The sequence below is a fragment of the Chelon labrosus genome, assembly GCF_963514085.1.
Source record: "Chelon labrosus genome assembly, chromosome: 24".
Lineage (NCBI taxonomy): Eukaryota > Metazoa > Chordata > Actinopteri > Mugiliformes > Mugilidae > Chelon > Chelon labrosus.
This window is the reverse complement of record NC_140357.1, coordinates 8,747,266-8,815,061: the sequence shown is the minus strand read 5'-3', so window position 1 is coordinate 8,815,061 and position 67,796 is coordinate 8,747,266. Positions and strand designations below refer to the sequence as shown.

Sequence of the window (67,796 nt, the reverse complement as noted above, 5' to 3'; positions counted from 1 at the left end):
AGGCTCGCAGTGGTGAGAGTTGGTCTCATGGGAGATTGGGAAGTGGAGCCACAGCTACCTATAGCGGGAAAGATATACCACCTCACCCCCGCCGAGAACTTCGTGCAGGAAATGAACTCATAAATCAAGCAGTAAATTGAGTGTAGGGCCGTGTTTACTCATCTCAAGAGGTCCGCTCCTCTTCCTCCAACACAGCCCTGCTCCTTTTTTTACTGCATGACTAATGCAACGTCGCAACTCCTCTGCAGCCGCGCGCTTGTCTCTCACTCTGGTAAACTCTTATCACAAAAAGTGTGGATTTTATTTTCAAGTAAACATCGCAGCTTTGCCCTGGAGGCTACTGTGGATGTAACGTGTGGAAAAACTTTAGTCCAGAAGGAAGGGTGGCATCAGCGCCTCGTCCTACAGCTGAACTTCACTGCCTCATTGCAATGCCACTGGTGAGAGCTGCCTGTCTTTACAGCTTGCGTGTAGAGTCTCCCTTGCTAGCCTCAGGCTATCCTGACAGTCACAGGCCCTGTCCGGAGGAATTAAAATCTCTATTTATCAGGGCTCGACTGAGGTTGTCTGGGGACTGGCCGGGGAAATGGCACATTCTCTTCCAGCGTTGGGACTCTGATGGAGAGTTCAACACATGGCTGGGATAAGCCCAAGCAGGATGTTTCTTGACGGCAATTTAAAAACTGTAGTCCCTTTGTTAAGCGCTGTGAGAAGGCCAGCATTGCCCTGACTCTGAATCCCTCTTTAATCGTACGCTTAAAAGAAACATCCAAAGTATCCCTGGGTACGAGCAGTGTGTGTGTGTGTGTGAGCACGTGGATTCACCCCGCTGAGCTCCTCTCCCTATTAAAAGCGGGGAACTGTGTCGCCTCCTGCAGCCGCTCTCCATCACAGCAGCAGCGGGCAGCGTTTCCTCTGACAAAGGAGCGAAGGCCGGAGGAAGGGGTCGCCATCACTCCTCCACAATGAAGCACCCACAGCAGCCGCATGGAGCCGAGCTCAGATCAGATCTCTGCTGACCTCTGTTGGTGGCTGGGTGGAAATAAACTGAATCGTTTTCTCCCATCTTTTTCATCAATATTTTATTCATCCACGTGGAATTTGACTTTTGAAATGCCTTATTCTAATAATCTTCTGTATTCCGTTTGGTCACAGCTTTTATCTGCAACCATGAATCTACCAGCAGGTGATGTTTACAACCTCAGCAGACAGGAACTAGAAATACAGTGACATTATAAAGTAAAATAAGGGTTGCATATGAAGAAAATCACAATTTATGGTGAAATCAGAAAGGCTAGTGCACAAAAAGCATCTTCCACATTATTTAATCATTACGACAGACATACAAATTAAGAGATTTTGATGGGGGAATACAATATAGACTTAAGTTTTAAGAATAATGCTGCAATTGCATGTCAAACTAAAATAACAGCGTTATAGAGTTCATGGATTCATTCAGCCACAAGGTGGAGCCCTTTCACAAGCTCCATGCATCTACTTTTTAGTGGTGGCAAAGTTTTAAAAAAAATCTTCTCTTGCATCCCTGCAGCCATGTTTTTTTTATATATACTTTGCCATGTCTCTCTTTTTTTTTTCTCGTTTTAATCCCGTTTTCTTACACGTAAATGCACTCCCTTTGCAACACCTCCAAACACCCCTCACCCCTGTTTTCAGACTCCCCCGTTTTAAAACTTTGTCTCCCTTCCCCCCTTCTTTCTTCCCTGCGAGCTGCGTCAAGCTTAACAGGCTATAAACCGGAAATGATTTAGCTGTACCTCCAAAGTATAGGTTTGGACACATCTTCACATGTGTTTTTCTGAACAATAGGTACGCTTCAGCTCATTTTAGTAGTCTCAAATAAATAAACGTGAACGTAAATAGTCATGTTATAAGAATTAAAAGTGTAACTATATTAGATTCATATACGTTAGCTGTATTTTATTTTGAAATAAACCGGAAATCGGGTTACCTTAATGGCGGTGCTTTTTTTTCGTTTTTCTTTTTTAAAGCGAGCAGGGATTTAGGAATGTGGAGACCAGCAGCTACGTCACCCGCAAATCGCCTGGGGGTGTCGTCGATAAAAAAACTTTTTTAAAAGCTACGAATTAACATCACACCAACTGCCGTAAGTTTTTAAAAACTTAATAGCCTAATATAAAGCTGAATTGGTAATATAAAAAGCCTCTGGAGATGTATTATGTTGTTATAAAGTTTTTTGCTTTTTCTTTCTCACCCCCCCAATAAGGTTGACTTAAAAAAATGTCCGTTAGCCAGAGCAGGCACGCGGAGGTTTGAACGTTAAGCTAGCTTGTTGGTTGTGTATATAGCGAAATGTTAGAGTTGGTTGTCAAGAAAGGCGGTTTTTTAAGCTGTACTTCAGGCAAGTTCAAGCATGTTTGCCATTGTTTATGTTGAGGTTCAAACATGGGGGATGAAGAGAAGAGAGGGGAGGAAGAAAAAAAAAATAAAAAGCCTGCCCCAACATGAAGGGATTGTTTCTGAAACGTGATTCCGACAGATTAGCGGTATTTGCTGTTAGCTAGGAAACCGTTTTTTCTCTTAAGTGTTGATTTTAATCCACAATAAGACGTGGAATACATGCTAGGGTAGAACTAGTCCCTCCTTGCTCTCCGCGGGGACACATTTGCTGATTTGCCTGCCGTGTTTTGCTAACATTTCTCTCTCCCCCCCCCCTCCCCTTCAGGGAGACGCTCGTCTCCGTCTCCATGGTAACGCGGCGGACGCCCAGCCCCGGCGTTGTCGCTTCGAGCTAGGCAGCTCGAAAGGGTGGGGGGCGGAACGGAACCGGAGAGGGACGACGGCTCCTCGGTCTGTTTCTCTCTCCCGAGTGAAGGCAGGGATCGGCGGAGGATGGTAAGGAGCTCTCGGCTGCACCCAGGACACCGTCATAGGTAGATGGAGGCTGAATCCGCAGTGGAGGAATCTGTGCTTGCTGCTGTTTTTCCTCGACAAAGCAGCTGTCTTTTCTGATGCTCATGTTTAAGATGTGTTTTAAAAGCCGGGTTTAAAACCACCTTGTTGTTCTTGTAGCCGTTTCAGGACGGCGTCTACTACCCCTACACCAGTGACACCCAGGGGACCCACTCGTCAGCAGGGATCCCCTCCCTCCTGAATTCGCCTCTCAGCCAGCAATCTGCAAACGGCATGACTCCGTCCAGCGGGGCCTCGACTTTTCTCCCCTTCAAGTTCCGCCCGCGCAGGGAGAGCGTGGACTGGCGGCGGATCAACGCGGTGGACGTCGAGCTGGTGGTGAGCCAGCTGGACGTGGACGCCCTGCAGGAGCACATCAGCACGGTGACGTTCTGCAGCCTGGACGGGGAGCGGTGCCAGCGGTGCCAGAGCCCCGTGGACCCGGCCCTGGTGAAGCTCCTGAGGCTGGCGCAGCTCACGGTGGAGTGGCTCCTCCACTGCCAGGAGTTCCTCACCTACAACCTGCGCGCGGCGGAGGAGAGGCTGGCGGCCGCCGGCAGGGACCGCGAGCAGCTGCTGGCCGAGCAGAAGAAGCTGGAGGAGAAGGCGAAGGCGCTGGCCGCCGAGCTCAAGCAGCGGAAGAAGGTTATTCGCACCCAGCAGTCCCTGCTCACGCCACGAATAATCAGCAGCCAGAAGGTACTGCTGACAAGCTAAACGCTCACTCTCTAGGGGGTAACCATTTCACATATGGACGCCGAGCAGACAGCCAGCTCCATCACCCCCACCCCCTTCTCACCTCCTCTGAGCCTCGCTCCGTCATTGTTCCTATTCACAGCTCCGGCTTTGTGCATTTCACATCAGGGTTTGGAGGGAAAGAGGTTTGATCAGAATGTTTTTGTGAAAGCAGATAAAACCTAGCGTGGCTGAGTTGTTGTTTGTTTTTAAAAGAAAAGGATTTAAAGCTGCTCAGCAGATGGTGACATTTTGTGCCAGTTAGTTTTTAAATCCACTTACTACAAAGAGACATAACTGGCACTGGCTGTCTCCCTCCTCTCTCACCTTCACGTGTACATTTTGTCCTCGTTGAAGACATTTTGTCCCCCGTTACAATCTGCGTATTCATGTGTCGACTCTGTCCACCTGTGAACACCACCTCCGCCGGCTACATTTACTATAAAGCTATTTATAGCACAAATCCAAAATCTCCCTCTTCAAGTGTGCGTCTGCTGCCGCTGACCTGGCCAGGCGGTTGCCAAGGCAACGGGTGTAGTGTGTCATGGCAGCGTGCGGTTGCTAGGTGTTGCGCGAGGAGCTCGGCTAACAGAGCCGGCTCAATAATTGATAGAGAGGGCATGTGTGTGTGTGTTTTTGCGTCCTTGGAGGACCTTTTGGCACTTGCGCCGTCCACACGTCCCTCAAAACAAAACACGCGGGCTTAATTTAATTTCCAATTTCCGCGGTTAATCTAAAAGCAGTAATGTAGTTTCGCTCCTCACCGCTGTAGCACCACCACCACCACCATATGGCGCAATGAGATATCAATAGCAGAAGGTTTTAATGTTGAATGAAGTCACGGGGACAATGTGTGGCGGCGTTAAATGTAGCGTGTGATGTGTGTGTGTGTGTCCCGGTGTCTATTGTAGCTGTTAAGTGTTAGTGAGCTGGAGTGTGGCGGCGCCTGCCTCAGGGAGCAAATCAGCATCACTCACGCTATCTGTCTGTTTGGAAACACGGGTCTCGGTGGATTGTTCCTTGTTTTCATGCGTTGAACAGGAAAAAAAACATCAAGAAAGTGATTATTTTGTTAATAATCGACTAATCTTTCGGTTAACGTCCTTCTAAATAATAAGCAAACCTCTATCATTAACCATTTATTCAAATATATTGACTGATGAATAGCGTGTTGAGTCTGAGGGCTCAAAATATTCCTGCTTAAGAATGGCTTAGTTTTCTGTTTCTGTTATTTTGCACATGTATTGTGAATTTGTTGAGTGTTTCTTGATTTTTATCACCAAATTTCTCACCACCTCTCACTTTTTTCCCTGTTCTTTTAGTGTCTACATTGTGAGAAATCCTTCCTCAATTCCTCCTTTCTTCAAAATCACATGCAGCGCCGGCACCCTGACGAGTATGAGAGCCGTAAGTCAATCAAATATTAAGTTAGGATAGAAGATCCAATTAATCCAATTCACTGTATAACACATTAACTCTCTCTTTGTATTGTCTTTTTCTTCCAGAGCTGCGGTCAGACAGTGAAAAGAAATCTCAAATTGATAGCCTCAAACAGGAGATCAGCGGTCTGAAGGAGCAGATTGCTCAGCAGCAACAGACCTTGCAAGTCAAAGTAGCTCAGGTCGGGTGAAAACGTGTTACATCGAAGGCACGGATCGGGACTGAACCCATAACCATCAGAGTTGGCCATCATTCCTCTAGTGAAGCTAATTTTTTTGTGCTTGTTATTCCAGGAAAAAGAGCAGCAGTCCACGCAAAGAGACCTGTTGAGAGAACTGGATCGATTTAAGGCTGAGGAGATGGCTCGCATGGACAGGAAGATTGAAGACAGCAGGGACGGCATGCGCAGGGAGATGGAATTTCTTTACAACCGAAATATCCAAGCTCTTAATGTAAGAAAATTGTATTTTTATTATCTCTTCTTAACCGTGTTTATTGTGTTACGTTTACTTGATATGTTTGTGAACTTTCTCGCAGGAAGTAAATCAGAATCAGACGGCCAAGTCCGAAAAATCCGTCAGCCCAGCGCACTCGCAGGCAGAGAGAGATCTGGACATCTACAAGGAGATTCAGGCGCAAGCCATCCAAAAGCTGGAGCACCAAATGAAGAAACAGGTCTGCATAAAGGGGAGATGTTGTTGTATATACCCTGAAGTGATTTTTAATGCAACCTAACACGCTGAAAACATTCTCTTTTAGGATAGGAAGTGGGAAAGCCGACTGCAGGAAATACAGGCTCAGCATGAATCTGAAAAGAATCAGGTAAACTATTCTATCATTTATTAATCTGCTTTTGTTGGAATGGAAAATGCATCTCCCTCCTATTACCTTCCAGTTGCTGAACGAGCTGAGCAGTATGCAGCTGTCCGTGTCGGAGCACCAGGAGCGCAGCCAGAGGCTGCAGCAGGAGATGGGCAGGAGGCTGCAGGAGAAGGAGCAAACCATCAAGGCTCAGAGAGAGCAGGTTAACACTCACTCCCTCGCTGGAATCACTGCGCTGTTGCGATTATGTTGGTAGAGGAAGTAAGGCGGTTGTTCAGGATATCCTGTATTTGCTACATGGGGTCATATTAACACGTGAGGATACTGTACATTTGGCAGGAGCCATAGTGCACAGGAAGCTACTAATGCTTTTCCTGGAGCCGCTCCACATTCTTAGATAGGGAGCTGGAACGGGATTTTGGTTGCACATCACACTGAATGAAGCCGCTTTTAAGTTTCTAAAAGATTTTTTTGAGCACGATCATGTGATATAATAAGTTGTATTTTATCCTTTCACAGATAAGGACTATTTCCTCACATCCACCCACCAAAGTAGTGGAAGTACCAGGTACACACCTCTTTTCTAATGGCTACTTTAGAGTGTGAATGGTTGTCTGTCTCTCTGTGTTAGCCCTGCGATAGACTGGCGACCTGTCCAGGGTGTACCCCGCCTCTCGCCCGATGACAGCTGGGATAAAATGTGTATTCATGCTGTGACTAGGCTGAAGCATCTTCAAGGATTTATAATCCTAATGAACACATCTCCTTCTTTGTTTTTCAGTCATCGTCAGTGCACCAGCGCCGGAGCCCAAACAGAAAAGACTTGTGCTCGGTGAGTTTGCGGAAACCCGAGAGAATTATGATATCAAAGCCTTGTCACCCCCAGACAAGACCGAGCATGTGCTTCTGTGCATGAAGGATTTACTTCCTGTTAATGTCTGACAGCACCCTCTCTCACTAAATCAGTACTCTCGCTACATTTATTTGTTCACGACTTCTTTTAACGCTTCTTTTATTTGACTTACAATCACCTCATGTGCGGTCCAATTAGAGGAGCCAGTCTCTGCTCTAAAGCTGGATCCTATACAGGAGCTGTCAGAAGAGGAGAAAGGTAAAAGGGGCGCTAAAGCCAACAGAGCCGGTCGACTGCATGCTGTTGCATGGATGCATCGTTGTGTTCTGAGCAGCCTTTTGCTTCGGTGTGTCAGAACTGAGATCATCTTATTACGTACAGGCCTAAAAGGCATTAAGATGACCTTAGTGTGAGCCAGCTGATAGATTTTATAACGCCACGTCAGGCCTGCTTATCATCATGTCCGTCCATCATCTTGTCGCGATGTTTGTGGCAAGCAAATTCGTAGCCATTCTCCTCTTCTGCCTGCCCTGCTGCAGTCACATCCACCCTCTGACTGAATCTGTGGCTTGTCTTCTACTGTGAAATTTGAAATGCATGCTCATCTTTTTCTCTTTTTTTTTTTTTTTTACCTGCGTGTGCATAAAAAGATTGACCGAGTGTGATTTTATTTCACAGACTCCCACAGCAGCGTGTCTGAGAGGAGGCCGGTGGAGAAGAAGCCTGAGCCTGCGCCTGAAAGGAAACAGAGGGTGACGGCCAGCGCTTTGAGACGCAACCCCAACATCAAGAAAGATATGCGACCAGAGCTCGAACAAGCCGTTATCAAGAAGCTGGAGAACCTGGGGGTCAAACCTGTACGTTACACGCAAAGAATATACTAGCGCATATGTTCATACTCTTTGCCTGCAAACTCTGACTTAAGTCCCTTCTGACTCTTCTCAGGATCAGAGTGGTCTGAAGAACAAAGAGCTCACTTCTGTCCTAGCCAAGGTGACTTCAAAGCGGGAGAGCATTGCAAAGGCGTTGCCGGACTTCTGGCGCCAGCGGGACGAGATAGCCAGCGTTGTGGAGCAGAAGCTGGGTGGTGAGAGGAGAGGCAGCGATCCTGCTCCGGAGTCGCAGGCCAAATCCAGACACCCAGTTCAAGGTGCTTTCCAGGACTGAGTCACCAAAAAGCCTCTTAGCACATGAGATCATCTTTTAAACTCCCACTCTGAGAGGCCGAGATAGTTGCATTAAAGAATCTGCGAGTTTATTGTGAGACAATTTCACAATTAAGACTTTTTGTTGCATGTTCATAGAGGTTTAATTTGCAGTAATTGGCTTCGACTACATGTGCATCTAACTCTACCGGTGTAATCTGCCAAAGCTTGTTTGCTGCCACGTAAGCCGGCGTAAACCCTGACACACTTCCTGATCTGCTAATTGTGTTTATACTGTCTACTTTGTCTACGTGTAGTGCTGCAGATCCGGCCTCGATCCAGCAGCCTGCCCTCCAGAGGGAGCCAGGGGACGTCTGCAAATGCAGTCAAACAGCCGAAGACCCCTCAGCCGGCACCGAGGACCAAACCCGCCGCCCAGCCCAAGACGTCCACGCCCAACGCCAAGTCTGCTTCGAGGATCGTCACAGCCAAGTATGGGAAAACGTCTTTTTTCATCCTTTCAATAAAATTAAAACGGTGCGCTTGGTCTGTCCTCACCACCGTGCTTGTGTGGTTCTTCAGGACGCCTCCCTTCAGCTCAGACGAGGAATCTGAAGAAGAGGACACGGACACGGAGGAGGAACCGCCCCAAAAACACCAGAGGGGCAAATTACCCCAGTCCAGACTAAACCAGGCGCCTCCGGTCCAGATCAGAGCAAGCAAAAGCAGCCCAGGCCTGGTCAGGCAGGCTGTAGTCAGGCAGTCTTCATCCTCCAATCTGCTGCGGTCCCGGGCATCGGTGACCAAGACGGCAGTCACAAAGATAGAAAGCGACGAAGAAGAAGAGGAGGATGAATGGTCAGAACTGAGCGAGCTGCAGGAGATCGACCCCAAACAGCTCCAGAGCTTCAAAGACCAGAACGGCAACGTGGATAAGAGAAACTATGGTAAAGGTTAGTCGCCCGTTTACAGAACTGCTAAATTAGTTTCTAATTATTCATTTGATAATAGTGAAAAGCTGTAATGTCTGTTTTTATTTTTTATAAGAAAATAGAGAAGTGGTGCGTGTTAAAAAACCTTAACGACCATAAAATGTTTAATTTATAATCAGTTATCATGACCCTGAAGACTGACTCATTTAAAAACCATCATGGGTAAGAATGTAAACAGAATGAGTCATGGAACTAAACTAGGGGCTTTGCACTTCCTGCATATTCTTGCCAGAGTTTAGTTATTCGTTTAATTGTATTTGTTTTCTTGCAGAGAACAAAATCACTGACCTGGCCAGAAAAATGGAGAAGCAGTTTGCAGAGAGAGCGGTAAAGAAACCAGCAGGGGGCGTGAGCGTCTTACCTCAGAGGAAGGACGAGGTTCAGGAACTGTCTGTAAGTTTCTGGTTTGTGACTGATGCTATACTCTACAAACGAATAATCAGCTTCTAGATCGAAATAAAGACAGATAAGTAACATTTCTCTGTGTCGCAACAGTACACAGATCTAGAGGAGAGCAGTGAGTGGGTGGTCTCCTCCTTAGAGGACAGACAGGAAGTGTCTAAACCGGCATCTCTCCACGGCTCTGGTCAACTGAGGAAGAGCCTGGACTCACCCAGCACCAGCGTCTGGGGAACCTCCACAGGAAGGGGTCCCAAATCAGGTCAGTGACGACACGTTGACATTTTGCCGTATTTAGACCTCTGTCGAGATGGATCGTAACCACGGTCGTCTTGTTTCCCGGCAGGTCTGACTGAAGCTGGAACAGGAAGCACCCTGAAGAGCAGCCTGTGCTCCCTCAGCGACATCAGCGACTCCGAAGACATTAGCAATAAGCATAGCAAACACTACAGCTGATCAGGTGACGCAGCACAGACACAAAGACCTCAGTCGACTCTGACAGCTTCAGTCAAAGCCAAATATTTTGTACTTATACTTAATATCTGAAACTTATAATAATAGAGCAGAAAGCAATACTTTATATACATATATATAAAAGGGAATTTGTGCGTTTATGACTTGTAGATAGAAAAAAGACCGTCTCGTGCCCTGTGCCAATTCTTTGCTTGCCTTAGACACTTTCAGTATTCCATCTTTTTTTACTAGGCTGTGTTTTGTATCCTCAGTGACACACAGTGTAACTCCAGGCTGTTTTCGGTACTGTAGTTTGTGTAACATTTTGTACATCAAATTTTTATAATGCCTTCATGTGACGAATGGAGCAGTTAGACGTGACTCTGTATAGAAAATATTTATACAATAAATGCAATAAAAGACTTCTTTGGGGAACAAATGACTAATTTATTACAGTTTTCAAGGTACAACTCCCTGCACGCTGTTAATATTTACATTTTTTAACATGATCAACTCAACTAATAGTATGCAAACCAGACAAATATGACCGTTTCATACAGGGGACAACAGAAAAAATAAAAACAAACGTGTTAATGTAGACGCATCATATGTCCAACACAAATTTGAGAATAATTTAAAAAGGAACTGTTCAAACTTGCAGTAAAATGTCTCTTTACAGTGGAAATAACTGAGCATGCATTAGACACAAACATTACATTAGTATAAACTGTAGGATTAGAGGCTTTGGAGGAAAAGAAATTTCAAAATAAAAGTTTTAAAAAGGGGTTAAATCAATGTTTTGTCATCTTTTCAATCACAGTGGTTCCTGTGGGTGGTCCGTGCTCAATAATTTAATTTATTAAGAGTAATTAAAGAAAATATAACTCTTTATCTAACATTTACAGCTGCTGTAGTCTCTTGTTAGCCCTGCCACCTACAGCTATCTCAATATCAGTGCTCCATTCATGTTTTTATTGGCTGTAACAACTGCAACGACTTCCTCTTCTGCAGAACACGATCAGCTGCCGACTGAGTCTACAACCTGCAACCTGTTTTATTATTTGAGTTTGAGCACCACCTTGTGGCACCTCAGAGCAGTTACAGCGCCAGGAATGTGCCTTTAATATAATATATATTGTAATGAAGACGGTATGGCTGAGAAAGGGAAGGGAATATTTAGGGATGAATGTGATTTTTGGGTTGAATAGCTTGTATTCCTTCTATAATTACGCAACTTTTGCTTCACGTATGTTGTGTATTTGTGTTATTTCGGTAAATTTCTGTATCAATTTAGAAAAGAAATAGGTTGGCGATCTCTAATCGAAGCGATTGCTCGATTACATATGAATACAGAAACCAGAAAGAACACCACCCTGACGAATCAATTTGGAAACAAATATTTATCACATGTTATCAATAGGTTCACTTGTGTAGAAAAACTTTAGGCATGCTTCAAAAATGCTTCAAAAAATGATGCATGCAGACAGAAAGGAATCAAAAGACGTCTGACGCTTCCTAATAACAGACAAAAATGGCAATAAATACAAAAAAAAAAACACATCAAAGCTCAAAAGATCATAAAATATGATTATAGAATTTGTGTTTCCAGACATTTAACCTCATTTAACGATCAGTTAGGCATTTTAAGTTGTGCTCATATTTGTTTTTCTTGCTGTGATTCTGCCTTCAAATGGAACTTATTGTTAAAACGTGAGTGGTTATGTACACAAAACGCTCAGGTTGCCTGGAAGTCATGAGAACAACGATGGCTGTGCAGCTTTTAAAAGCCTGCTGGCTCATGAGAGTGGTGTCAATCTTCTCATCCCGTTCTCATCAAGAAAGTGAATTAGGCTATTATTCCCCCAGAGCGTTTAACTATGCCTAGTTCCCCCTCTGGCTCAGACGAAGCTGTCCCGGCTGAAGGTTCTTCCGGTCTTCGTGGTGGCGGCTCTGGTCGCTCTGCTCTTCCTGCCTTTGTAAAACAGCGGCGGGCCCAGAGCGACTCTGGAGGAGTTGGCTGGCATCATGTAGGTCCGCCTGGTACGGGCCGTGGCGTAAGAAGCTGGCCTCCTTAGCCTTTCTGTAGAGCTTATACAGTTGAAAGAGGGAAGTTATTTTACTACTTAAGCAGTTAGAGGTTTGAAATACAGAAACATTAAATATTATATATTTACCTTGATGGCAGGCCTTCTTTTCCAGAGAAACCGTGCCTCCAGAGAGGAGAAGAACGGTGCCTCCAAAGCCAACGAAAACTCCCGCTCCAATTTCAGATCTGACCAGCAAACATGAAGGTACATCAGTCTGTCTTCTTTAAATGTCACATTGTTTTAGATCATGCTGCTTTAAAGGTACTCACTTCTGTTCCCTGAAACTTGGCGCATTTTAGTGCATTTCATCTCTGAGTGTGAGGACGCCTTGAAGAAGCCAGTGATGACGGCCAAGGCTCTGCAGATGTGCAGGACAACAGAGACATGGTAAACAGTAAATACAATTCTCCACCTAAATCTGTTTGGTTTAGCACAAATATTGTAGTACTGTTGGTATTTAGAAGCAAGTTGAATGTCCTACTAGGAAGGCCGAGCATGGAGGGGTAGTCCTTGCAGTCGGACATGCCTTTTTTTTTAGTTACTTTGAAAATTTGGTTACTTTTTTTAGTTACTTTCCGATTTTAGTTACTTTTTGATTTTAGTTACTTTTTTAGTTACTTTGAAAATTTAGTTACTTTTTTAGTTAGTTACTTTCCTATTTTAGTTTCCTTTTTAGTTACTTTGAAAATTTAGTTACTTTTTTAGTTACAGTTACTTTTTTAGTTACTTTTCGATTTTAGTTACTTTTTTAGTTACTTTCCTATTTTAGTTACTTTTTAGTTACTTTGAAAATTTAGTTACTTTTTTAGTTACAGTTACTTTTTTAGTTACTTTTTAGTTACTTTGAAAATTTAGTTACTTTTTTAGTTACTTTTTGATTTTAGTTACTTTTTTAGTTAGTTACTTTTTTAGTTAATTTGAAAATAGTTTTATTTTAGTTACTTTTTAGTGAAAAATTAACAAAAATTTCAATGTAACTAAAAAGTAAAATTACGGAGTAACTAAAAAAGTAACTAAAATGAGAAAGTAACTAAAAAGTATCTAAAATGAAGGAGTAACTAAAAAAAAGTAACTAAAATTTCAAAGTAACTGAAAAAGTAACTGCAACAACCTTTAACAATCCTATTTTAGGGACATTTTTTTGTATCTTTTTTCGGTGTTCACTTTCCCTACCACCTTAATATGAATTTAACGCCGACCTCTTGCCGATCAAAATGCCTCCAAAAGCCAAACCACCTATACTGCCATGGTGTAACTTAGAGGCGCAGTCATGTGTTTCATCTTCCCTAACTGCTTTACTTACCTCTTCTATTCCATCCAGCCTCTCTGACTTTACAAGTAATTAAGTGGTTCACTCCACACTTTGGTATCAGTTTAGGAGGCACTTTAAATTTAAGTCAGCATCTACTTTAGCTCCCTTGCTGAAAAATAATTAATTTCGACCTGCATTGACAGATTCAACCTTTTTTGCATGGCACAATAAAGGCCTGAAATGTTTTAAAGACCTTTATAAGGATGGTATCTTTTGTAGCTTTACAGATTTGTCAGGAGAATTTCATCTTTCACCCTCTCATCTTTTTCGACATTTTCAAAGTAGACACTGAGCTAAAGCTTTGTTTCCAGTTTTTCCTTCCTCACCACAGAGTCTACAGTGGGAGGAGCTTCTAAACCACGACCCACTTCAGAAGTCACTCATTTCTAAAGTTCACAATGAAATTCTGTCTTTTGATTGCTCACCAGTTACTAAAGTCAAGGCCGCATGGGAACAAGAACTAACAATGACAAAAGTAACTAGAAAAGTAACTAAAATCTCAAAGTAACTAGATTACGTTCCACTTTGAGATTTTACTTTTTTAGTTACTCCTTACTTTGTTACTTTTTTAGTTACCTTGAGATTTTAGTTACTTTTTCAGTTACTTGTGACAAATGGAGCCGTTAGATGTGACTTTGTATAGAAAGTATTTATACAAGCAATAAAAGACTTCTTTGGGGAAACTTAACCAACAAATGACTAATTTATTACAGTTTTTCAAGCTACAACTCTCTGCACGCTGTTAATATTTACATTTTTTACATGATCAACTCAACTAATAGTATGCAAACCGGACAAATATGATTGTTTCATACAGGGGACAACACAAATTTGAGAATAACTTAAAAAAGGAACTGTTCAAACTTGCAGTAAAGTGTCAATTTACAGTGGAAATAACAACATGCATTAGACACAAACATTACATTAGTATAAACTGTAGGATTAGAGGCTTTGGTTTTAAAAAGGGGTTAAAAATGTTTTGTCATTGTCGTCTTATCAATCACAGTGGTTCCTTTATATAGTAAGAGTGATTACAGAAAATATAACTCTTTATCTAACATTTACAGCTGCTATACCTCATGTTAGCCCTGCCACCCACAGCTATCTCAATATCAGTGCTTCATTCATGTTTAAACAGTTTTTTATTGGCTGTAACAACTGCAACGACCTTCTCTTCTGATAGTTTTGTCCTCCTTGAATATCACTGACTTTGGATATAGTGCACAGAGGCGGCAGGATGAGTCTACAACCTCAGCTTTTGTTTTATTTTTTGAGTTTGAGCACCACCACCTTGTGGCACCTCAGAGCAGTTACAGCGCCGGGAATGTGCCTTAAATACAATATATATTGTAATGAAGACGGTGCGGATGTGAAAGGGCAGGGAATATTTAGGGATGAATGCGATTTTTGGGTTGAATAGTTTGTATTCCTTCTAAAAATAAAAAGGTTGGTGATCTCTAATTGAAGCGATTGCTCGATTACATATGAATACAGAAACCAGAAATAACACCACCCTGACGAATCGATTTGTAAACAAATATTTATCACGTTATCAATAGGTTCACTTGTGTAGAAAAACTTTAAGCATGCTTCAAAAATGCAGAAAGGAATCAAAAGACGTCTGACGCTTCCTAATAACAGACAAAAATGGCAATAAATACAAAAAAAAAACACATCAAACCTCAAAAGATCACAAAATATGATTATAGAATTTGTGTTTCCGGACATTTAACCTCATTTAACGATCAGTTAGGCATTTTAAGGTGTGCTCATATTTGTTTTTCTTGCTGTAATTCTGCCTTCAAATGGAACTTATTGTTAAAACGTAAGTAGTTATGTACACAAAACGCTCAGGTTGCCTGGAAGTCATGAGAACAACGATGGCTGCGCAACTTTTAAAAGCCAGTCGAGGCTAATAGTTTTATAAGCTGACAACCAGGTAACTCAATAGAACAACTCGTGACCTCTAAAATTTCCAATTAGGACGTTGTGAATACCACAAGAGGGCGCTGGACCCCATTTGAAGGCGGCATAAATTAGGTGAAAAGATAGAAGTCACTCTCTGTCCAGTCAAGATTGAGCTAGAATCAAGATGATTAGCATAACAAAGGCTAAACACCTAGCCTTATGCTAAGCTAAGCTAAACTAATCCCACTGCTGGCTCATGAGAGTGGTGTCAATCTTCTCATCCCGTTCTCATCAAGAAAGTGAATTCGGATATTATTCCCCCAGAGCGTTTAACTATGCCTAGTTCCCCCTCTGGCTCAGACGAAGCTGTCCCGACTGAAGGTTCTTCCGGTCTTCGTGGTGGCTCTGGTCGCTCTGCTCTTCCTGCCTTCGTAAAACAGCGGCGGGCCCAGAGCGACTCTGGAGGAGTTGGCCGGCATCATGTAGGTCCGCCTGGTACGGGCCGTGGCGTAAGAAGCTGGCCTCCTTGGCCTTTCCGAAGAGCTTATACAGTTGAAAGAGGGAAGTTATTTTACTACTTAAGCAGTTAGAGGTTTGAAATACAGAAACATTAAATATTATATATTTACCTTGATGGCAGGCCTTCTTTTCCAGAGAAGTAACCCATCACCGCGCCTCCAGAGAGGAGAAGAACAGTGCCTCCAAAGCCAACGAAAACTCCCGCTCCAATTTCAAATCTGACCAGCGAACATGAAGGTACATCAGTCTGTCTTCTTTAAATGTCACATTGTTTTAGGTCATGCTGCTTTAAAGGTACTCACTTCTGTTCCCTGAAACTTGGATCCAGGTATTCTCTTACGACTTTGTTGGTCCACCACGTGTAGGTGATCAAACCGCAGCACCCTGCCAGAAAATATCACACACTGTAAACATCCCCCCTTTTTTTATATACATAATTTAGGTTTAATGTAATGAAGTATTTAAATGTTTTTACCTGAAACCAGGTAGGTTATGGCGCCAGCGAAGGTCACCCTCGCGTTGGCGAGCTCCGACCCGCCTATTTTAGTGCATTTCATCCCTATGAGTGTGAGGACGCCTCCGAAGAAGCCAGTGATGACGGCACAGACGGCCAAGGCTCTGCAGACGTGCAGGTACGCTGCAAGACAACAGAGGCAAGGGTAAACAGTAAATACAATTCTCCACCTAAATGTGTTTAGTTTAGCACAAATATTGTAGAAATGTTGGTATTTAGAAGCAAGTTGAATGTCCTACTAGGAAGGCCGAGCATGGAGGGGTAGTCCTTGCAGTCGGACACGCCGGTGGTGTCCGAGATGCAGTCCTTCCACAGGTTGGAGTAGTAGTTGGAGGTGGTCAGCACGATGCTGCCCACCTCGGAGAAGGTCCAGTACTCCGTGGGAAGAGTGGAACACACCAGGATCCAGCCGCACAGGCAGGTCACGAAGCAGCCGATCTCCATGTACATCACCACCGTCCTGTACTTCATGGTGAGTTCTGGTCCTCGAGGAAACAACGGAGCTGAGAAACTGGCAACCTCTCGCTGTGAGAAACTGGTCTGAGCTCTGGATGTTTGGCTTGTGTTTCGTCTTATCTTTTAGATAGTTTTGTCCAGTAAGCATCCTTGGTGTTCCCAGAAGGCGCACTTTGCTGAATCATGCTACCACTCTCGTTAACCCTTCCGCTTCCACGTTGTTCCCACATTCTCTAATATGCCAAACATGAAAATATAATAATTACGTAAATCGTTATTTACTGATTTTTACTGATTTATCCCTTATGGAAAAGTAAGCCACATACAGGATGTCATTTGCCTCAAACTAAAACTATCTGGGGGACCCCAAAGATGACATTCATTCATCTTCTGTAACCGCTTGTCCTGTTAAGGGTCGTGGGGTCTGCTGGAGCCTATCCCAGCTGTCACTGGGCGAGAGGCGGGGTACACCCTGGACAGTGGGCTAACACAGAGAGACAGACAACCATTCACACTCACACCTACAGCCAATTTACAATCAGCAATTAACCTATCAAGCATTTCTTTGGACGGTGGGAGGAAGCCAGAGTCCTAAAGACAACATTTACGTCATTTTATTTTTGACAATGGTTTAACTCAGTGACTTGTCTGAGTTTAAAGATTTCAGAAAGATTCCAGGGGCCAGCACCTCCTTGCAAAACGCTGAGATGGAAAAGTAATGACAGAAGGTGGAAACCATTCATTTTCAACAATTTATTTTTCATGAATGTGTTGCTGATTTGGTTATACTGACACTAGGTTAGTTCTTATAAACATATGTTCCAGACAGTTTTAGTTTTGAGCCTCATTTTTTACAAATTAATACATAAAAAAACAAAATTAAACGCATGCTTTGGGATTTTTTTTTTAACTTCCTCAGGTTTTACGTAAGCAGACGCTGTTTATTTAATGCATGTTACACAATGACAACAGAAGCCATCTTGTACGAAGAAGAAGAAACCCTTGACCTCTTTGACGACCTGTAAGTGTGTTTACTTCCCCGCATCGCCTCTCTGATTTCATCTCTCTCTCTGGCGGAGGGAACCGTGAAATGTCTGCTGGAGGGAGAACATCCAGTCAGAGACTTTTATCTCAGACCTTTTCAGAATTAAAATAGGAAGCAAACGAACCTGGTGGGAGGGTTACGTCTCCATGCTGTGGCACAGTGAACTGTACAGCCAAGTAAAATGAGTAAACACCCCACTAGGCCGAGGTACAGGGGGGGTCCAATCTCATAGCTGAGGAGATAAAAAAAAAAAAAAAGGGTCTTTCATGTATTCTCATGTACTTGGGCTATTTAAAGACAACACATTACCTCAGCTTTGATGGATCTGCTTTGCTGTGTAAAAAAACTGCAACCACTCTATTTATATATAAACAGTAACCAGCCACGTCTGACGCGCCTGCATGAGGGAAAGTTGGTGACACAAGGAGGAGGGCGGGAGAGAAAACCAGTTAGTAGAGAGTTGCTGCTCCTTCTTACATAACAGCTGTTCGTACATGTAAACAAACTGCAAACTCACAGCCGACCAGGTGGAAAGCACACGCCGCTATCAACGTCCTGTCTTTGCTCGCGCGGTCTCCCCCGACGCGCGTGCACTCCATCCCGAAAAATGTGAGGACGGCGCCGAGGAGGCCGAGGCAGAGGCCGGCGAGCAGCAGGCCCCTGACTGCCTGGATGTACTCTGGAAAAATCGAGTCATGGCGTATAAAAAATAAATAGTCACGACCACGGGGGAGGTCGGTTGATTCTCATTATCAGACCCACCTTTGACCGTCCACAGCACCCCGAAGTCCACGCAGTTCACCAGAGCGGTGGAGTCCTCGTAGCAGTCCCTCCACAGGTTAGACCAGTACCAGGCTGCCTCCACCACAGAGGAACCCCCTTGACCCCCCAGTTGGGCCACCCTCCAGTAAGGAAACACACATGAAACGTGATAATCCATGAAGAGACGGAAGCAGCTACTAAATTTCCCTTCTACATCTTACATGTCTTCATATTTTAACCCTCTGAAGCCTGACATTTAAAATAATACTCAGGTAATTCTATTATTTTGAAACTGAACTGTATATACAAACTGGAAAGGAAATTGATCACCATGTCCACATAGGATTATAGTTTTGTATCGTATTTAATGCATTTTATTTTATTTCCCAAAGCATTACCTTCAGTACCTTTTTATAATTGTAGGAAAAACAGTTTTAGTTCTTGCTCAGGCAAAACAACAATTGTTCCTTTAAGAAGAAGTCCTTCACTATTTGAGTTTAATTTTCTTGCTCCTGCTTTAAACTACTTGCTTTTCATTGTGTGAAATTTCCCTGTATTTCCTTCTCCAGATCCACCAGATTGACGCCTCTGTTCAGACTCATATTTGCCTACCTCCAGTGGTCCATGGCAAGGGTGCAGCCCACCAAGCCCCAGCCCAGCAAGGAGAGCAGCAGGCCCAAAATCTGAGCCGGTCTCTTCCACATCCCTTCTTTGTTCCGGGTAGGAGATGCTTTAACTGTAAAGATCTGCTAACTAAACTTAATACTGAGCTTCCTTGGACATTGTAGTGCCTTAACCTGCTGCTGCTGCTGCTGCTGCTGTGTGAGTGAAGCTGAATAACAGCAAAGACTCTGTTTACTGTCAACCAGACCTTTTATTTGTTGTCTGAAAGGTTACAGGCACACAGTTCTAGTAGGTTTAGAGATTTGTGAAAGATTTTATACATACAAAAGTGGGTTTTTATTCATTCAAAACATACAACTGATACAAGTCCTTCACTTATTGTTCAAATAAAAGAGTTTTTGATGAACGGTGTTGTCTCGCTCCTCGAACTGCCCGACAGTGAGGATCCCGTCCGGCTGCTGCTTCTGCTGCTGCTTCTGCTGCTGCGGCCGCCGCCGCTCCTCGCCTCCGATAAAGCTGACAGGCTGGACCTCGACGAGAGGCCGGACACCGACCCGGATCCCGACTGGGACCCGGCGGACCTCGCAGACGGGCTGGTGCGGCCCGTCTTCGCCGACCGGCCCGATTTGGACGTGCGTCCGGACTTGGAGGAGATGTCAGACACGTCGGTGCGCGAGGACCGGGAGGACCGGGAGGACTGGGAGGACCGGGAGGACAGCTCGGACACCGACGAGAGTTTGGTCTTGGAGGTGATCTTTGACACTGTGGACAGAGCTGTGGTGGACTTGTTTTGCTCAGGGTCTGGAGGTGCTTGGATGATTATCCTAAAAAGAAACAGAGAGAAACAGATGACAAACCTGCAGAATTTTAAATATCAGAAGTCATGAGTCACCCCCTTCTACACTCTCATAGTTTAACATCAGGCTGCAATCAGTCCACCATTTTGGTTCAGACTGAAATTTAATATCCAGCTTGAAATCTGGGCCAGACATCCATAAACCCCCTGATTGTGCTTTATAAAACGCTGGTGGGGTGAAGTGTAAAGATGAAAACTTGTGTTTAAAGAAAAAAAAACACACAGCTGCTCAGCATCAGCATGGCTGTGTGTACTCGTAGCACCTTCTCGTGCCAAACTGATCCATGTTTTTATTTATTTCTTCCCTTAAAGCTCATAAAACACCAGACTTCTCTTTGTTTACACCAGTAGCTGGAGGGTTATGCTGCACACTGAGGAGTAAGTGCTCCCACAGTCAACATCCGCACACTCCCACCTCTCACCAAAGTTTCGTGGATAACAAGCCTCTCCGCTCGAGCTCAAGTGCAGCACTTGTGGCATTTATTGAGGAAGTGGGCCGCAGAGCTATTTATCTTCTTCCGCTGACATGTGACATCAACGAGAACAACAACATGTGCCGGCACTCACGTGTCCTCTCCTCCGCAGAGCGGCTTGCACACCGACCACACGTAGAACAAACCGCCGGTCGCGTGAAAGGCCGAGCCCACCCAGCCCAGGAACAGGGGGGTGCCGAGGTCATACCTGTCGGTGTCGAACCAGAGACACTGTGAGATTTTAGTTCTTTTAAAAGCAGTTATTTTTTAAACAAGCTGAGAACGTACTTGAGTCCATCAAATTCAGGGTTGAAATATTCCACCGAGACATACTGAGCATAGACGGCGTACCCACTTGTGGACAGAAAACCTGAAGAAAGAAGAAGTTAACTTTACATGCTGATAACATAGTAAGTATTTAGTACTATTTTCTCAGCTATACAAGTTCAAAGAAGCCAGAAAATAGTATAATTTAAAACCTAAACCAGAACGGTCGTTTACCATTGATCTATCTCATAAATCAGTGTATTTTAACTTCAAAGGCTAAACAGACCAAATGGAGCATATCACATTGAAGCTGAGACATTTAATTGGATGATCTATCTATAAAAAAGCCACAAAAGTTATTAAAACTAGATATTTACCACTGATGATGTGGCACCATCCCCCTGCGTAGATCTTCTTGTACTTTGACCGGTCTTTTCCCCCAATGAAGGTGCACTCCATGCCCATCAGACTGAGTACGAACCCCAGCATGCCCAGGGAAAGACCTCCCATCAACAGGCCTCGCACAATCTGAATGCTGCCTGCGATCACACAGAAGGACGGAAAGACTTTTAAGACAGGGGCCGATTGGATCAGCAAGAAAAGCAGAGCTTAAAACATTAACGTACCCTCCACAGACCAGAGCACGGGGTAGTCGTAACAGTTGCTGACGGCCGTCGAATCCGTAAAACAGGATCTCCACAGGCTGGACCAGTACCAGGCCACCTTGATGATGGACGAGCCCCCCATGCCCCCGATGGAGGTGATCTTCCAGCCTTCCATGGCCATAGTGCAGGCCACGAAGATCCAGCCCAGCACCGTCAAGAGGAACCCCCAGATCTGGACCACTCGGATCTTCATCTCCGAACGCTTTCCGTGAGTGGATCTCTATCTAGATTTCCGCCCTAGAATTTCTCAAACTTAAATATTAATCCTTTACAATCCAATCTGTCACCCCGCAGAAGCTACGTTCATCCAGACCAACAGACGTCCACTTTCTCAAACAGATGTCAAGGTGGACTCCTACTCGGCTGCTCTTCTCTGGAAAAAAAAAAAAAAAAAAGGACAGGTACAAAGCAGAGGTGTAGTGTTGTTTTCCTGGTATTTCTGTAACATGTGGGTGAGAGACAACAGTCGCTCAGGTTCCCATGAGCCACAGCTTGTCATGTTTGAATCTAGACTGAAAGTGCTCACCTCAGCACGCATCTCAGATTACTGGACACTTCATTCCCGTGTTGGAAATGCTTCAAAAAGCAGTGTTGTTGAATGGCTGGCCATGATGTTTCACCACAGTTTAAAACTAAATGATAAATGACACTGAAGAAATAAATGATAACGAATAAGAATTAATGCCTAATAAGGGGTTATGCAAGTAATTTTTTGTTGGTTGACATTTGGTGAACTAAAGGGAGACTAGATTAAGAAAAATTGATCCTGACGTAGCCTAGATAGCTTAAGTTTTGGTCCCTCTTTTCGGACTCCAACATCTCCACAGAGTCCCTGCATCCTATCCACAGTATATCTCTCAAAAGAATGTTGGTGGTCCACTTGGAAAAAACTTTAACGGCGGAGTCAGAGCATCTGTGGTTTCAGTAATGTTTCAAGTGTGTTACGGGCAAGATTCAACATCCCGGGCTGCACAAAGCTGTAGTTCCTTTAATGGCCACTTGAGGGTGACTCCGAAAGAGAGTCGTTTTTTGTACCAGGCATGTTTACTTGTAAAGTTGGACATTTTTACAAGACGGTCTGTTCGGTTTGGGATTTTGGTGCAAGCCTCTAGAGGCAATAGGAGGAACTGCAGCATTGCTTCAAATGCTAGCTTTTTAAAGCTTGATCAATACTGCAAGCGAAAAGTTACTCATACTCGTACTCAAGCTCATTTTGACGTTTTGATTTTGTAATATGCAGGAAGAATGGGATATAAACCTAAGCTTCATGTGTAAAAGTAGATTTAAACTGGGATTTTAACTTTAAACTTACTTATTTAACATGTTCTTTTAAATACAGCATCATAGATGTCCAGCTCTGTCCCAGTGTATATTTCTTCATCGCTGACCTTTACGCGTTCCTTGAAATATGCAATAACGCTGCAGCCAGGACCTAAGCCGCTTGAAGCATCGTTCTGAACGTCGCCTCGGGCTTTAAGCTGCGAGTTATTAGCAATTTTGCCCCGGACCTCACTATGCTGCGGGTCCCGTAATCGCAGCGTAGCGTCTTTGTGCCGTTCTAATTAGAGTTAAAGCTGAGGTAATGAGAGTTTCCAGGGAGTGATGAATGTTCTGTCGGCGGGGATGAAACAGCTCCTCTTTGTTCCTCGGTCCTCTTGGATTATGACAAAGTTATTGGCAGAGATGAGGAGATATTGGAAACGCTGGAGGGCCTGGGGGACCTTGATTTGTTTGGTGCGGGTGGCTTGAATTAGCTTTAATTAGCATGACACTAAAAAAGAAACAAATAAAAGAAGAGAACACTCATAAATTGAATTAAATTCAAGCTGAAGGGACAGAGTCTGAACTACTGTGAAGATGGGTGAACCATTAAACGTGCTTTAACACTGCTCTCTGGTGGTGTGTCCGCAGAGATCCATCCCTCTGTTGCTGTCAAAACGACCCGTCAGAGCTCATCAAATATGTAAGTCGCCGGTTCACGATCATTGTTGCTTGCAGTGCCTTAAAACAAAGCAAAGCCTTCTTGTAAGATCTTGTCAACGTTCTCGCATTTTTAAGAAACAGTCAGATTATTCAGGCACGTGTAGTCATGTCAGTTCTTCCCCTTAATTTGTAAAACTTTACAAAGCAAAGGCAAGACCTGACATGATTTTGCAAGAAGAAAATAAACTAAACAGTCCAAAAAATAAACTTTTATTTGTGCATCAGAATGTAGAATTTAAATTTCTATACAGGTGCAATGCTGATTAAGTCGATTATACACAGAGATACAATGGAACCTGTATGTGAAGTAAATTATTATATAAAGGGGTGGTTTTAGCATCACCAAGTGCAGACATTACACAACACAATGCCACCGTTCTGCAAAAGCCCCGGACACCTGACACTTGTTTACGGATGCGAGGCAGCGAAAAAGCACAGGGCAACTGCACCCTGCCAGCTGGTTCAAGTATCCCACCTCTGGGCCAAGAGGATTTTTTTTGTTTTTTTTTTGCGTAACACAGCCCGGGGTTCCTATTGATAATAATTCCCAGGTGGAGATGGATGGCCGATAGGAGGGGTAGCCTCCGGTGGGGCTTTCTAGATCTGCACAGACATCTCTGGGGTCAGACGTGACCTAGCGACCCTTGGAGATCACACCAGTCTTGACCAGGAAAAGTAGAAAAGACCTTTATGCAATCATTGAGTCTCTATTTCCCGAGGAAGAATTACATCACAGATACCCAAAGCAAAAGCTGATTTATCCTTATAATACAAACCGTTATAAAAATGCACATTTATTCATATAACATGACCCGTAGCAGTAATTTCATGCTAAATGCTACTTGTAGTTAGCGTAATCAGTGTAATATGAGCTAGTTTTAATGGAAGAACTCTGAGTCACTGGTTATGAAACACAGATTTAATGTGTGCAGCTTGTTGAAGGTGACCGGAGAGTTTGAACATCACTTTGTGCCAAATTAAATTTCCAGCCCTAAAGGAAAAAAATAAAAAAAGAAGCTTATCTTTTATTTATGAGCCAGTGACAGGAAAGACCAAATAAGGAGACATATTTATTCAAAGAGGAATCATGCAACTTTAAGTCAATAGAATATGTAAACTGTCACACAAAGTATTTGTTTTTCCAGACCATTATTTTCTTTCGGTTCATTGATGGAGATCCTGTCCTTGTCTTTTACCGAGTCAGATTGAAATGGCCGCGATAAATTTCACACGTAGGCGTTTCTCCCAAACTGTCGCGGCGGCTCGCGCGGCTCCTTGCGCGGGTTGTCGGCCGCCTTGCTCTGTTTGTTGCGCGTTGTCGCAAAGGACGCAGCTCCACTGTACGAGTATTCAGCTCTGCAAAAAAATAAATAAAAAATGGTGAAAAAGCATGCTAACATTTGCTAATAAGCACATTTTGCACAAATTGCACAGCTCCCTTGCAAGCGACAAAAGATTTGGCTGAACTTTTTATCCCTGCATATTTAGATGGAGGTAAAGGGATCACTGAAGTCTCAAATTTTCAGCGAGCCTGGCTAAAAATACACTTCAGTCGTCACTTTTTTGCTGTAGGACAACAAACAGATCAAATAATTACAGATTTTTATATCAAAAGTACTAAATTCTGCAAAACATATGTCTTTTTGTTTCACAAGGGCACATTCGCCAGTCAAAAACAGAAAAATCTGCCTTTCTTTGCCCATGTCAAGGTGACATTGACTTCCACTTGGGTCCCTCTTACATGACTGCAACAAAGAAAACATTCAGACACAGCAACTAATCAAAATAATCAGACGACTTAGCCCGGTACGTTGTGCAATTACGTGACAAGATGTTGAGTGAGATTACTGCATGCTTTGGACCGCATCGCAGTTCAAGTAATTATTTAAATCGCCTGATTGAGTTAGCAACCTCGCCGCGAGTCTGTCCAAATCAGATTTACGCTAAATCTCATTTCGTCGATGACTGATGCGGACAACATAAAGCATGTCGGCAGAGCCAAACCGTTCACCTGATAGTGAAGCCTTCAGACAGGGAGAGGCAGAATATAAATCCTCCCAAGATGCACAGCACGGACCCAGACCAGCCAATGAAGAGAGCTGCTCCCAGCTCGAATCTGCAAAGGGGGAAAAATACAAGATGAACTGTAGAACATGACTTCTTTTCATCCAATTTAGATCTACTGTGTCTTTTTAATCCCCAATGCTTACTTCTGGGCAAAGAAGAGGGGGTCAAAGAAGTCAGTTGTGATCCTGTGAGCATATATGGAGCATGCAGTCAAGCAGCAGAGGCCTGTGGAGGGGAAACGAGCAGATTACAAATCAAATGTGGCTGGAACGCTTTTTCAATGAATCCAGACATGGAGTAGTTGTTTTTTTTTTTACCGCTGAGAATAAAGTGGAGGCCTGACAGGGCGGTGAGACGAGCCTTGGTGGTCTCCGAGCCTCCTATTTTTGTGCACTTCATCCCGACCAAGGCCAGGCTGGCGCCGAAGAAACCCAGACACACGGCGGCAATCATGAGGCCCCGACACACCTGGATGTAGGCTGCAATCAAGAATGAGAAGGACAATGAAGCACTGCCAGTGGCTCCAGATACAAGAAAGGATTCAAAGGAAATGTATTTACACTGATTATACACATTACAATTGGCTGGTGGAGAATTTTGCAGCTAAATAATTTATCTCAGACCAAGATTATAGCTAAAAAGAGAGTGAATACTTTGACTGACTTTGATTGTTTGGACTCAAACACGATGCCAGTATTGCTCTGTGTCTGCCAGATGTGCAAGTAAGCTGTTAGCTGTTTGCTAACGAGCTGTCTGCACCAGCTGAAAGGGTAATGTGAATGGTGTGTTGGTGAGTTTTTTCCTCCTCTCCCTCCAAATGACAAAATATTGAAGGTCTGAACTGTAAAGCGTTAATTTTAAGGATATCTTGGGAGTCTTTGGGGTCCTGACCCTTAGGTTGGGAGCTGCTGCCTGTTACAATAGATAAGCATGGTGTGAGTAATGGGAAGTAATGGGAAGTGACCTCTGTGAGACTGCATGACTTTCTCAGATTGCTCCATTCGGTCACATTAGGAGGTCGTTTACTGAAATATGCCTCTTGTGGCCTTTAGCTTTAAATGCGGTGGTTGTTTGTGGCCTCAAGCCAGAGTCAGAAACGTATCCAGTTCCAAATGCATTTTTGACAATGGCGGTCATTCATCCAAAAACAACAGGTGCATCAGTCAGATGGATATTCACAGATACCTAGCTCCTGACAAACGCACGTTAACGTAGCTGTGTTTCTGTCTCTGATACCAGAAAACCTGTTTGGTGGCCATCTGCGCCATGAACTCACCATCCAGAGCCAGCATTGATGGAAAGTCCTTGCAGTTGGACACGCCGGTGGAATCGGTCACGCACGTCTTCCACAAATTGGACCAGAAAGTAGCTGTGGTGATGACCGTGCCATCCACAGAAGACACCTTCCAGTAGTCTGTGGGCAGAGTGGACGACACCAGGATCCACCCGGAGATGGTCAGGAGGAAGGCGACGATCTCTGTTGCCATGTTGCCCATTTCCCCTCTGGATGTGGACAGGTAAGAGAAAGGTAAGAAAAAGAGAGGACGTGGGAGGGTTTGGTCCAGGGACAGAGCTTCTGCTTCTGCTTCACCCGCTCGGTCCGTCTCCAAGAAAGCAATATCGGCAGAGGCATGTTGGGTTTGAGCGCGCGGTGGTAGGTGGGGGGAGCCAGGATGCACGCACAAGTCATCACTCCTCACGGTGTTCATAGGGTCTGCAAGGGGATCTGCAGGGGACGGAAGTCTTTAATTGAAAGGATCTGAAAAGTTTTTGACAGAGAAGGGGGAAACATCAGATGAGGAACGGAGATAGGAGGGATTGCCTGGAGGAAAGGATGAATGAAATGGGTTATGTGTTCTTTTTTTTTGTGTTTGAGGTTTGGATATTTAGCACCTTGTCACAATGCTGCATGGAAAGCGGACTGAACAACTATTTATAATACAAATCGGTTCAGGTTTTACAGCGTTACAGCTCCATCAAGTGGAGGAAAGGAGGATGAATTGTACTTGTTGCTCTGTTCTCTGCTGGATATCCAAACATCCTGCCTTTTTAAGATGAGCTAAAGTTCCACTTTATTCATTTTTAAACTCAGTGGCATTCACCACCAATAATTATCTAAATCTAGGCATTGTTATTTACCTTTTTTTGTAGACATATCCCAATCTCTTGGTCTCTCCAGAGTGAAATATCTCAGCCCCTTTTCAAAAGACTGCCATGAAATTCTGTGATAGCTCTTGACCTGCAGAACTCACAGACCTGCAAGCATGGCTTCACACACTTAGCCTTGTTAAATGTTCAATACACTAAGAAAGCTTTAAGACGGAGACAGAACACGGGGAGGTTTTAAATCCGTTTGCAATCTCTTCTGTTGTCTTATTTCCACCAAAACCCTCCCCATTTGTGCTGGCAGTTGTCTTGCTGTCCACTAATGAAAAGTGTTTGTTGGTCTTTCACGTTCTCTGTGGTTTTTGTTTTTTTATATTTAATTCAACGGCACACTTAGTGATTAAGTTGACACAGCTCAGCTGTTAAGGCAGGATGATGATGATTTAGTGGCTTCTGATGGCGCCGAGCAGCTATTTCAATAACGTGATTGAACTTTGAGCTGAGGAGGGGGAGAGAGAGGATAACAAACAGGAAAATTAATATTAGCATCAGTTTTAAAAGTGAGTGGAAAGGCACACAAGTGAGAATATAGCACGAAGACGGACACAAATTCAATCATTTTTGCTGATTTATTATATTCATAATCCTGACTGCCCTGTTTTATCACAGGTTATTTGCAAGCAAGGGTTAGATCTGATCTGTTTGTAGAGAAAGATTGTTTCCCGGAGCGTGTATTTCTTTCCTCGTCCCTGATCTGTCTGATTGCGGGACACTTTTCTGGGGACATCAAACGGGCACAGGTTCAGGTACACGGTTAGTTCCCATAGCGAGCCTCCCAGGAAAAACTCAACCCAGGTGGTGTTAATGTCAGCAAACACTAGAGAGAAGGTGCTGAAAGCGCTGTTGCCGAACCTCTTGACAGTTGAAGCATCCATGTCGTATTTCCATGGGAGCAGTTGCCGGGCAATCTCAGAGGGGAGCTTAATCCAGTAAACCTGCTAATGAAAGGGAGGCAGCTGGAACAGGTTGTTATCTGCGTTTACCTGCTCATGACATTGCATTAATACCACGGATGCGATCATCTGATAATCTTAACCTTTTCACCTCCTGGAAAAGTAAAATCACAGAGTTTTTATTGTATAAGCAGCTACGCACTTTTATTTAGAAGTAAACACTAAAGTACTAATATTTCTACTCCTAATTGTTAATTATAGTCAGTAATATTTGCATGTAAGTAAATAGATTGGTAGCATCCTGGCTAACAAAGATTCAGATTTTAACCTGTTCAGCGGTGTACCCCAAAGCTCCATCCTAGGTCTTGTTTTATTTTCATTAAATGTGCTTACACTGGGTGCACCGTATCGTAAATAAGTGAATATTAAGATATTTCTGATGTAGTCCAGTCCAAATCTGTCTCCACAATGAACTTGACCATGGTCCCTTCTATTTGTTTTAGCTTTGAACACATTTCTACACATTATTTTTGCAGTAAAAATGAGCTGAAATGGAAGGAGGTGAGCAGCTCTCGGGGGGGTTTGGCTCACCGAAGAAGAGAAAACAACCTGGGAATTTATGAGGGCAAAAACAAATAAATGGACCTGACCTATCACACGGCCGGGAAAGCATGGGAAAGGACTGTTGATCTCCTGGAAATGAGGCTGCTTGTAATAATCTCCCGCTGAGTCAAACATCAACGGGAGGGAAAAAGTGTGAGCGTACAGTCTGCTCTGTTATCATTACATTGTCAGTGTGAGGATGATAGTTTAACTTTGTCCCATGTGATGGGATTTTTTTTTTTTCCCTCGAGTGTCCAAACGGGAGAAGGAGGGTGACGTGAGGTCAGGGCCGGGATTATAGGAGGAGGAGATGTTTTAAGCTGCTCTGTTTTCTCTCTTTGGTCTTTCATGTCAGTCCAGGAAACACCTGTAGAGCGTCAGGGTCCGTCTCTCATCTACAGCCTCCTCTTTATTTATAGGATATCCTCTTTTTGTCCCCGGCACCTGTCTGTGTGTTTGTGGAAGGGAGCAGAAAGTCACAGAGCGAGCAAACATTGGAAGGGGCAATGGAAATATTCCGATTAAGCTGCTTCAAGTATAACCCTTCTTCTTCTTGCATACGGTGACACATTTTTACCCTGACACACCTCGTCACATGACTGCAACTTAAAGCATTTATGTGAAATGCATAAACAGAAGAGGAACTGGAGTTTTTGCTGAGTAATTATGATATTTAACAGTGTGACTACTAAAATTGTTGTAGATTTACCCCCCAACATAATGCAATAATGGAAAAAGTTATTTCGCAATTTCAGTAAGTCCAAATGAAACGTATGTGGTTGTCAGGGTTTGTGGTTACCTGTAAATAAGTAGTTTATAAATTGTGGTAAATCCAATAGTTTGCTTTTTTATTTTTTGTTTTGCAAATAGAAAAACGGTTAAATATGTGATTAGTTTACTCTTTATACAGATGTCGGACCTGCAGCCAATAGCGTGGGGCGATAATTTTTTCTTAGCCAATCAGGTGCCGTGTGGGCGGGGACTCTAAAGGTGCTTATTTCCCCTTTACCCTTCTTGAGCTCGTGTGCCTCCGACCGGCATACGTAACAGAGCGTGCGGCGGCGGCCGCCGACCTCCATGTGATTCTCCCTCAAAAGTTATGCCGCACAGCCCGGGGCGACGAAGTTAGAAGCGGAGAAAGTTGGGACAAACGCGCGTCGTGTGAGTCCGAGCCACCATGGAGAAAACGGGTAAACATGACAAAACCAACCCGGCGGCGTCGGCGAACATTGTGTCCCAGGTATTTTTCTGGTAAGTCGTTAAAGGGGAAAAAGGGGGAAAAAAAGCCCCGGATGGAATGGTTGGCGAACGGTTGGCGAACGCTTGCCGTTGGTGGGGGATTTAAAAAAAAAAAAAATGACCCGAACGCGCTGTGGCAGTTGGTCAGTTTTAACGTAAAGTAACGTCTTAATTTTATTTAATACGAGCGTTTAAAGTGAAAGTAACCACGAGATATGTTTGTGTAACTACTCGCTGTATAAAACAAATATTAAATGTAGTTTTAAACGTGTGTAACGTCCCCCCCCCCTTTACATATTTATGCAGTGACCGTTTCCGGATGAATCACTCGTTTGTTTAATTGAAGAAAGTAAACCGTTCTCGTAAGAGGCAGGTTGACTTGTCACTGCAAGGAAGAGGGGAAAGAAAACCAGTTGACACTGAGTTGGCTCGGTTCCATTTAGTTTTAATGTTGAATAAACGCAGGAGCTGTGTGGAACGCAGCCAGTTACTGTCAGGACACAATTGTGCTTTTCCTGCTGTGTGTGTGTGTGTGTTTGAGTGGGGACAGCAATAAAAACAAATAACCTCCAGTTGTTGAAGGGTTTGCTTGTGGGTTAATAGCAAAAAGGACTCAAATTGAGATAGAAATCACGGGTATGGGATGTGGAATCATGACGGCATCAACAAAGAGATGGGGGAAGTTTGAAAAGAGACTCAAAACGGCAACAAAGCCACGCAAACGGGCACAAAATTGCCCTCTTTTGTAGTCTGGCTCCCCGTGGTTATGTGGTCTTAACACCTTGTTGTCTCTCCTGACTCCCCTGTGATCGTTTCTTCCTCAGGTGGCTGAACCCTTTGTTCCAGATCGGGCACAAGCGCCCGCTGGAGGAAGATGACATGTACGAGGTGCTCGCCGAGGACCGGTCGGAGACCCTGGGGCAGGACCTGCAAGGGTAGGGCGTCCTGTAAAAAAATCACCTGTCGACGTGTAAATATTTACAACGGGATTGCACTGAAACTCTTAATAAAAGCGGTCTGTCGCAAGTTAAATCTTTTACACTAATTGTAATTGTCCATGAAGGGAAGTTTGATATTTATGTGTTTCATTAAATGTTTCAGAAACTTTGTCGGTTGCAGAAATTTTACGTTTCAACTTTATTGTCAGTGTGCCGAGCACAGTGGACAGAGACGGTGTCGGTTATCATTTGCATAAGGTGCAGGTATGTGCAGTGACAGCTTTAGTGTTGTGTTATGCCCCGGAGTATGTACACGTTTAACACACCTATGTACTCGCACCCGCACACCTCCGATAAGCTCCGAGAGAATCATCGTCTTGCTCTTGTCGTGTACTTCAGCATTTGCAGTTCCTCTGGTTCACCTGATCTACCTCGTGTGTTATGTACAGCATGTTTAAAGGATGATGTAAAAGGGTAAGGTAAATATCTCGAGGTATCGGTCTCAGATTCCCAAAAATATTCCTCCTGTGTGTTTTTTTTTAAGAGATAAAGTTGTACAAGAGAAATCTAACAATCTGAAAAGGCTTTTCTTCTTTCTTTACCTGTTTACAATCTTGCCACTTCAACGTACAAAGGCGAAGCAGACAATCTGAGGTGCAGGGTGGTTGGTTTAAAAGGCATTTCCAGAACGATCAGGTAACTGTCACGCACAGTTAAAGTTGTGATTAAGCTGAACAAGCACGTGGTTGGGTCCCCCGGCTGTAGGGGAGAAGTTGGCTTCATCACCAGATTTTGGTTTGTGAATGGTAACCTTGTTTTTGGATAGTCGAGCACTGCATCATTTTTACGGTGTGGGGTTGTTTTGTTTCCGATTCAGCAGAAAACCTGCTGCTTAATTTTCCGTGAAATTTGAATTTATCCAAAGTCAAATGAGCCTGAAATCTTTTCCCTGAGGCGTCCCAGCTCTGCTAATCGTCATTACTCGCGGGTTGGTGCGTTGGAAAAGCGCCCGAGATAAGGTATCACTTTGACACCAACAAAAGTGACAAGGACGCAGTGTATCGCATCACCGAGCACCACAGTGAAACAAAATGTTACAACTGCACAGTGACTGGCGAATATTTTCTCTTAGCAGTTCACGACGAGATAAACTTTACGGCCTTATTGCAGCCGAGTTGTTTTGTGTCTCGACCTGGAAGTCTGGTGTTTATTCAGCGTCTTTATCAACATCAACAAAGCTTGCGACACGACCGAAGCCACCAGCGAGCGTAGGAGTCGCACAGAGAGGACTGACCCATCGGCTTTGGGGTTTCTTGGCGTTGAGAGCAGCGTAGCTTGCTGTGTCTTGTTATCTTAAATTATTTCTGTGTAACAGTTAAATTTTTGGACCTTTGGCCACGGTGTTAATGTACACCTTGTAAAGGATGCGGGCAAGAGGTCATGATAGTGACTCATCAGTTCCTCAGAGTAACCATGGACATGTTGGGACTTGCCTCTGACCTGACAGATTGCCCTGTTCAAAACGATCTTACCTGCCATGTCTTGGCTCAGGCTGTGCCACCAAGTGAAACTGAGTCCTTCCTTTTGATTTTACGACTGTTGAACTGCTGCCCGACGCTCTAGTCCAGACTGATCTGCGTGCGGGGATTCATAAATGACTGAATATCACGACACCTTTTCACGACAGTTACTGGGATCGCGAGGTCCAGAAGGCCAACAAAGAGCTGCGGAAACCTGGACTCGCCAAAGCCCTCTTTAAGTGCTATTATAAAGGATACGCCGTGCTGGGTCTCTTCACACTACTCGAGGTCAGTGTCCCGTCTTGTCCATTGTTAATCCCAGACCCTTGTAAACAATCCTCTTCTGCCACGTTGCAATTGGCGCGCCCCGACCCTCACACGTGTTCTCGTCTCCTTCGCTGCACAACAGGAGGTCATTAAAGTCATCCAGCCGGTCTTCCTGGGGAAGATGATCCGCTACTTCGAGACGTACGACCCGAACGACACGAAGGCTTTACACGAGACCCTCGGCTACGCGGCTGGGTTGTGCATCTGCACCATCGGCCTGGCGGTCCTCCATCACCTCTACTTCTTCCATGTTCAGAGGTCGGGCATGAAGATCAGAGTGGCCATGTGTCACATGATCTACAAGAAGGTCAGCAGGAAGGGAACACGCTTGACAAAACTTTTTTGTTTATTGTGCACTGCTATAATTACAAGGCACCAAAGGCACTTCCTGCATTTTTGTGCCATGTGATCCTTTAAGAGCTGTAATGGGGGGGGGGAATACACAAAAGCAAGTTTAAAAATGAGAAGTTAACCTCATGACCGACGCACGTCTCTCTCTTTTTGGTTTTTTTTTTTAGGCGCTTTGTCTGAGCAGCTCGGCCATGGGACAGACCACCACGGGCCAGATTGTCAACCTCCTGTCCAATGACGTCAGCAAGTTTGATGAGGTATGTGAAATTTAAGGCTTTTGGAAAATGAAACGCAAAAGGGTCGTTTTACTTGCCGCAAGATTGGCCTACACTCTAACTTTGTGGCTCGGTTCAAGGCGCATTTACTGTTAAACCAAAATGAAACGCAGCCACAGAAACAAACGGTACATGCAAGATCGCACAAATACCTGAACGAGAACGGACGGACCCAGATGTCGATGACAAAACGTAACTGTGCATCAGGTTTGTCGATTACAACAAACAAACGTAGATTGTGCAGATTACACGTGTTCTTCAGTGGAGCTTGGGATAGAGTTCACCATTTCCAAACGACCCGTGTGCACAGCTACGAAGTTCAAACCTCTGGATTTATCCCAGATATTATCCGAGACGTATTTTCCTGTAAATATCTTGGAAAGTAGACGAACCAACGAGCAAAAGCAGCATCGGTTGCGACATTAGAAGTTCTCGTTGACGTGCGGCTGAAGTAAAAGAGATCGGTATGTTATGACGATAACAGTCGCCAAAGACAGAGCCTGGGTTTAGAGTTGATGATAATTCTAGATATTTAGCTCTAGACGGGGTTGAGGTTCGCCATCAGTGAACTGGATTACGCACGTGCGAAAGAAGAAAAGGAAGCGTTGTCTAGTGATGTAAACACGAGGAATGCATTTGTCATTTTTACGATGAGACAGACGGCCTTTGAGTTCCCCCGCACGAAGAAGCTGCCGGGCGTAACATATTTATATCGCGTGTGTGGCTTCAGAGTCTCCCACCAGCACTGTCCTGCCCCGACTGTGCTGGCTCAGATAAACGCTTGGCAAGTGTCGCTCCTAGCGTGAGGTTCGAGCTTAATTACGCTAAGCGCCAAATCCATTTTTTGTCCCGTCGGAATGCGGAGTTTCGTTTTAATAAGCGAGGCAGAGCGTGCTGAGAAAACCCCAGCACCTTGAGGGCAGTTTGTCTTGCCAGTGGGACGTTAATTGCACCGTGTCATGCTCTCACGCTGGTTTGGATTAAAGTCTTTTTGATACTTTGACTTGTGCGGCTGCCCGGTACCGTGTGTTTGGAGATGAGCAAGCGTGGTTCCTCGGGGCAGACTTTTAATCGTCACTACAAGTCTCTGCTTTTTCGCGTTACTGATGATGGATGTGTTTTATTGTCTTTTCCCAAATGGTGACAGAAATTCTTCTTTGACAGGACTCGCAAGGAACAATCACACTATTCCCTTCAAGACAAATTCAACATTAAAAACAATTAAAAGCACACATTAGAGAAACTTTGTACCTTCTGTCTCATGGCAGTGACTGAAAGAAGCAGTGAAGTTGATGAGAAGTGTCGTTCAGCGTTGCCTTCCGGGTTTGTTTATCGGGAGAGTTCGATCTTGTGTTTGCTGGTGAGAGAGTTACAGCAGGATTCAACGAGTGACCGGTAACCCAGGGTGAAACCGTCCCAAGTCTCCTCAGCAGGTGGAGGAGTCGTTATGCCTTCTTACAAATGGTGTCAATCTCAGTCCCCAGATATTTAATAGACTGGACCTGCTCTGCCAGCTGTCCGTTGGAAAAGAGATTTAGGTGTTGCTGCTGCTGCTTTGTTTCTGCCTCCACAGCTCGAGTGAGTTCTCACTAAACGTGTTGACCAGGTTGTTGGCTGTCTGCTGGTTTTGTAACCGAACATCGGTGCCATTCCTTCGCTGCTGCAGGAGATGTATGCACAGAACAGGACGGGGGATAAAACACAGCCTTGAGGGAGCCCTGTGTTTAAAACCAGTTTGCTGGATTTGAAAACTGTTTAAAAGCACCTGTGGCTTGTCCTGTAAAAAGCTCTTTATCTGTAAAACCAGCCACCTGAAGGTGTAAAACACGGCTCACTCACGGCTGGCTCTCTCAAACAGTTGACCATCTTCCTGCACTTCCTGTGGGTGGGGCCCCTCCAAGCAGCTGCAGTCGTGGGGCTGCTGTGGGCGGAGATCGGTCCTTCGTGCCTGGCCGGCATGGTGGTCCTCATGTTCCTGATGCCCGTCCAGACCATGTTCGGGAGGCTCTTCTCAAAGTTCAGGTAAAGCGCACACACACCGAAACATGAGCCAACTTTCTGCCAAGTCTGACGGTAAGCAGGAGATTTATTTAATTACAGGGTATTGGCAGCAGAAAATTGAGTTCTTCCTCTTGCTTTACAGGAGTAAGACGGCCATTCTCACCGACAGCAGAATACGAATAATGAACGAAGTGGTTTCTGGGATTAGGATCATCAAGATGTACGCCTGGGAAAAACCCTTCGCCGCTCTGGTTTCTGACGTCAGAAGGTAAAAACAGGAACGATTTCTTATGCAGCGTACATGCGTACAATAGCATTTTTTTTTTGTTTAGGTGCTGTTTCTTAATCCTTACGTTTCAGGCAGCGTTTAGATCATAATCAGAGTCTGTGGAACGCATTCTAGATATTATTTACACCGTTATAACCTGAAGAAGACAGATGTTTATATTCGGATAACTGTCAGAGACGGTGAGACAAATTCAGGGTGGAGTTAGAGTAGCCGTCCTTTGGGGAAGGAAAACGCAATCGGATCAATTTCCTCCAACTGCAGGTAAGTGGCTGCTCTGTAACAGACCCAGTCAACTCCCCACCAGGATCTGTGGTGAAAACATCTTTTAATAAACCCGCACAAGTCCACTTGTCCTCGTTTGTTTTTGGTTTTTGGATGTTGGATGTGTGCCATCGCTACCTGAGGGGCGGGGGGAAGTGGGTCCCTGTGGAGTTTCAGATCTTGTAGTGGAACTATTGAGTGAGTCACTGCTCTATCCTGTACACAAGGACGCACATTCACAGCGCTCCACCGATGAAAGTGTTGAGGTGACGTGAGAATACATGCAAGGAGAGGGAAAACAGCACTTTAATTTCCACTTTGAGATTTAAAGTCTGGTTTTGTGAAATATTTCGTCTGGGAGGAAACGCACACAACACAATTGTTAGGCCTTCAAGGACACGGCTTTTGTGACTTGTCATGCCAACATGGCTTTTATTTTTTTATACAACAAAGGTTGTGGAGCACACCCACCGATCTCAGCTTGGCTCCTTTTTGATGTGAGATCAACAGTCGCTGGTTTAATTGGTGTGAAACAGGATTACCACGTCAGATAACAAAATGTACATTTGTCTGATAACGTCAAAGGAGCTTTTCTTTTGTCATGTGGAAGCTGCACAAATGGGTTTTCACCAGAGATAAGTCGTTTTGTTTGCGGTGTCGACTCTGTTCGGGATCAGGTTTGTCGGGCTGGGAAATAAAGGCCAGAATAAACAACTTTTATCTTATATTTAATGTCTTGTGTGTGCGCGAGTGTAAATGTTTTCCTGTACTTTTGTTTTTATTATTCATGACAAATCATTAAAGTATGTGTCGATCTGCTTTGTGTCTGGAAAAGTCTGCCAACTGCTTCTCTGGATCAGAGTTTCATCAAATTGATTTGCATGTCTTCAACAATCAACTCCCTTCAACGTGAGGTGCAGAAAAGCTCGGTGACGGTTGGAACTCTCTGTGTCGCCCTAGGAAGGAGATTTCCAAGATCATGAAGAGCTCCTACCTGCGCGGCCTCAACATGGCCTCCTTCTTCTGCGCCAGCAAGATCATCATCTTCGTCACGTTCACCCTCTACGTCCTCCTGGGCAACACCATGTCGGCCAGCCGCGTCTTCGTGACGGTGTCTCTGTACAGCGCCGTGCGGCTCACCGTCACGCTCTTTTTCCCCAGCGCCGTCGAGAAGATGTTCGAGAGCCGCGTCAGCATCCGGAGGATTCAGGTAGGGCGCGCCAGGAGTCGGAGGTCACGTCTCAAAAATAAAAAAATACCAATGAAGGGAGCAGACTCCATCTGGTCTTGGCACAAGTGCAGGGCAGTCCGAAGGTCATTGTCTTCCCCTGCACGATGTTGATCTCAATCAAAGCACATAAACTGCTGATGTCAATCATCCTTATCATTCTGTTATCGTGTCAGATCACAATGAATGCCCAGCTCTGTAAAACACCCTCCTGTTGACTCATAAAGTTGGGATCAAATTCAAATCCAGATTTAAACCAGATAAACTGACAGTTATGAAACATAACAGAGGATTTACCTGGCTATCCCAACAAAAGACTCCACTATAAACACACTCAGGGAAGGAATATTAAAGTGATATTACAGGGGTTTTTTCGGCACTGATGCAATTATATTTTTCTCATACTGAAGGAGTTCTTGATGCTGGATGAGATCACAAAAACAAATGCTGCTAAACCACAGGATGAGAAGAGCGATGCTACCGTGGACATCGAGGACCTGATCTGTTACTGGGACAAGGTACCGTGAGTACCCCACCCTTACCGAACGACCGGACGCTCTATGAATAGTTTTAAATATTTTACTACTACTTTTAGGATCACACTTGCATTTCACTTCACCAGTATATTTGATGCATCATTTCAGGTAAACACAAACGCTGGTAACGTTCCTGGAGTTACGCAGTTAGCGTAGCTAAAAAGGAAAAGGTACATTTTTAATTGTAAAGTATTTATTGGGATCATTTTTTTATCCTCTGCAGAGTTTAGATGCTCCGTCTCTGCAGAACATCTCTATCACACTGAACTCAAATAAGCTGTTGGCTGTCATCGGACCAGTGGGTGCTGGAAAGGTAAATGATCAAGTCTTTGTTGGAGTAGTTGCTTTTTTTTTTTAGCTTTTGGCCGACGTTGCGGTCAGCTCACGTCACACCTGTCTTTCTGCCCGCGCGATTCTCCAGTCGTCCTTGCTGAGCTCCATCCTGGGAGAGCTCCCGGCCGCAAAAGGGATGTTGAAGGTCAAAGGTCAGCTGACCTACGCCGCCCAGCAGCCCTGGGTGTTCCCCGGAACCATTCGCAGCAACATCTTGTTTGGGAAAGAGATGCACCCGCAGAAGTACGAGAGAGTCATCAGTGCTTGCGCTCTGAAGAGGGTGAGATATGACATCATTTGCAGGAAACTTGGTACACATTCAGACAGGTGCGGGACGGGGACATCGAATTTAGCGGAAAGGACATAAATTGACTTTAAACCTCAAGTTTGAGGAGCTAAAAGAAAACACGCGGCTCAAATCAGATGCTCTTTACTCCAGTTGAAGGACCTGGATTATCTAAAAAAAAAATCAACAAATAACTGTCTGTTAACTCTGGCACACAGAGCTGAGTCACTGTTCAGATCAGTCCAGCTAATGGATCACATATTATGTGACAGGAGCAGGGCTCTTAATGGCCCTGTCGTGTCAGGATCTGGGGAAATCATACACTTACCAGGTGCACAGACGCTTTTATTACATTTAATCCTTTTTGTTATTTATTTATTTTTTTTCTGTGGTGGTTTGAGGCAGAGTCTTCCTACTGCGTCTGAGCACGCACAGTAAAACTGCAGCGTTGTGTCCTCGCTGGTGTCCTGCAGGCCGATCATAAAACCAGTAACTCAATCAACTGTGTTAAATTTGATTCATTGCCCTTTTTTTTTTTTAGAGTCGTCGAGTTTTGGCACAAACTATCTAATAAAGACTGAATTTAATAGATGCTCACGGCCTTCAATTTAAAATAAAAAAAATCTATTTTTACACTCGGCTCGTTACAGTAAATGGTGGAATTCAGCCTTTCTGTTTTGAAATGTCACGTCCGTTTAAGTCTTACTTTAAAACGCTCACGCTGCAGAAATAATGCTCCGACATTGTTACGGTTACTATAAAACCATCTAAGCCAAACCCCGATTATAGATTTATTATTTATGATCATATCACAGATGTGCTGAGTCAGTTGTGGGTCAGGGTGAGTAACAGAAGATCGGTAAACATTTCTGATGTTTAAATGTTGTTCCTGTTCTTCTTGCAGATCTCTAAATATAACACTTTCATCCTAAGTCATCCATGCCAGTTTCATTTCTGTGTTTTCTAAATGTTATAAGAGCCCCTTCATTGTTTTTTTTTTGCGTCTGCCTCCGTGAAGGTCTGACTAGTGTAGACATGCGATTGACCTGCGATTGCACTCACCTGTCTGTCTTCATCAACCCTGCACTAGAGGTTACTGGAGCCGCGTCCAGTAAATGAGTCACCCGCCCTGATAACGCTGTCCACACTTAATGTTCTTTGATTGCGCTGCTATCGTCTCGTCTTATCTATGTCCCGGGGTCTATCTTTTTATATTCCAACACATGAGTCGCTTTCACTGTATAAAAACAGCAATGTGCCGAGTCACTCCACGTGCTCTTGCATAAGCCGGTTGTAAGTTTGCTTAATCATTGTAAGAGTCGACGTGAACCGTGGTCAACGAGAATAGATTTGACTTGTTTTTCTGTGTTATTTGGAGTCATGTTTATTTCATCTCTCTCTTTAATAAAAAGTTCCTGCCTGCCACCGTCCCACCGTGAAAATATTAGCAATAACGTCCTGTAGGAGGACAAACGACATCCAACGTGTACACAGTTTGTTACTGTCAGATCCGCAGCAATAAAACTCTGCCGTCTGTTCGTGCAGGACCTGGAGCTGCTCCCAGATGGAGACCAGACTCTGATCGGAGACAGAGGAGCAACTCTGAGCGGGGGACAGAAGGCTCGCGTCAATCTGGCCAGGTATTTATCCAGGTTAATGTTAGATCAGCAGCTACACTGTCACCTGTCCTCCACCGTGTTTTACAGGTGTGGAAACCTTCGACTGAAAGAAGAAGAAGAAGAGGCCGTCTGTAAATACTAAACTATGATGTCTGTTTTCAGGGCTGTGTATCAGGACGCAGACATATACCTGCTGGACGACCCTTTAAGCGCGGTGGACGCCGAAGTCGGGAGACACCTCTTTCAAAAGTGAGCGGCTTCCAGGGCTACACAAACTCTTGTTTTCACCTTCTGCGTGTTTTTCCCCAGTCATCTCCGCGCTCTTGTATACAGATGTCAGGGCCTCGCTTCCTGTTTAACCACAGCACAGGGGATTCATTAGCGGTTCCAAACAGGAAAATACCGGCGTGTTCTGGTCCGCTTAAAGAGCGCCAGAAAGCAGGAGCGGGAAGCCAGCAGCGCCAAGATCACAGCAGGAGAAAGTTCCTAGAATAAGAGACGTGGGCGATGTTTTTAGGGCCCCGCATCCAAGCTCAAATGAAAACAGACAAAGATCAAGGAAAAAGTTAGCACGAGCTGAACCAAGCCAGGAAGAGGTGCGGCACTGCCACTGTCAGGCAGACAATTGAACATGGCCTCACCCATTCCTGTTACACTCTTCCTCTTGGACAGTACACTTCCACCAACGCATTAAACAGCAACTGTAATAATGAAGTTAAAGTAGATACTTTAACAACTAGCACTGAAAACCGACTGAGCTTTTTCTGCGTCTTGTGTTGTCTCACTCGTCAGGTGCATCTGCGGCCTGTTGAGGAACAAGCCTCGGATCCTGGTCACCCACCAGCTGCAGTACCTGCATTTGGCGGATGAGATCGTTGTCCTCAAAGAGGTTTGTGCCTGCTGCGAAATAATAATCCTGGTGTAACTACAGTTCTGTCTCTGTGCACTGTGCTCACACATTCCTGGAGAGATTTCCTAATGAGCGACACGTGTGAGTCCAGGATGTTTGGAGAAAACACCACAAGATGTTTGTTCGCCAGACAAGAGTTGTTTTCTCCACGAACGCACAAATAAAAGAGTCCGACAGTGTGCTTTAATGGATGCGGTGGTACATTACACACAGTGTGAGAGGTCCAAATGTTCCCTTATGTGCAGTAAATGGCATCGTGTGAGTTTCCCTCTAGCTCCACCTTCAGGTCTGGTGTTGCAGGCTGCTTTCTTTTCTGCGGTGTATTAATCCTTGTGGAGTATCTGAATCAGACAGGATGTGGTTTATGCGTCAGGGTCACATGGTGGCGAAGGGAACGTACACGGAGCTGCAGCGGTCCGGAGTGGACTTCACCTCCCTGCTGAAGAAAGAGGAGGAGGAGGAGCAGCAGCAGCAGGCGCCTCAGGACATTCCCTCCAGGAGCAGAACTCTTTCGGAGAATTCTATCGCATCGTCCGTCCACTCACTCAAAGATGGAGACCACTTACCGGTTGGTATATATTGTGTTTTTGTTAGAGTCAACTTGAATTGCACATATAAGCTGTGAGAGGACTCCAGTTGTGTTTAAGCCAGGATGTGTAGCCTCGATCAGTTCCTGCTTCTGCTGATGAGTCGACATCGTGGTGTTTCAGACTGGAAATACTGGTACCGCAAATTCATAGCCTCAGTCACTCTACAGCTGGATTTCCCGTCTGTCTCCACTGACCGGACAGAGAAGGGAAGTCCAGTTGCCAGTCCAATAATCTGCGAGGCTCTTTGTTTTCCCGCAGCAGCACGCCGTCACCTCCTCGTCTACAAACTGAAGCAATTTAAAGTAGCAAACAAATGCTGCAGCAGAAACTTTCCAGATGGTGTCCTGGGCTGTTTTCTTGCATATCTTTGTGGCAACCGATGATTAGTTTAGAGTGAGTGGAGGCTGGACTTTGCTCCTTTCGTTGTAATGGCTCTGTTTGTTTTCCTAGTAATAAAATGTGCTCTTCTGCCTTAACATGTCTCACATCTATCATGTCATCAAACGTGAACATAAACGAGAGGACAGCTTCTTCTGATTGAACACATTTAACATGCTACACACAGGCAGAAGCGGTGCAGACGGTGGCGGAGGAGAGTCGAGCTCAGGGAACCATCGGCCCGGGACTGTACGTCAGATACTTGAGGGCCGGGGCCAACATCGCGGTTCTGGTCGTCGTCATACTGGTCAACATCCTGGCTCAGGTAAGAACAATAAACCCTTACGTAATCAAGTCCATGCCAGTAATGGAGCTGTAATGTTTTGGGTTTTGTTTCTCTTGTAGGTATCATACATCATGCAGGACTGGTGGCTGGCTTACTGGTAAGTAGGAAACCCTCCACAATTGAATAAACTGGAAAAAGAAAAATGGGTTCAATTGCAAGTAATCCACCTCTTCTGTGACCGGTCAGGGCTGACGAACAAGAAATGCTGGACATCTTAAACGCCTCAAACTCCTCAAACCCCTCAAACACGACGCTCGTTGAAAACGGACAAAACGTCACCAGACAGCTGGACACTAATTTCTACCTGGGCGTATACGGAGGTGATTTTTAAACACGTGCTCTTATTTACTCAGCGTCTGCCTCTCAGTCAGCATGACGCTCTGCTGTGCTGTCTCCACAGGTCTGACCTTAGCCGTCATCATTTTTGGCTTCATCAGGAACATACTCCTGTTCAGAGTGCTGGTCATGTGCGCACAGAGCCTTCACAACCGCATGTTCAACTCCATACTCAGGACGCCCGTGCGCTTCTTTGACGTCAACCCCATTGGTACGCAGAAGGTTTAAAAGCAAATCGATGTTGAAGGAACCAGTGTGGCTACAAGTTGCACGTCTCATGTTAAATGTGTTTGTTTGCTTCAGGACGAGTCTTAAACAGGTTTTCTAAGGACATTGGGCAGCTGGATGCCAGCATACCTTGGACCTTTGTGGACTTCATTCAGGTGAGGACGGATCTCACAGGAGCTGTACAACTGACAGGCCTCCTAATAAATTGAACAGAGTGCTCCGTAAGGTCAACCGACAAAGGTGATACTGGTTAACAATGATTAAAGGAGAGGGGGGACTCACCTTCATAGCTGACACTTCACTGTAACAGTTTTTAAATGGCTCAATTTAAAAAAAGTCAGAGTTCTTGGCGAGTAATTCATACGCACCGTTGTCTCCGAGCAGGTTTTCCTCCAGATCCTCGGCGTCATCGCCGTGTCAGCGTCTGTGATCCCCTGGATCCTCATCTGCGTGGTCCCCCTCTTCATCGTCTTTGTCTTTCTGCGTCGCTACTTCTTGCAGACGTCCAGAGCCGTCAAACGCCTCGAGGCCACCAGTGAGTGACCCGCAGCAGTTCATTTAAATGATGTACGTTAAGAAAAGCTTCTGACGCATTGGTCTGTCTGTCCTGCCTGCAGCTCGAAGCCCAGTCTTCTCCCACCTGTCCTCGTCTCTTCAGGGCCTGTGGACGATCCGAGCCTTCGGAGCAGAGGAGAGGTTCCAGAAAACCTTTGATGCCCATCAGGACCTGCACTCAGGTTCCCCTCAGCTTCAACCTTTTCTGATTAATTATCGATCAGCAGAGCGTTACAATGTCAGTGACACGTCTCCCCCCGAACAGAGGCCTGGTTCCTGTTCCTCACCACCTCTCGCTGGTTCGCCTTCCGCCTCGACGGTATCTGCGCCATATTTGTTGCCTTCACCACGTTTGGCTGCCTGCTGCTCAGAGACCGTAAGGACGGGTTTTAACATAGCAACAACACGCTGCTGAGAACGTTGTCCAGTGTAGGAACATCCTAGTGTTCTGACGGGTCATTATTTGGTGTCTCTGTTAGAGCTGGACGCTGGTTCTGTCGGCTTGGCTCTGAGCTACTCTATCACACTGATGGGAATGTTCCAGTGGGGTGTCAGGCAGAGCGCAGAGGTGGAGAATATGGTAAGATAAACACGGTCTATGATTTGTGGCCCTTTAAAATATAAGACGCCGCTCCAGATAAGCAGACTTGTCCTTCATCATCTCCCTACATAGATGACTTCAGTGGAGAGAGTGATGGAGTACACTGAGCTGGAGAGTGAAGCACCCTGGGAAACCAATAAGCGGCCTCCCCCCGAGTGGCCCAGCAAAGGCTTGGTGACTTTTGACCAGGTCAGCTTCTCCTACAGTGAAGACGGACCACGGGTGCTGAACAACATGAAAGCTATGTTCAGACCCAAAGAGAAGGTTAGACATCTTTGTTCTCCTATGTGAAGATTCTCAGTCACGCAGGTTTCTTAAAGACTTGGAGCCAATGCTGTTCTTTCCTTTCCTGTGCATCAGGTCGGTATTGTAGGGAGGACAGGTGCTGGGAAGAGCTCCATGGTCTCAGCTCTGTTCCGCCTGGCAGAGCCTCAGGGAAAGATCTACATCGACGGCATTGTGACCTCTGAGATCGGCCTCCACGACCTGCGCCAGAAGATGTCCATCATTCCTCAGGTAGAGATGAGCTCAGTAGTATATTTAATGTGTTTAGTATCTGCAGGGATCAGTGTTTCTAATGTCTCCTGTTCTTGTTGTACGCTAGGACCCAGTGTTGTTTACGGGCACCATGAGGAAGAACCTGGATCCTTTCAGTCACCACACTGATGAGGAGCTGTGGAGTGCTCTGCAGGAGGTGAGTGACACACACATCTCAAAGTATCTGCTGGTTTGTTGTACTTTTATTTTGGAGACGTTTGTGCTGCATTGATGCTTGTTTATCTATGTCTTTACAAACTAAGTCTAGATATGTGATTATGTTGAGTGTTGTATCATTTACACTTGTATATTTGATAGATTTTTTGTAATGTCTTTGTGAAATCTTCCTGTTGTAAGTTTTTGCATTTCAATTTTGTAGACTCTTATGTTAATTTATGAATTGATCTGTCTAGACAAATAAGCTTATATGTTCTCATTTGCATATGACTATTCAGAGGAGCTTTATGTCCATTGTTGTGCCATGTACACTTATGTCAGTGTTTATTGTGACACATGTATTTCTGTACATGTTGAAGTGTCTGTGCATTGTAAATGCACTTTAAAGTTGAACCGAGTCTCACGTGTAGTGTTCATGGGTTGCCGGTGAAGCGCGAGTATCTATCTATCTATCTATCTATCTATCTATCTATCTATCTATCTATCTATCTATCTATCTATCTATCTATCTATCTATCTATCTATCTATCTATCTATCTATCTATCTATCTATCTATCTATCTATCTATCTATCTATCTATCTATCTATCTATCTATCTATCTATCTATCTATCTATCTATCTATCTATCTATCTATCTATCTATCTACTTACTTACTTACTTACTTACTTACTTACTTACTTACTTACTTACTTACTTACTTACTTACTTACTTACTTACTTACTTACTTACTTACTTACTTACTTACTTACTTACTTACTTACTTACTTACTTACTTACTTACTTACTTACTTACTTACTTACTTACTTACTTACTTACTTACTTACTTACTTACTTACTTACTTACTTACTTACTTACTTACTTACTTACTTACTTACTTACTTACTTACTTACTTACTTACTTACTTACTTACTTACTTACTTACTTACTTACTTACTTACTTACTTACTTACTTACTTACTTACTTACTTACTTACTTACTTACTTACTTACTTACTTACTTACTTACTTACTTACTTACTTACTTACTTACTTACTTACTTACTTACTTACTTACTTACTTACTTACTTCACCCGTTTTCAAAAAGAAATGAATGACAAGTGAACAAACTGAAATAAACCTTTTACTTGAAAACCACAACAGTAAAGTGTACATGAATTCTACAAGTACAAACAACTAAGTGCAATACATTGTTATCTACCATGAACTGATGCAGGTTCAGCTGAAGTCTGTCGTAGAGGAGCTTCCTGGTCGACTGGAGACAGTTCTAGCCGAGTCAGGATCCAACTTCAGTGTGGGACAAAGGCAGCTGGTGTGTCTGGCAAGAGCAATCCTGAGGAAGAACCGCATACTCATCATCGATGAAGCCACAGCCAACGTAGACCCCAGGTACTGCAGATTAAACAGAGAACAAAAAAAATAAATAAATTAACATCAAGCTCTAACCTGAACATCTTCTATCACTATAGGACAGATGAACTGATCCAGAAAACCATAAGAGACAAGTTCAGAGAGTGCACCGTGCTCACCATTGCTCATCGTCTCAACACAATCATAGACAGCGACCGGATACTGGTGAGATCTCCGTCCTGCAACAATAAAGAGTTACTGATAAACTCTGAACATCTGTGTATACAAGTGTCTGTTTTTTTGCACAAATACACCTCAAACATAGCTGAGAAACACTAAAGTAGAAGCAGCATTGTATTTACCTGTATGTGAAGCCTTGGGTCACTTTGTTTGAACACAGTCTTTCTAGTCAGACTCTAACCTGAAACAAAAACACATTAAGACACAGATAAATGCTTTGTCTCAGGTCTTAGATGCAGGGAAGATCCACGCCTACGATGAGGCGTACACCCTCCTGCAGGACCCAGAGGGCATCTTCTATAAAATGGTCCAGCAAACTGGTAAACAGGAAGCAGCAGCTCTACTACATGCAGCCAAACAGGTGACTAAACAATGAAAGACATGTTTAAAAAAAGAAATTAACACATTACCCGATGTTAAACCTTTCACATCTTTTCAGGCCTACAACAGCAGAAGCCGCCCCAACGTCTCAAATGGTCACACAGACGTAGCGGACACCAACTTGGTTATCTTTGAGACGGCTCTGTGAGCGTCTGAGTCTGTTGTCAGAAGACTTGAAAGTGCCTGGGCTTGTACTCCTCCACTGCAGCTGGAGAGGAGGCAGAGAAGCCGCCGCTGCTGCCTCAGAGTGGCCTTGGACGGCCGAGCAGAGCCTAACGCGGGCAAAACGGTGCTGTCGTTTCTTCAGGCTGAGACAGAGCTTGGAAATGTTGACCTAGAGCACCATTTAAGCTTTTTATTTATCTCAAAGTGCTGCCTTGGAGCAATGACTTCCAAACGGCCACATGATCCTTAAAGAACAAGAAGTGCCTTGTTTCACGTTTGCACTCGTTAATTTAACTGTTGAAAAAAAATCCAAAGTTGCCTTTGAATGTCTGCAAACAGCATCACCAATGAATGTCCTGATCTTGACTGACATAGCTACGCGTTTAAAACTGAAAATACTATTCAGCATTGATTTCCGTTGCAATACTTCTTTTAAATGCCAGTGTTTAATGTTTACTTTTGTCAAATCCTGTTTTAAAAATGCTAAACATTATGTTCTTTGATGTTTGAATTCAAGTGACCTCAATGACAAGATTCAATAAACAAGACTGAAGCTCATTACAAATTAAATAAACTTTATGAGAAAGCATGTACAAAAGTGTGACAGTTTGGATCATTTTCACAGGTCGGACATTTTTATCACATTAAGTTCTTGAACAGTTGCTGCTTCACATAACACATTTGACCTGACAAGCACATTTAAAATAATAACAGAAAACACACATTTCCATTGTCTATTACAGGTTGTAGCTTTAATACTGAGCCGTCCTCGCATTGGAACAAAACATAAGACCTCAGACTTTACTTACAGATGGAGACAAACACGTCAGGACTGCTGGGCTGCCTGTGAAAGATTAGAAAGTTAAATTAGTAAAGACCAACACACACACACACAAGTTAAAAAACATCAAACCTCATTTAGATTCAAGCTCACCTGTCTGGCAGACTCCAGCAGAGCGGCTGCCTCGGCCTGGCCCATCTGTTGCACCATCTTGTAGAGAGCTCCTTCTTTGTTCTGCAGCAGGGTGAAGGGTCGGTCGAACTCTTGGACGGAGCCGCTGTCGAGCACCTTAAAAAAAAACATAAACAGAGCCAACGTGAGCCACAAATATAGAAGAAGAAATAGTGAAAATAAAGTGTTGCCGGACGGAGAGCTCACCAGTATCCGGTCGCTGTCTATGATGGTGTTGAGGCGATGAGCGATGGTGAGTACAGTGCAATGTCTGAACTTGTCCCGTATGGTTCTCTGGATCAGTTCGTCTGTCCTGCAGAGACGCAAAAAAATAAACACTTAGATGTACAGTCTCCACCGACAGTCAAGCCTCTTGCACATAACAGGTTATCCTCTGACGTACCTGGGGTCTACGTTGGCTGTGGCCTCGTCGATTACAAGGATGCGGTTCTTCCTCAGGATGGCTCTGGCCAGACACACCAGCTGCCTCTGACCCATGCTGAAGTTGGAGCCCGACTCCGCCAGGACCGTCTCCAATTTCACAGGCAGCTCCTCCACCACAGACTTCATCTGAACCTGCAGAGAAAGTGTAATCTGTGACAAACAGCAGCAGCAGGCCAGATGTGGAGTGTGCAGAGCGGATACCGACCTCATCCAGGGCTCTCCACAGAGCTTCATCAGTGTGCTGGTTGAAAGGGTCCAGGTTCTTCCTCATGGTATCGGTGAACAACACTGGGTCCTAAAATAAAAATAAATAGAAAATGTGGATTTAAATCATGAAGTAGAGTCATTTTATTTATAAAAATTACTATTAAAGCTCATCTCTACCTGAGGAATGATGGACATCTTCTGGCGCAGGTCGTGAAGGCCGATCTCAGACGTCAAGATGCCGTCGATGTAGATCTTTCCCTGAGGCTCTGCCAGGCGGAACAGAGCCGAGACCAGGGAGCTCTTCCCGGCACCCGTCCTCCCCACAATACCAACCTGACGCACGGGGAAGACAAAAAAGTTAAACATCCTCCCAACACGCGTTCAACAAGGTCTGCAAACAAATGCGTCACCTTCTCGCTGGGCTGAATGGTGGCGCTGATGTCTTTGAGGACGACTGGACCGTCTGCGCTGTAAGAGAAGTTGACCCGGTTGAAGGTCACCATGCCTCGGCTGGGCCAGTCGGGAGGAGGACTCTTGTGGGTTTGCCAGGACGCTTCGCTTTCCAGCTCTGCGTACTCCACCACTCTCTCCACTGATGTCATCTGGGGGAAAAACAAAAAGATCAGGATCGTTTGTGCCCTATTCTTACACCCATATTTAAGACAGAAGTCAGTCTGACATCTTGTGGTGATGCTGCAGACTGCAAGCACCTGAACACATCTCCCTTTGCTTCTTTTTCAAATTAAAACTGAGCCTCATCTCCAAGCAAACAAAGCAGCAACCTACCATGTTCTCCACCTCTGCACTTTGTCTCACCGTCCACTGGAAGTTTCCCACCAGTGTCACGGCGTAGGTCAGCACCAGGCCAACCTGTCCAGCCTCCAGCCCTGGAAGAAACACATACAAGACACTGTGACTGGAAGCAAGGAGACCATAAAAACATGAGGAATATTTTGCTTTAAGACAAAATTAAATCTCAAGATGCTCTGACCCGAGTTTCTGTCAATATAAATAGCGAAAGAAACGCCTCTGGTCGCTGTAATACGACATGCTTCCTCACCGTCTCTGAGCAAGATGCAGCCAAACGTCGTGAAGGTGACGAAGACGGAGCACATGCTGTCGAGGTTGAGCGCGAACCAGCGAGAGGTCATGAGGAATAAGAACCACGCCTCTGAAAAAAAGACGAGACAGGAGAAGCTTTTATTTAGAGAATAAAGACTCGAGGAGAAGGAATAATAGATTTATTTATATTTAAGTGAATAGCGGGTCAACCTGAGTGCAGGTCCTGATGGGCGTCGAAGGTTTTCTGCAACCTCTCCTCAGCTCTGAACACTCTGATCGTCCACAGGCCCTGAAGAGACGAGGACAGGTGGGAGAAGACTGGACTCCGAGCTGAGGGAACAGTTTCAACAGTCACTTAATCCATTTAATCATACATCTGTGTGTGCGAGAATCAAATCCATCAACGTACTGGTCGACTCCAGGCGCTTGACGTCTCGGGACGTTCTGAGGTAGAAGCGCCTCAAGAAGAGGAAGATTAAAAGCAGAGGAACAACGGGGACAAGAATGATGGGGATGACGGAGGCTGCCACCGCCACCACGCCCACGTTCTGGAGGAATAACTACGGAATAAAAGAAGCAACAGATAAGAGAAATAATAAAAGTAAAAGCCAATTTAAGGGACAGGAGAACTCCTCACTTGATAGAAGTCCACAAAGGTGATGGGGAGCATGGAGTCCATTTGGCTGATGTCTTTGGAAAACCTGTTGAGGATTCTTCCTGCAAAGACGAGAACGGTTTATTTTAACCAGACCACGTTCCTGAGGATGAAGTGAGACGTGAGCGGGACTCACCTATGGGGTTGACGTCAAAAAAGCGCACAGGCGTGCGCAGGATGGCGCCGAACATGCTGTTGTGCAGAGTCCGAGTGGCTCTGACCAGACCGTGAAATATCACCAGACACCTGGCGTAACCAAAGACCACGGCAGCTGCAGTCAAACCTGGAGGGGGAGGGGGGGGAAAATCTAGGAGCAACCTGATGTCGAGGGGTGAGACGTACAGGAGCGAAAGATTTACCTGAATAAATACCAAGGTAAAACTTCATATCGAGCTCTGGATCCGATAGAGTGGAATTCACTTCATATTTAACAGTAACAGCTGTATCGGTGCCATTAGACATCTCTGCTCTTGCCCTGCAGATGAAAAAATAAAAAATAAAGATTACTTCCTCAAAGCAGCTGCTGCTGCTACAACAACAACAGTATGTGCAGTAAAGTGCTCACCAGTACACCAGCCACCAGTCCTGCAGGATATATGAAACCTGTAGAGAAGCATTCAGTCAGCCTCGTTCAAATTATTTCTGGATTGTCGTCCGGAGCCGGTTCTTACCTCTGCTATGACGCTGAACAGGATTATAATCATCAAAACCACATGGTTACAACCTGCGGTGTAATACTTGAGGTAAATGCGGCTGCCGACGTTCCCCTCAGCTCGAGTCTCCTCGGCAACGGTCCGAACGGTTTCCACCTGCAAACACAAACCAGGTCCGTGCAATAAAACGTGAAAAACAGGAGCGGTCGGGTTTGACTTTGCAGAACGCCTACAGGAAGCTTGTCGGCGCCGTTGCTCTCCGGCGGCAGGAGGCTGCTGTAGGAACAGTGGGAGCCGTGAGAGCGCGTCGTCTTCTGGCTTTGCAAGGACAGCTTGTCCGGATCGGCCGACGCGGGCCGCGGGTCCTGGTCCTCGTCGCTCCCCAGCAGAGACACCATGTCCAGGCCGGAACACTGCAGCTCGCTGTAGGTTCCCTGAGCCATGATGTGACCCTGGACACACACACGGATCAGAGCAGAGCTGCAGCTAAATCAAGATTATAAACTCTTTTTTAAAATGTCCTGCGTGCAGCATCAGATGACAAACCTCCTTGAGGACCAGGATCTGGTCAGCAGTCCTCAGGTGCTGCAGCTGGTGCGTGACCAGGATGCGACACTTGTTCTTCAGCAGGCCGCAGATGCACCTACGCAGACGTGTCATTAATACGGGGAGCATTTGTCCCTTCACAAATCAGAAACATCTGTGCAGCTGTTACTGCAGCCCACCGAGTCAAATTGGAATCACGCTGCAGATTTTATTACAGAAAACACAGAGCGTTTATTCACTCACTGTTCAAAAAGGTGCTTTCCAACTTCAGCATCCACCGCACTCAAAGGATCGTCCAGGAGGTAGATGTCTGCGTCCTGATACACAGCCCTGAAGAAGAGAGGCGGGGTAGTGGTTGGTCTGGGGAACCTTCCAGCTGTTACATCTGCTCCGTAACCTACAGTCAGTGATTCAGCAACTGTGGCACACGAGGAGTGTCCCAGATATGCAGCCCGACGTGTAGCTACTCGCTGCCTCTGCTTTACGCTCCCTGGAGGCTCAAACTAACATTCAAATACATAAACAGCGTCCCTTCCCTACATCCCAATAAAGTGCAGAGGCGGCGGTGCAGTACCTGGCCAGGTTGACGCGGGCCTTCTGTCCGCCGCTCAGTGTGGCCCCTCTGTCCCCGATCAGAGTCTGGTCTCCATCTGGGAGCAGCTCCAGGTCCTACACTCAAACATAATGTACGTTTTGAACAATGGTTGCAACATGAGGTTTAGTTTGACTGAACGCGTTAGCTCACCCTCTTCAGAGCGCATGCCCTCAGGACGCTCTTGTACTTCTTGACGTTCAGCTCCCTCCCAAAGAGGATGTTGCTGCGGATGGTCCCGGGGAACACCCAGGACTGCTGGGACGCGTAGGTCAGCTCACCTTTGACCCTCAGCGTCCCCGCGTCATGAGGCAGCTCTCCCAGGATGGCGCTGAGCAGGGACGACTGGTGGGAACGTTAAGACGTGTCAGCCGAGGAGGAGAGCGTTTAATCCCATAAGCCCAGATCTGAGTGAATTTATTCAGGTCTACTGACCTTCCCGGCTCCCACCGGTCCGATTACGGCCAGTAGCTGCTGAGACGTTACCGTGACGGAGACGTTCTGCAGAGACGGCGCGTCCAGACTCTGTAAAGGTCGGGGTTTTACATCAAATGTTTCTCTGTCAGTGTGAAATGTCTGAAAACGCGTCATAAGACATTCACCTTATCCCAGTAGCAGGTCAGTTTCTCCATCTCCACCGAGTTTTCCTTCTTTTCCTCCAGCGGCAGCACAAAGTTTTTTCTATCGACCTCATCCAGCAGGAGGAAATTCTAGGGAAGGATTAATGAACACACACAAACATTACACAATAACCAACGCCTGACAGGGTTTCCACGCAATCTGACTACAACCGTCTTTCCAGGATTTCCCAACCCATCCCAGCTGGAGGAGCGGTACCTGTTGACTAATGTCTGTTAACAATGAAGGCTTAAGAGCTGGGCGTCAATGCGACAGTTGCGCAACAACAACGGAGAATTTCCCAACAGCTGTAGTTTGGTGAAAACGACAGATTTACCTGAATCCTGCGAACGCTCACGATGGTCTCCGACAGCTTCTCGACGGCCAGGGGAAAGAAGAGGGTGACCGTGAGCTTGATGGTGCCGTAGAGGGACACGGTGACGAACACGCCGCTGGCGGTGATGCTGTTGCCCAGGAGAGAGTAGACGGTGAAGGTGATGAAGACGATGATCTTGCTGCTGGCAAAGAAGGACGCCATGTTGAGTCCTCGCAGGTAGGAGCTCTTCAGGACCTGGCCGATCTCCTTCCTGGGAAGGAAAGACATTTGAATGAATCTTTTTTGCCACCAAGTTTTGTGCGAAAGGGTGAAATAAGGTGATGTTATTTAAGCCACAAGTCAAGTGTGGTTATAAAGTTAAGTTAACGTGGACTGCAGAGACTTATTTACACAAAGAACGGTGAATACTCTGATTTGATGGAGTCGTAAACACTACCGTTTAAATACTGGCATATGTTAAAGTTGGTCATGAGATGAAAAGGCGAAATTGTGCAACCGTCTTGTTCAGTCGCCAGCAGAAACACTTATAGATCTGCTTCAGTCTGAAACTACATTTTAATTTCCAACAACTGGAGGATTACTGTACATGTAACTTTAAAGTTCAGAGGAAGCATCTCTGCCTACATCTGCTACCAGTTGTAAACACATTCCTTAAGAGAAATACGGTTTTCTGTGATCTCTGTATTCATGAGAATAAAATCCATTTTTTATTCCTTTTTCTTTCTCCCCCCAGCCGTTACACCCTGATCTGAGGAGGAATCCCTTTGATCAGATCAAATTGGAGAAGGGAAGGGAGATTTATGATGCCTGGCAGCAGAGACAGAGGACACTAGATCCAATAACATGTGGCATTTGGTTATACAACTTGTATGTTCTCAAATGTTCCCAGTTTTGGGGCTGTACATTAGTTGGCACAGGACCAGGAAGGCGGAGCACGGCCCCAAAAATGAATAAAGCATCTGAGGCCTGTATAGTTAAAGTGCACGCAAGCATTTCAGTCACCGACTTGGAAATCTGATCAAAAAAAACCAAAACTTAGGAAATCGCTGCTGCAGGACACAACTAGAGCTTTATTTTTAAAGCAACACATTACTCGAACAAAACGTGGAAGCAAAAATTACTATAAGCCGTGCATATGTGTGGGTTCTGTTTTTAATTAAATGTTCAGCTCTGTTCCCAGTTTCCTCAGGCACCTCAAACCCAATCAACCAAAGGAGAACACGCCACATACTTCATTTTTTTAAAGATATTTGTACCAAAAACGGCTAGAAGCGACATACACTGTACTGGTATTGAGATTATCCCTGACATTTAAGTTCAGGTGCATGTTTTCAGAGCAGCCTCTCAGGAGAAGGGGGTTGATGTGTAACCGATCAAGTCTTCAGGAGTGTGTTAAAGTCCTACTCCACCCACATCTGTCATTTATTACCAGAGACGCTCAAAGGTTTCTGTGTAAAGGTTGGCTGTAAAATCGTTCCTCTGCTCATCAGCATACATCTTGAACATGATTATGATGTTATAATTAGAGCCAGGTTCTCACAAGCAGGGGAAAAATGACAACAGAAAGCTTTATTGTTGTCCGCCAGCAGACAAAGTGACAAATGAAGCTGAATTGAAGGGAGGAGGTTTTCTTGGAAAGAGCCTCGTGTCATTCATTAACTGGAACTCGTGTGCAAATGACTCCACATCTACTCTAGCTCTGCAGCATATATATATATATATATATAAAAAAATACTGATTGTGCCCTTTAAATCTCTGGGAATGACTTGAGGAATTACACATTTGACACGTTGTGTGCAAGGACAAACTGGAAGAACCGCTCCTCAAATGACAGACAGTCAACACGGCCTGTTTGCAGTAACCGCTGCAGAGCAGGATGTTCCCATACAGTGCAAATCTTCTCTAGAGCATGAGAGATCTAATCAACTGAACTACTACATGGAAAATTTGCATTTTTCAACGGCGTCATCTCCCTCCATCCCTCCTGCACAAATACCTGAGCACACACGAGACAAAAACAAGTTGTTCTTTGCCTTTAATTTGTCATCCACAAGCTCAAAAGGAGGATTATGATTAACAAGAGTGAGGAAAAACAGTCGCATCTTGCTCTTGACTGCGCAACAAGGATCTTTGTGCATAAGCCCGTCTTTAATACACACCATTATGTTGGAGCATCTGTCCGTCTTTGCTTTTTAAATCACTAAAGCCCTGTGGTGTTAAATGATAAAGAGACACTCAGAAGAACAGATGCAACTTAAACCTTCCACTTTTAACGCTAGGCGTTTGCTTCCGTTACTTGTTGTTACTCGTACCTTCTGACTTCAGTGACCAGCGCTGAGAAGGGTTTCTCCCATGCGTACATCTTGATGATCCTGATGCCAGACACCACTTCGTTCATGATGCGCAGCCTGCTGTCAGTGAGGACCACCGTTTTACCCCTGCAGAATAAATAATCATGAAGTATCCTACTTTTGTTTTTTGAAGAGAAAGAAGCACGTTTGCTGGATTGTTGGACGTACCTGAAGATGCCAAAGAGTTTCCCAAACAAGGTTTGAAGAGGCAACATGAGAGCGAGGACCACGACGCCGGCCAGACACGACGGGCCGATCTCGTACCAGAGGAAGACTATGATCACCGCCGCTTGTAGAGGTCCCACCCAGAGGTAGTGCAGATTGAGCGTAACCTACACAGATGAGGATTAACACCTGTGTTAAATAATCCATCTTTAAATCCTGTTTAAAGCAACACGATTTAATCTCACCTCGTCAAAACGATTGACGTCGTTTGACAGGAGGTTCACTATCTGTCCAGTTGTTGTTCGTCCCATGGATTCGCTGCTGAGACCGAGAGCCTGACGAAGAGACAAAATCACTCGGCACATTTCCACGACTCGCAGTAATCCTAAAAAGAACATCCACCGACCTTCCTGTAGATCATGTGACACATGGCCACTCTCATCTTCATGCCCATCCTTTGGACGTGGTAGTAGTAGAAATGTTGGAGGACGGTCAGTCCGAAGCTGGAGATGGACATCGCGGCGGCGTAGACGTACGCCATGCTGAGACTCCTCTGGTCGTCTGGGCGATACGTCTCAAAGTAGAGGATTATTCTCCCCAGGAGAAGCGGCTGGAAGACTTTAATACCCTCCTTTGAGACAAAGACGAGGAGAAAGCATTCATATTTTAGGTTTCTGGACATTTTAACCCATCTAGAGACATCTCCATCTTTTATGATTTCATTACAATTTAAACATTTTAATACAAGAGGAGCTTTAACTAGACAGAACATACCATTAAAAACACAAAGAGCCCAGCAAAAGCATAGGACTTCCCATAGCACTTAACAAGAGCCCTGGCGAGGTTTGGTTTCTGGAGCTCCTTTGTAGCTGTTCGAACTTCGCGGTCCCAAAACCTGCAAGAGCCAACGTGTGAAAAAAATAAATTCAGTCTTGCAAATTTGTAACTGTCAAAGCAAAACACCTCCGGTGATGTTTCTACATAGGAGCGTAATTACACAAGACTGCTCCTTGAAACCCCTCCAAAAAAAACACCTCTTAATAGCCTAGTGATTTCTGTGACCACACACGAGTCAGTTACAGTATATAGGATTTAGTAACACTAGTGACAACACATCTATAATGGTATGTGGTGAAACCAACACCTCTGCCTTAGAGCTACGAGGAAGCAAATTAACAGGACGGTCCCATAACAGAAGAACATCCACGTCCATACATACGTGCAAACGTCGTGCATTTAATGTGTAAGCACATCACACCGTGCGTCTTAATAGTGCAAGACGGTGGCGTCGTACCTCTGCAGCTCCTCTCCGAGGGTTTCTGAGCAATCGTCTGGAAGGACGCGGTACATGTCGCTTTCCTCCAGCCTCCGCTTGTGGCCGAGGTGCAGCAAGGGGGTTAACCAGCTGAAACAGATACAGCACAGGAAATTAAACTCCCTTTGAGTAACACCAGCTTCTGCTATAGACGTCACCCGATTCATAGCTTTACTTTGTGTGTGTGTGGGGGGGGGAGATGGTTTGATCTATAGGAATCATGACACGAGTTGATCCGTCAGAGCCGGGCAGGGCGGGATATTTTCACAGTTCCTGTTGAACTTGTGGTATGTGGTTTATAGAGGGCTTGTCTGGGCAGATAATTTTGATGTATACACAATACATCGTTTTAATTGGGTCTTATAATACAAGTATGGTGATGTAAGAACATGGTACAGAGTGGGAAATCAGATTTAAAGCTAAATGCTTGGCTGCATCTTCTCTAATATCCTGCATCCTGCAAGCATAGCCACTCAACGGTCTTATTTTTTTTTTTGGGGGGGGGTCACTTCAGTTGATTACATTTATTGGGGACAGTGTTTTGTCCTTGGCTGGGGTCCATTGAGCTTTTCTAATGTAAACGAAGCAGGAAAATTTAATCTAAAAAGACAACGACTTCTTTTTAAATCAAACACAATGAAGCATCAGTGACACCCAACAACTCAGCCTCGATCACGTAACTGAACAGGACTTGCCGGATCACATATCTTGGGACTCACCTACTTTAAGTAGCCTATGTATTTAGAGAGAGAGAGACATCACATTTAGCTATGGATCCAACTAGTTCTCCTCAACGGCTAAGGCCAAACAAGAGGGAATGCACTGGAAACTTGTTGCCGTTTCTGTCGTGGGGTAACTGTTATTGTACAGGGGTCATCAACACAAGCTTTTATGATGAAGCACACCTTAAAGCACACATTGTTCTAGGATACAACTGTGTCTTACTGTTAAGCAAGGCTCCTCTTGTAGGTCATACCCTGCAGGCGTTCTTCACCGTGCAAAATTAGAAATATGAAAACAAAGTCTTGCTCCGTGTCTCTCGCCAAAGTTGTCCTCTAATGACTAAACCACTTTCTGTCGAGATGCCCGACAGCCAATGCAAAAGGAAATCTGACAATTAATTATTTGAAGCTTGGCTGGTGGTTCTATTGATTAAAATTTATTTCGATTTCAGATGCAATTTGTGATGAAATAACACAAAAGTTTCTGATTATGTGCCATTGCGCTTCATCTCCAACCCACAATAATTATAAACTTAATATAAAATTATGTTGCCGCACTACTACTGTACAGATGCATGCACAGGACCAGATCAGTGACTTTGTAAGTTGGTGCCATTTGAAGAATTGCGCACAGATTACTTGTCGCTTCGGTGCAGTTTTAAATTAAAACTACGCAAAAGAAATCCGGCGCGGACACGGTGAGAGCGCACACCTACCACAAAAACGCCCTTGAAAACCAGCCAGACGTCGCCACCGGGTTGTCCCTGCCGCGTGCCTTGGTATTCTCCATGGTTGTAAATGGTTGTGGAGACGGAAACCGTCTGTGCGCATCTGTGAACCAAGGCACAATTTAATTCTCCACATGTGTAGTTGAGTAGCGTCAAGGAAAGCGGAGACTCGGTCAGCGGGGACTCGGTCGCTCCTGCATACTCCCAAGAATAAGACACAAATGAAAGTGAAAGTGGTAATTTTAGAATAAGGAAGGTGGAATGCGAATTTAATTTTGCTTTTACCGACAGGAACAATTTTTAAAGCGGACCGTGTCATCCTGCTTGGTTCAGAAACTCCACGCGTAATTGGCTCTTATTTAATTTACATTTCTGATTATTTAATTCCAGCTTTTAAAGTCATAAACTACCATTACATTAAGTAGGCTGATTATTAATTGCTGCTGCATTATTCCCACTTTAACAGCAAACTCATTTAAATTGTTTTAAACTCGTAATTTAACATCCGCGTCAGTAATTAAGTTGTTTGTCTAATTTCCAGCAGCAAAGGATGTGAAGCTTTAAGTTTAAATACATGCAAAGGATTGGCGATATACTCCGCAATCTCTAGATTACGAGCTGCACATGAAGGCAGCATCGGTGCAACATGTTTCCCCCGTATTCCACGCCTTTCCTTTATAAAGTAGTTTGAAGACGTTAACACGGATTATAAAAACATATATGCTTAAAAAAAAAAAAAAAAAAAAAAAAAAAAAGCCGTGTTTCGTTTCCCACCGTGCGTCTTTCCACTCCTCCTAAACTCGGGGACAAATCACGTGCAAGCTCAGCTGGTCCCCAAAAAAAACAACAACAACTTGGTATAAATAATAAATAGTTATCCGTGGGGAACCAACACGGCTGTCGCTCATGTGCTCTTGGTGGAGAGAAAGAACATGTCACAGGTAGGACAAAAAGAAGTCAAAGTCCTGGATTGTGCAAAAACAAAAGACAAGTTTGTGTACAAAAAGCCAACCGAGGACACGTGGTGCGTTTTTGTCGTTTCCGCTGTCACGCCGGAGAAATTAATCTATGTTAACACACGCTACAAAAGGAGGGCCTCCTAAACATTTGTCCAGTGGACGAGAGGACGACTATACGGTATGCTGGAGGCCTCCTACAGAGCCTTTTATTTGGAGTACTCGCAGGACACCGGCACTACACAGAACAAACAGCTGCTATAATCACATCTGCAACTTACAAGGGCAGACCAGGGCCTCCCAAAACATTCCTCTGTGACCTTGCCAGTGTTATTTATGGGCTCCTGCACTACATGTTATTCACAAGAGTCTCAATAATTTAACAAAACTTGCACATGCACAAGCAATTTTTGTTAGAAAACCCCAGAGCTGATTGGAAAACAATTGTTTTTATTTAGTCCTGCTGAAACCTCGTCCTGGAATATGACTCAGGAGCCATTTGTTTTTAAAAACACAAGCTATAAATAATTTCTGTCACAGTTATAAATAAAACAAATAATGTGCAACTCCACAGGGATAAATCCAAGCACACCCTGAACCTTTTCCAACGTGTTAGGGGGTCTGTTTCACTAAAACCATCAGCAGAGGGAGCCAGGAGCCCGTTATAAATACATAAATCATGATGGGACAAACGGTGAACGTTTCATCCAGTAGGTTTAGTGACCAACGCTGCCATTTAAAGAATAAAACACAAGTCTAATAATCTGAGTTTTGCTTGATTATCCAACATACTAATCTATTTTTATTAGTTTAAAATACAGGGACACAGCTGCAACAACCGTTAACACCTTACCTGGGTTCACATCTGTAAAAACAAAACAAATACTACTTTCCAATTGTGAAATTTACCTGAACTCCTTGCTCTGTGGAGACACAAACTGGTCAGTCCGTTTCTATTAGCCGTCCATCTGCACGTCAGCAGTCGCTGCTGCTGCTGCTGCTGCTGCTGCATCCCGGGGCCCCAGCTGTTGCCGTGTCACATCTTGTTTACACCGGGGGCCGAGGCCATGTTTGACCTAGTTGCTGAAAAGCCCAAGAGGCAAAGTCAAAGGCAAAACTACAGAGGACGCCGTCAAGAAAAAAGATAAAGAAAGATGTTTTGGTATTTGACATAAACCAGTGTGTTTTATTAGGTTGTTTAACCTACAGACGGGGCAGTTACTGGGGTAAATATCACATCACGTCCAATAGTTTTATTATTGCAACGACGACATGAACCTTTAAAAACATCTAGTCTAATGTCTGTCAGTTCCAATTAAGTTAAAAGACGAAGAAAAAAAAAAAAAACCAAAAAGGTCCAGGTGAAAAGAAACAGGACAGATGTCCTCCCGGCTGTATTTAGTCCAGATACCATGGCGGTAAAGCGGCCTCTCTCTCTCTCTCTCTCTCTCTCTCTCTCTCTCTCTCATCGGCCGCCGGCGTCCTCGCCCTCATTCCTCGGTAAACTCAACAGCTCTTGGATCCTCTGCGCGTCCTTGGTGGCTTCTTCTGGCCGAGCGGCGACGTTCAGGCCGTCGATCAACTCGTCCGTCAGCTGCAGACGAGCCTTCCTTATTTATTGTAACGGAGAGGAGCAAAGAAAACGACTTCAAATAAACGCTCAGACAATTAAAAGCATTGTTTTATTCTATATATATATATATCTATCTATATCTATCTATCTATCTATCTTACCATTCTTCAAGCTTGAGCTCATAAAGTTCTCTACGCTCTCTTCTCTTCTTCTCCCGGATGGTTTCTCCAGCCAGGGACTGGAGGCCCATGAGCAGAGCACCAACAGGCGTCCTGTGCACAAGACACAATATATTATAATTAACGGCATCTTAAACAAACACAAAAACATTAAAATACACGTCAATTTTTTTTATTACACCAGTAAAATCCCACATTAACAACAGTGTTTTGCAAGGGAGTCCCCGCTAAGACAGTCAGCAAATACAAAACAAAATTACACGGTTGAAATATAAAGACAAATTAGGATAAAAATTTACGAGCAGATAATAAAATACTTTATGACAGAGCACGGCTGCAACGCTTTAGACTGTTAAAACTAATTAGAGATTAAGTTATGGGGAGGTGCAAACCACAAAACCATTTATTTGGCACGTCAACACCAAATGCGTTCCTCAGACAGTTCCCAGCATTGCACAATGAGTTATACAACCAACAATCATATGTAACTTCTTTCAGAGCAGCTACTTTAGTTTCATAAACTCGCCGTACCTTCCAGTCACACTTCTAACGCGTTCCTGGATAAAACAAAAAACGGGGCGATTCTGGGGGAAGATTTGGAGCGTGATGTGCTGCCTACTTCCACTTTCCCCACTCTTTTTTTTTTTTTTTACCCCCCAAACCACTGCTGCACCTGGCCGGGCTGGAGCCGTTTGCACACATCAAACGCTCCAAGAGGCTGGCCGTTCAGGCAGACATGGAGAGGAAGAGGAGAGCAGTTCTGAGCCAACATGGAGTTGATGATCACAAGTCGCCCCCCCCCACCATCAAACTCAATTTCCGCTTTTAGCTGTGTGCCCTCACATGAAAGTGGCCAGAGGAGCAAGCATAAAGAGGGAGGTAGATGGAGACGAGGGGCTGGGATAACAGTTACGGTATAAACGGAGAGGGGCAGCTGCTGCCTTGGCCTCCCTCCTTGCTCTAGTACCCAAAACATGGCCCTCTGCGGTGCACATGAGGTCCCTCTGGCACCGTGAACAGACTTGGATGTGCAGCAGTGGAGGAGGCTGGGTAGGGGGTTCAGCTGGGCGGCAGAGGGTTGCTGGGAGGGGCGCAGCTGGCTGCCAGAGTGCTCACTGGCTCGCTCGCTCTGAAGCGTGCAGGCATGAACGCAGACACGCACACAAGCATGAGCAAGCAGGGATGTCAGTCAAAGTAGAGCATCCGACAATGAGATCGGTTAATCAGCTGTAAGATCGATAGTAGTAAATTAATTAAAAGCTTACCCCAGGACCGCTCCGATGACCGTCCCCGCCACCAACCCTCTCAGGCCCAGGTTCAGACGGAAGAGGCCGAAGGTGACAGCTGTTCACATAGAGATTCATCGTCAGTGAGAGGTCAGTGTGCGTGTTAAAACAATTCATCACCAGGTTAAACGAGGGCTGTGAAATCTGAGTTTGCAGCTCACAGTTTGCACATTAACAGGTAGGACACAACTCATCATCCGCGCAAAGAAGTAGAATAATTGGCTACGTGTTAACACTCCCCATACATTTCCTCTCGGCATCCCTAACACAATAATTAACGACGGTATATTAGGCATGCTATAGGTTCAAGCGCAAGCAGGATCACTGCTGCGTTCTTGATGTCGTGTGACGTGTGTTGCTTTCAGGTGTCAGAGTTGTCAGTTCGACTCGGAGCAAGTCAGCGGTGCAGGTTTAAAACGGGGTTGCTGGAAATGGCGGAAGGAAAATGTGCTGGTGCTTTCATTGTTGAAGTAGTTGAATATGTTTTACATGTGAATAAGTGCGAAGAGGGAGGAGGGTGTTCCATGTGATTTAGGGGACAACAGTTAAAACGGTTTCAGTGCCCTCAGGATCGGCTTGCAAGACGCCGCATGCATGAAACTCTCTACAAGGTCCCGCGCTGGAATCGCCGCTGGGACCGAGTTATTAAAGTCGTAGCACAGCTAATAGCAGGATGCCAACGATTTTCTTCACTTCATAAAAGCGTTGCGTTTTCAAACTCGGATCTCAGCAGGCGCTTGACATGTTTGAAGACTTGTCGGGTCATGAATCCCCATAAGCAATAAAACTGCAGGCGATGGCTACGGCACATTATAATGTATATATGTGGAACGGTGTGTGCGTGCGGATGACAAATCCCAGATTTTAAATAAAAACAAAAAGGTGTGAATGTGAAGCAGCCTCGTTGTGACAGGGTGTGCACGCCCTGACGACGCTCCCTCCTGTGTCAATCGAGGTTAAAGAAAGAAAAATAAGAGGTGTGATCGTGGCACGTTGACGCCCTGGAGACTCACCTCCAGCTGCAACATAATGGCTGATGGCATCTTTGTCTCTGTACACGGACAGCCCTGTGTTGACTGAGCTGCAGGGGAACAGATGAGAATATATGTGTAAAAAAAACAAACAATTTGCTTTCAGTGTCAACTCAGGCGTTCAAGGTTTTCACTTACTTGAACAAAGTGACTATAAGAGCCACCCTCCAGCTCCACCTGTATCCGTATCTCACAAAACCCCGGATAGCTGCGTTCTGTGCCGAGCGCTGAGACAGGAAAAAGACGCGTTAAAACATTGTGACGGCTTAAAAAAAATAAATAAAAATAAACGCGCACACCTGGACGCAGAAAGCACTTACCACCGCGTCCACGCGACTGCTGTATATTTCCGCCTGGCTCATCTGGATGTACCTCTGCCTGGCATGGCGAGCTGCCGGCACGCCCCCGTAGACGAAGCCGACAAACGCGGCATAGGCGGTACTCAGTATGGCGTTGGCGACCTCCTCAGAGTACCTCTCTTGTGGACTACAAGGGGAGAGAGAGAGAGAGAAGCATTTGTCATCTTTAGACACAAAGACTTCCAAGACATGAAGTTGTGCCGAGATATTGAAAAGTCTAAGATGCATAAAATGTCAAAATATAAAGTCAGACGAGTCCTACTGTACTTAAAGAGCTGTTAAAGTAGACTGCACAAGAAAGAAGATTGCTCGAAACTTTACTTTCCTAAAGGACCACAGATTGTTTTCAGTGTTTATAGAACTACCAGTTGTCAGGTTTATGATAAAGTAATTTGTTAAGGCCCATCACAAAAACCTCAAGCACAACACGATGCCCTCAAATCACATTAAGGACAATCCTTCCAGCTGAGAAGGAAGAACCAAGTGATGTAATTTTTGTTTCAGTCAAACACAAAAGAATAACCATCTCTTTATAAGCTGAACAACAACAGATTGTGAAACACACAAACACTAACTCTCTGTCAAAGAGCTCCTTGATGCGTTCCCATCCCGAGTCTGGGAACTCTGGCTTGCCAATGATGCTTGGCAGGGTGCTCTGAGAGGGGACGGGCACAGAAGCGGGACTGGTGGTGGTGGAGGAGGAGGAGGGCATCTGTGCAGACTGGGCAGCAGCCACATCAGCTGCGTGGACCCTGGGGAGCGAAAAGCAGAAGAAAGGAGGCCGGGCGCCCTGGATGAGGCCCTGCAGTAGGCCGGTGCTCAGCGCGCCCCGGGGGGCTGAATCTGCCCGTCGTCTCTGGAGGGCGAAGCTCGCTCTGTGCCTCTCTGGAAGCATCACGCTTCATCTGGCGTGGGGGGGCTGAAACGGGGAGGCACGGGTTGAGATGCTGCACACACACACACACACAGCCTCAACTTAAACGCCATCCTCAAAACAAATAGCCGCGGGGCAGATGAAATCCTGGCAAGGGCTACACAGGCTGCACGACCCAGCAGATGTTAAGTGCTGCAGCCTTGTGAAAACACACCCTGCGCACAAGCTGACTTTCTGGGAAAAATATTAATATCTCGACTTCGAAATGCACCATTGATGTTTCAGTGGAGTAATTAAGACACAATTAATGCAAGACTTATCAATGCATACCCAAGAATAACCATTTCCAAGCTTTAATACACCAACATATTAATATAGTATAGCTTTTTATATTTTTTATTATATATAAAATTATACAAACCGTCTTCAGAGGTGCACACCTGCAGCTGACTCGTTATCATTCACTAATTAGCCTAATGCTGCACACCTGTGTCAGGTCAAACAATCAGTGCTAACAAGTAAGCTAGCACCGCGTTATCTTTGACAAAGCATATTTATCATTATAAATACTCACGACACGTTAAAACACTTTATTTTAATTGTTTTTTTTGATTACATGGTTTATTTGAGCAAAAAAAACACAAACCGTCCGACAATGGAATCCGTTAGCTGTTAGCATGCTGTTAGCTTGTGTTATATCACAGGTGGGGACAAAGTAACTTACCAGCTTCCTACAGACGCTTCTTCAACGGGACGAACTGGTTCATGAAGAGGAGGTGAGGTCCCGGTTAGGGAGCATGAAAGCCCCCCCGTTAGTTTTTCGTAGCCGGTCCTCTTCTGTCAGCTTTCTCACGCTGACTTTCGGACAACCTAGCAGTCCTTCGACCTGTGACCCCGGCTTTAAATAGAGCGGCCACAGCGCCGCCTGACGGTGGAGGACCGCTACTGCACCTGCACCTGCATCATATTAATTAAAGCATAATCAGCTTATTTACATGTTTTACGCACATTATATAACAAGAATAGACATTAACAAGTTTATTTAATTTTATTGAAATAATAAAAAAATTATTACATCATGACCTGGCTCGTGATCGCACCTGTTTTAGTCAATTCAGCACATTAATCGACCAGTTTCTAATAATAATAATGAATAAAAAACACAATGACACGCACACAACCTTAAAAAAGTGAAAATCTTCTCTTTTAACCGCACAATGTGAATACTACAACATATTCAACATGACCCAGCATCAATTACAGACTCAGGACAACGTTATTGCTAAATGATGGCACTTGGTGCTAAAGGAGAAATCATCATCAGTCTTTTGTGTTTTCAAGTTATCAAACTTCATGTCATTTCATATAAAAAAACGCAGGTGTTGTGTATTATAGTGTTGCTGGCAGGTTTGCTGGAGTTCCTCCACTTGTCCAGTAGAGGGCAGTGCAGCAAAACATATGGATACGTTCAACTCTTCTTATTTAAGCTAAAACACACATTTCTAAACTAAACATCACACATTGGGCCACGTTTTTCTTTTACAGTATACAATACCTTGCTTTAAATGAGTTTTCTTGGGAGCTGTAAAAAAATAAGGACCTTATAAGAAGCCCTTTTAGCACCGTTACCCAATACAGTGGACTACAATAAAGGTAACAGCCTGTTATCCCTAACTAAAATGCAACAATTCAAGTCTTGAAAGTTAAAGGTTTTCAGTCTATTATGTGTCTATTAGATGTTGGTGAGTGTTGTGCATGAAAAAAAGACAAAAAGGCAAAACTTTTTATGCAGAAAATACACAAACATCCCCAGCAAGGCACTCAACTTGAGCCGTGATCGACATATATATCCAAATACATGTTAAAAACTCATTTTAGACATTATTTTTTTCTGGCCTCCTCATTATGAGTGAACTAAACGTGTAAAACTTCTAATCAGAGAGTGGTCGTCTTCTGGCTCTGCCTTTAAATAACACTGTGATTTTGACAAACGTGGAACTCGTAAGGAAGTCGAACGCTGCGGCGCGTGCAGCAGCTACATTCATCATCCAGGCGTTTCTCCTCGCTGCAGCAGCGTCTCTCGGCTCTACAGCTCCGTTTTGCTGGGCTTGTGGACGATCTCGTTGAGGCCGCTCTTCCTCTGAGGTTTGTAGGTGAGGAGGCGGCTGAACTCGGTGAGGAGTCGCTCCCAGTAGCAGGAAATGTCTTGCATCCGCAGGTGGTTCAGGATGAACTCCATACCCCTGAGGGGAGAGGAAGACACGAGAATAATAATCAAAAAGATTGTAATATAGTGCAAAAGCATTCAGTTTAATCAGAGAACATGATCTGCACCTTGTGGCGATCTCGTGTGCGACGGCGTCATTCTCTTTGACAAACTGCAGCAGCTCCCTGAAGACAGAGAACACGTTAATATACTCGCATAGACGTTTACAGATACAGCCCTTATGGCTTGTAGCGTTACCTGACGTCGGAGAGGTCCTGCTTGACTGGGATGTAGTGAACCCAGGGCTTGAGCTGAGGGTAGAAAAACTCCTGCCACTCGTCGCCGACGTGAAACACCAAAGAACCGCAGAGGAAGAGGTGTTTGAGGCGAAAGCTTGCAGCCACGCCGCGGAAGTTGAATAAGTACCTGGGAGAGTTGGAAAGAAACAGTCTTGAGCTGTCTATCTCCACCAGCTGGGATGATGCTGTGATGATTTATTTATGGTATGTCAAGCACTAGAAGTAACTTATATGGCTGTATTTAGTCCAAGATTGACAAAAAACTGATTTTCTTAGGTATTTTAGAGTCAATTAAGGCAAAACTATTTATGTTGATGATTCATCCTGCACTCGGGGGCGTGTCCCCCTCCAACATATACGAACGACGCCTCATTGGGACCTTGGAGCTGACTAAAATGTGAATAAATTCAATTTCTAACCTCGATCCACAAAGCATCTTACTTGTATTTGCAGTGATCGGCCAGGGGGATTTCTGCGGCTGGGGGTTTTCCAAGAGTATCCTAAAAAAAAAAAAAAAGAGTGACTTCTATAACATTGAGCAGCTTAAGATTTACATTACTTATCGATGCATGTGACCCCTGGTGTGATCTGGTTTCTCTGCGACTCACCTTCTCAGACCTCCAGGCCTGGTTTTTAGTGTACTCCGCATCCACCAGCTCCGGATCGTCTCTGGAGAGAAGGACCAGGGGGTCGCGCTCTGGGCTGGTTCTACA

At 44.7% G+C, this 67,796-nt stretch overlaps 9 protein-coding genes across 12 annotated transcripts in view; 2 read left to right on the top strand and 7 right to left on the bottom strand.

The window, feature by feature from the left end:
- The first annotated feature begins 2,002 nt into the window (after positions 1-2,002).
- dzip1 (DAZ interacting zinc finger protein 1) lies at positions 2,003-10,598 on the top strand. 3 transcript variants are annotated; one of them, XM_084574193.1, is made up of 18 exons: positions 2,003-2,125; positions 2,705-2,874; positions 3,052-3,630; positions 4,989-5,073; positions 5,172-5,287; positions 5,400-5,558; positions 5,644-5,781; positions 5,866-5,928; positions 6,002-6,130; positions 6,448-6,496; positions 6,710-6,760; positions 7,460-7,638; positions 7,727-7,931; positions 8,244-8,418; positions 8,509-8,873; positions 9,190-9,311; positions 9,414-9,579; positions 9,664-10,598. In XM_084574193.1, exons 2-18 carry the CDS (start codon positions 2,872-2,874, stop codon positions 9,771-9,773), a joined length of 2,694 nt encoding a protein of 897 aa, XP_084430319.1. In that variant the 5' UTR covers positions 2,003-2,125; positions 2,705-2,871; the 3' UTR covers positions 9,774-10,598. The 3 variants fall into 3 exon arrangements, with proteins under 3 accessions (XP_084430319.1, XP_084430318.1, XP_084430320.1); XM_084574192.1 differs by having other exon boundaries at positions 8,509-8,879; XM_084574194.1 differs by having other exon boundaries at positions 2,705-2,912; positions 8,509-8,879.
- Positions 10,599-14,101: 3,503 nt separating this feature from the next.
- On the bottom strand, positions 14,102-17,361 carry LOC311509125 (claudin-10-like). Its single transcript, XM_084574184.1, has 5 exons — positions 16,350-17,361; positions 16,072-16,233; positions 15,899-15,980; positions 15,707-15,814; positions 14,102-15,620 (listed from the first exon to the last, which is right to left on the bottom strand). The coding sequence occupies exons 1-5, from the start codon at positions 16,579-16,581 to the stop codon at positions 15,434-15,436; spliced, it is 771 nt and encodes a 256-aa protein (XP_084430310.1). The 5' UTR covers positions 16,582-17,361; the 3' UTR covers positions 14,102-15,433.
- A 296-nt stretch (positions 17,362-17,657) lies between these two features.
- Positions 17,658-19,077, bottom strand: LOC311509102 (claudin-10-like; the record flags this gene model as incomplete). Its single annotated transcript, XM_084574154.1, has 5 exons — positions 17,658-17,843; positions 17,921-18,008; positions 18,129-18,290; positions 18,374-18,513; positions 18,986-19,077. 5 exons carry the CDS (start codon positions 19,075-19,077, stop codon positions 17,714-17,716), a joined length of 612 nt encoding a protein of 203 aa, XP_084430280.1. The 3' UTR covers positions 17,658-17,713.
- A 302-nt stretch (positions 19,078-19,379) lies between these two features.
- On the bottom strand, positions 19,380-21,476 carry LOC311509539 (claudin-10-like; the record flags this gene model as incomplete). The annotated part of the gene is made up of 5 exons (XM_084574777.1): positions 21,220-21,476; positions 20,971-21,132; positions 20,615-20,696; positions 20,421-20,534; positions 19,380-19,821 (listed from the first exon to the last, which is right to left on the bottom strand). Exons 1-5 carry the CDS (start codon positions 21,449-21,451, stop codon positions 19,380-19,382), a joined length of 1,032 nt encoding a protein of 343 aa, XP_084430903.1. The 5' UTR covers positions 21,452-21,476.
- A 2,534-nt stretch (positions 21,477-24,010) lies between these two features.
- On the bottom strand, positions 24,011-26,831 carry cldn10a (claudin 10a). The gene is made up of 5 exons (XM_084574437.1): positions 26,585-26,831; positions 25,626-25,787; positions 25,452-25,533; positions 25,253-25,357; positions 24,011-24,597 (listed from the first exon to the last, which is right to left on the bottom strand). Exons 1-5 carry the CDS (start codon positions 26,802-26,804, stop codon positions 24,468-24,470), a joined length of 699 nt encoding a protein of 232 aa, XP_084430563.1. The 5' UTR covers positions 26,805-26,831; the 3' UTR covers positions 24,011-24,467.
- A 3,183-nt stretch (positions 26,832-30,014) lies between these two features.
- LOC311509300 (ATP-binding cassette sub-family C member 4-like) lies at positions 30,015-47,002 on the top strand. The gene is made up of 31 exons (XM_084574435.1): positions 30,015-30,221; positions 31,034-31,144; positions 32,835-32,955; positions 33,077-33,301; positions 33,513-33,602; positions 35,479-35,642; positions 35,764-35,889; positions 37,132-37,381; positions 37,810-37,917; positions 38,159-38,248; positions 38,357-38,548; positions 40,100-40,194; positions 40,336-40,422; positions 40,966-41,062; positions 41,457-41,651; positions 42,239-42,376; positions 42,457-42,494; positions 42,584-42,717; positions 42,798-42,944; positions 43,037-43,116; positions 43,346-43,496; positions 43,579-43,698; positions 43,782-43,892; positions 43,996-44,096; positions 44,190-44,381; positions 44,478-44,633; positions 44,722-44,811; positions 46,053-46,225; positions 46,306-46,411; positions 46,653-46,787; positions 46,866-47,002. The coding sequence occupies exons 1-31, from the start codon at positions 30,148-30,150 to the stop codon at positions 46,953-46,955; spliced, it is 3,987 nt and encodes a 1,328-aa protein (XP_084430561.1). The 5' UTR covers positions 30,015-30,147; the 3' UTR covers positions 46,956-47,002.
- A 682-nt stretch (positions 47,003-47,684) lies between these two features.
- LOC311509301 (ATP-binding cassette sub-family C member 4-like) lies at positions 47,685-58,382 on the bottom strand (the record flags this gene model as incomplete). Its single annotated transcript, XM_084574436.1, has 31 exons — positions 47,685-47,816; positions 47,907-48,041; positions 48,132-48,237; positions 48,328-48,500; positions 48,574-48,663; positions 48,753-48,908; positions 48,986-49,177; positions 49,362-49,462; positions 49,636-49,746; positions 49,848-49,967; positions 50,047-50,197; positions 50,275-50,354; positions 50,429-50,575; positions 50,652-50,767; positions 50,858-50,895; positions 50,964-51,101; positions 51,179-51,397; positions 51,492-51,588; positions 51,735-51,821; positions 52,066-52,160; positions 52,237-52,428; positions 52,519-52,608; positions 52,686-52,793; positions 53,039-53,288; positions 55,352-55,477; positions 55,559-55,722; positions 55,801-55,890; positions 55,962-56,186; positions 56,330-56,450; positions 56,850-56,960; positions 58,309-58,382. 31 exons carry the CDS (start codon positions 58,380-58,382, stop codon positions 47,799-47,801), a joined length of 3,921 nt encoding a protein of 1,306 aa, XP_084430562.1. The 3' UTR covers positions 47,685-47,798.
- A 2,051-nt stretch (positions 58,383-60,433) lies between these two features.
- timmdc1 (translocase of inner mitochondrial membrane domain containing 1) lies at positions 60,434-65,463 on the bottom strand. 2 transcript variants are annotated; one of them, XM_084574182.1, is made up of 8 exons: positions 65,303-65,463; positions 64,280-64,651; positions 63,666-63,831; positions 63,484-63,572; positions 63,328-63,395; positions 62,294-62,372; positions 61,011-61,121; positions 60,434-60,886 (listed from the first exon to the last, which is right to left on the bottom strand). In XM_084574182.1, exons 2-8 carry the CDS (start codon positions 64,597-64,599, stop codon positions 60,742-60,744), a joined length of 978 nt encoding a protein of 325 aa, XP_084430308.1. In that variant the 5' UTR covers positions 64,600-64,651; positions 65,303-65,463; the 3' UTR covers positions 60,434-60,741. The 2 variants fall into 2 exon arrangements, with proteins under 2 accessions (XP_084430308.1, XP_084430307.1); XM_084574181.1 differs by having other exon boundaries at positions 64,280-64,623.
- A 203-nt stretch (positions 65,464-65,666) lies between these two features.
- The window catches only part of poglut1 (protein O-glucosyltransferase 1), a 4,289-nt gene continuing 2,159 nt past the window's right edge, over positions 65,667-67,796 (bottom strand). The window contains exons 7-11 of the mRNA XM_084574139.1: positions 67,692-67,791; positions 67,525-67,583; positions 67,043-67,210; positions 66,913-66,969; positions 65,667-66,821 (exon numbers count right to left, since the gene is read on the bottom strand). Coding sequence (XP_084430265.1) covers positions 66,665-66,821; positions 66,913-66,969; positions 67,043-67,210; positions 67,525-67,583; positions 67,692-67,791 — 541 coding nt within the window. The 3' untranslated portion in view covers positions 65,667-66,664. The remainder of the gene's footprint in view (positions 66,822-66,912; positions 66,970-67,042; positions 67,211-67,524; positions 67,584-67,691; positions 67,792-67,796) is intronic.

Coding starts and splice junctions, on each gene's coding strand:
- timmdc1 (XM_084574182.1), bottom strand. CDS start 64,599: ATGCTTCCAGAGAGGCACAGAGCGAGCTTCGCCCTCCAGAGACGACGG. Junction 63,396..63,483: donor CTTATAGTCACTTTGTTCAA/GTAAGTGAAAAC, acceptor GTTCCCCTGCAG/CTCAGTCAACACAGGGCTGT. Junction 62,373..63,327: donor CCATTATGTTGCAGCTGGAG/GTGAGTCTCCAG, acceptor CTATGTGAACAG/CTGTCACCTTCGGCCTCTTC.
- LOC311509125 (XM_084574184.1), bottom strand. CDS start 16,581: ATGAAGTACAGGACGGTGGTGATGTACATGGAGATCGGCTGCTTCGTG. Junction 16,234..16,349: donor CTCCATGCTCGGCCTTCCTA/GTAGGACATTCA, acceptor GTTGTCTTGCAG/CGTACCTGCACGTCTGCAGA. Junction 15,981..16,071: donor CATAACCTACCTGGTTTCAG/GTAAAAACATTT, acceptor ATTTTCTGGCAG/GGTGCTGCGGTTTGATCACC.
- LOC311509300 (XM_084574435.1), top strand. CDS start 30,148: ATGGAGAAAACGGGTAAACATGACAAAACCAACCCGGCGGCGTCGGCG. Junction 41,652..42,238: donor AAGATGGAGACCACTTACCG/GTTGGTATATAT, acceptor TGCTACACACAG/GCAGAAGCGGTGCAGACGGT. Junction 44,634..44,721: donor AGATGTCCATCATTCCTCAG/GTAGAGATGAGC, acceptor GTTGTACGCTAG/GACCCAGTGTTGTTTACGGG.
- cldn10a (XM_084574437.1), bottom strand. CDS start 26,804: ATGGGCAACATGGCAACAGAGATCGTCGCCTTCCTCCTGACCATCTCC. Junction 25,788..26,584: donor ATCAATGCTGGCTCTGGATG/GTGAGTTCATGG, acceptor TCTTGATTGCAG/CCTACATCCAGGTGTGTCGG. Junction 25,358..25,451: donor CCCCTCTTCTTTGCCCAGAA/GTAAGCATTGGG, acceptor CCCCCTTTGCAG/ATTCGAGCTGGGAGCAGCTC.
- dzip1 (XM_084574192.1), top strand. Junction 7,639..7,726: donor AGAACCTGGGGGTCAAACCT/GTACGTTACACG, acceptor GACTCTTCTCAG/GATCAGAGTGGTCTGAAGAA. Junction 8,419..8,508: donor TCGAGGATCGTCACAGCCAA/GTATGGGAAAAC, acceptor GTGGTTCTTCAG/GACGCCTCCCTTCAGCTCAG.